Source organism: Siphateles boraxobius, unplaced genomic scaffold (assembly GCF_051911475.1).
Source record: "Siphateles boraxobius isolate OS27281-9 unplaced genomic scaffold, OSU_SipBor_1 3, whole genome shotgun sequence".
In the NCBI taxonomy this organism is placed as follows: domain Eukaryota; kingdom Metazoa; phylum Chordata; class Actinopteri; order Cypriniformes; family Leuciscidae; genus Siphateles; species Siphateles boraxobius.
Window position 1 is genome coordinate 2515473 of NW_027508919.1, and position 72089 is coordinate 2587561.

The following is a 72089-nucleotide window of genomic DNA, read 5'->3' on the forward strand; positions in this document are numbered from 1 at the left end:
CTCTCTTTTTTTCTCCCCAAATCCTCACGTCTCTTTCCAGGTTTATAGGTAAATACAATTTATTATCTGTCAAAATGACTGAAATCACTTTGAAATAGTATCACACAATGCTGAAGTAATTTGTTTTATTTTTTATTAAGGCAACGTATGTTACATAGCCTAATACAGATATTACTACAGTGATATTTAACCGTCCGATTTTGCTGTGGAAAGATTCACGCTTTTGAGGTTATTGCACTTTTAAATGTCCTTTTAATGTTCAGTGGTTGAACGGTGAGTAGAATAATGTAATGCCATTGTACACAGTTTAAATATATATATATATATATATATATATATATATATATATATATATATATATATATATATATATTATTGCATCAAGAGCTAGTCTTTCACAGATTGTTTACAGCTTAACGGAAGTTACACCCATAATTCGCGCAAAGTGTCGTGCGGCGTAGGAATACTGTGGATAGAGAAGAGCATTTTGCTAAATATATGCACTGTATTACATATTCATTACATTTTTATTTAACCTGTTAGTGATGTCTTGATTATTTAATGTATGTTTGATTAAAACAAGTTATTACAGTATATTGTTGTTTAAATGTTTATATTTCACCAACAAACTGGAGTAGAAACAATTCTGTTGGTAAAAAGTTGATATACAAACTGCCTTATGTGGCTACTGCCTCAGGTTTAGCTATTTGAGTGTTGATTATTTAATAAGTTTGAATAATTAATTGATTATTAATTTACTATTTCTTTTTTTGTTTCGGTTTTCAGCTAAGTGCATCATAATTTTCATTTTCGGTGCATCCATAGCCATATCTTATGCACATTCAGGTCTATTAAAAACAAATAAATGTTTTAAATTTCAGTTTCTCACACAAAGCTATCATATGGCTTCAAAGTCATTTGGGCTTTTTTTTTGGTTGTCATTTTTGGACGTTGACATCAAACATTCCACTAAACATTTCCTTTTTTGTTCTATTGGACCATTTTTGAGTGATCTATTCCTTTAACATTGACTTTTTGTGAAAACTAATAGTTGGTGGATAATGAAGACCTCAACCAATCACGGTTTGAATCCAATTTACACATACAAAAACAGCCCTATGTGGATTGGTGGAGGTTTTCTTTGTCCTCTGGATCTTCTATGACAACATCAGTCTGTTTAACCCTCTTACTGTTTTAAATGACTCCAGAAGCATCTGGACCCATCGGCTCATGCCGTGTGCTTCATTTGGTGAAACTCCTTCCTATGCCACATGTCCTTGTTTATAGCAGAGAATGTATCAGCTATATGACAAAAAAATACTGAAACAATAAAAAAATAAAACTCAAATCAGATTAAACTTAAAACAAGCCATTCAACTTCAAAAACAAAGAGAGAAAAACATAATTTGTGCTTTAACGACTTAATTTTTAACGACGAAAATTATTTTAGTCTCTTTAAAAATAAAAGACATGCATATGTGTTTTTCACTGATCAGCACACGCTCCCTTCCAGCGTTCTCTCTCGGCGAGAAAACACAGAATAGATACCATTCATGAAAGAACTGAAAGAAATATTATGTCAGAAATATGTCTTCTTGGCAGACATCCGCAAGGTCAGTTCAGATCTATTGGGTTTCCGAAAAAGGTTGTTCAAAAGAATGATTATTTTCCCGGAAGTGTTTCTATATAAAAATAGACTAAACGGCCAATGTATTGTTTTTTTCCTATTTAGAAGCATTGTTCCTTCTTCAGTGTGTCCGGCGATAAATAGGACAGACCGGAAATATGGCTATTCAAGACAACAGATACATCTATTGGGTTTTTACTTATTATAATATATCCACATGCTTCATCTTGTGTACGGCCCTTTTTAATAAACAACAAAAAAGTTATCTTCTGTGCGCTCGTCCAGTTTTGTCTGCCGTAATAGAATTTCGTTTCTTGGAATTGCTTGGAACAACAGTTGAAGTAATCCTTAAGAGGGCTCCTTATTTCATTTGTTCAGCGAGTTGTAGAAAAAAAAAACCGTACAAACAACCAAGCCTGTTCCTGTTAGCCTCCCTTGGCCTCCATGGTTTCTTTGGATAAGTAAACCACCCAGTACACCATATTGAATGCCCCAAAGGACACTGGGAACAAAATACGTGCATATTCGTCGATCTTGCTGGCTCCTCCGGTCGCAGGAGCGGCAGGCTGAGGTGCGGCCATGGCTTCCTTTTTTTTAATATTTTCTAATTTCGGTCCGAGGAGATGGTGAAGAGGGGCGGAGCCAGCGGTTGCTCCGGGCGACGGCTTCTCGGGAACTGTTGGCGTAGAGGGCGGGGCTGGCGGTGTAGTCTTTGTGGCGGAGGATGTGGCTGCATTTGATTGGCTGGCAGAACTGGGGCTTAGACGTGACTGGCTGGAGAAACTGCTGGTACCCTCTGAGGTGGAAGATGATTGGCTGGTCAGAGTTGGTTTGGATGTGGCTGTGGCGCTCTTGCTAGACGTTTCGGTTCTTTGGGCTTTCTTGGAGTCGGGTTGAGACTGAATGCTGGAGTTGACTCGTTTTCGCAGGTTGCCGTTGGTGTCCGAGGTTTGCTTTTGGGTAAAGAGAGAAAACGTTACTAAAGTGCAAAATGGATTTTCTCAGCAAACCAAAGATAATTTTTCCTTCACTGTAAAAAAAATAAAATAAATAAGACTATATATTTTTTTTTTTCAAAGCTGTGAAAAAAACAAAGATTATTGTAGTACATTTTACAAGAAAATATGTCAGTATTTTTGTAAAACTTCCACATTTACAAGCACATTTTACAAGACATTTTTGAGGGGAAATTCAATGTAAATGTTACACTTTTTATTTTGTGTCAGTATATCGCGTTCAAGTTGCAACTAAAACAATTAGTTGGGTAACCAAACAGTTTGTTCCTCTTTAACCTCTATAGTATGAGGTCTGTTACTGTTTGGTTTCCCGTATTCTTCAAAATAACTTTTTTTTGTGTTCAGCCGAAGAAATTAATTTATACAGGTTTGGAAAACTTGAGGTTGAGTAAATAATGGCATAATTTTAATTTTTGGCTGAAGTATCCCTTTAAACTGGATGCTGACGGTAACTTTAAACATAAAGCAAGCAGAGATGGAGAGAAAAAAAACTGTAATATGAAGCAATATAAAATCAAGTTTTGGTTTAATAATATTTTCTAAATGTTTTGATGACACTATTGCATTGCCACATCTGCATTGGCAAACTTGCGTTTTTAATGAAAAGACATGCAAGAGTCTCGCAACAGTCTCTGACACAAACGATTCAAAGTAAATTCAGAAATTGAGGGAACCATTGTATTGCATCTAAAATAATGACTCATAAATAATATTTCTGTTTGCAGAATATTTAAAAGCATCATTGAAGACATTTTAAAGAAGATATCAGGAACTTAATGTGTCCCATGCAGTGAGCAGAACGTGTCTGTAATGTGCAACCGAGCAGACGTCACGCTTGCAGTAACGTTCGGGGCTGTAAGGAGCTTTTATGATCAGATAGTTTGCTGTTTGTGGGTGTACGGAGGAGGAGGAGGAGGAGGAGGAGGAGGAGGAGGGTGGAGCTATTCTATAAACAGCTTTTTTCATATAAACAAGGACAAGAGATGAGTCCACTCAGACCCCGTTTACACGTACATCGTTATTTTGAAAAACAGTTTTCCCTTCATTTCCCTCCGTTTGTGCCCTTCGTTTAAACGCAAATGGAGAATTCGCCTCTGAAAACGATTCTTTCTAAAAACTCCGGCCAGAGTGGAGATTTTGGAAAACTTTGTTTGCACGTTTGCATGTAAACTGAGAAAATCTGAGTTTTAGGCAGCCGACGTCACAGTATGCAACAGAACTTGCACCTGCTTTGTTAAAAAGAGAAAGAGGAAGTGATTTGTTGCTGTTGTTGCTATTTTCGGGATTCTGATTGGTTAACGTGGGCTTGAGCTTCTCGTTACACTACCACCTACAGGTTTGGCTTGCTCTTGACGGCATTTATACACGGGTTCGTGTAAACTAACACTTTTCTGAAAACTGACACGTGTGCACGATGTTATTTTTGAAAACAGAGAGGGTGAGATGTCAGTTTATGAAAATAGCTGGCCACATGCAACACATGTAAACGTAGCCTCAATGTGTGTGGCCTGGTAAATCCCTACATTATGGGAACAAAATATCACCTCAAAGATGGCAATATCCGAAATCCTTGTCCTTGTGGGGAAATGTTTTGATCCCCATGAGGACAACAGCTTATTAATCATATCAAGTGATGTTTTTTGACAATGTGAAAATGCTGAAAGTTTTCTGAGATGGGTAGGTGTAGGGGTAGGGTTAGTGTAAGGGGAGATAATATACTGTAGATAATATACTGTTTGTACAGTATAAAAATCATTATGTCTATGGCAAGTCTATGGTTAGGTTAGGACCATAAAACATGACAACGTGTGTGTGTGTGTGTGTGTGTGTGTGTGTGTGTGTGTGTGTGTGTGTGTGTGTGTGTGTGTGTGTGTGTGTGTGTGTGTGTGTGTGTGTGTGTGTGCGTGCGTGTGTGTGTGTGTGTGCGCATGCATGTGGAATTCCTGATTGAAAGTGCATTTTTTTTTTAGTTTTCAATAACACTTTCAATGACCCACTTTCTGTCTTCTTGGCCATACTGTATGAGGAAACTATATATATACCGGTATATATATATATATATATATATATATATACATTACACTTTTTCTATATACATATATTATATACACTATTACACTAAACACACAAATTAAAGTATATGGAATAGAGTACAGTGCTGTTCTGTACATGAGCTAAACACATACACTATAGTGAAGAGAGATCTTTCTTTCTCTCACTGGACCTGATAGCCCAGTTTCACCCTCACATTTTTCTCCATTTCCTCTGAGAAATGAACAGTTGGCAAAGTGTAATTGGTGTCTTGTGGTGTGTGGAAAATATGTTAGAGCAAGCTGTGAGGAGAGAAGAAAGAGACTCAATACAACAGCTTTGTGAGAGGTAAGCTGTGTACGAATTCCTGCCTTCATAGAATATACTTCATTTGAAGAATAACTTACTTGTCATAGGGACATGTAGGTATGCAGGTGCGTAACATAAATACATTCCTACACATACCTCATGCTTTGACCTGCTATGATCAGACCTACAAGGACCATTTGCCACTTTCTTAGGGCCATTCAGATCAAGGACGATAACTATAACACACCAAGGACGATAACTATAATGATTAAGAGTAGTATTAGTAATTGCTCAAGTGTAAAATAATAGCAGAGTCCACACCACAACTATAACAATAATGGTCCAGAGGACCGATATCATTGGAATCACTTTCAGATTTTTTTTTCCAGCTGATATATGTTGATAAAAATAACATTGACAGCCAATCAGAATCCATTCTGCTTTAAAGAGCATTTTTAAGCGGCAGGCTACAAAGCCCCAGCTCATGTTTATAATAAACAGAGCGATATTGTGCTTTGGTGTGGACACTAATATAGATATCGTTATATATGTATAGTTACCATTCTTGGTGTGAGCAGGCCTTAAATCTCAAATATTTCACCACAACAAGTAACTATTTTTTCCTGGCATCTACTGCACTTTTCCCCCCAGTACTCCGTTGAATAGCAAAGTGTCTGTTGTTTGAACGGTTCAAATCTCAGCAGATGCAGTACTCGGACGCAGGGATTCAGAAGGATTGCTGAAATCCTACCCATAATGCAGAGTTTCCCTGATAATTTGTATCATTTGCTTATTTTCTTTCTCTCAGCTCTCTGTCTGTCTAGGTAAAGAGCATTTTCTTTTCATTTTTTCCCCTTTCTTTTACAGAATAGGACAATCTATTAAAAGCGACATTAATCCGTGGCCGTTCTGTGGTCAGCACATACACAGACTTAAATTGCTCCATATTGGTATTTTCTGTTAATGTGACTTAATGGGTTCAGATCAAGCATATAAAAACACAAGAGGGAATTGCGCTCGCTGATAGTGGCATTTATATGCAAGCACTGTCTGATAAAATGGAAAGTATCATTAAGATGCTGTAATAATTATTTTTAATGTATTTGAAAGAAGCCTCTTATGCTCACTATGGCTGCATTTATTTGTTTAAAAATACAGAAAAAAACTGTAATATTGTGAAATATTATTACAAATCGAAATAACTGTTTTCTATTATAATATATTTTAAAATGTAATTTATTCCTGTGATGCAAAGCTGAATTTTCAGCATCATTACTCCAGTCTTCAGTGTCACATGTTCCTTCAGAAATCATTCTTATGTGATGATTTGCTGCTCAAGAAACATTTATCATTATTATCAATGTTGAAACAGTTGTCCTGCTTCATATTGTTTGAGGAAACTGTGATTAATTTTTTTCAGGATTATTTGATGAATAGAAAGTTCAAAACAACAGCAATTTATTATAGAAATCTTTTGTAACATTATAAATGTCTTTACTCTCACTTTGATCATTTTAATTGGTCTCTTCTGAATACAGTTTCTCCATATAAAAAAGTATTATTTTCTTAATTATTCCAAACTTTTGACTGGCACTGTAGTTAGAGAAAGTCTAGCTATGAAATTATAAAGCAGTACTGAACATTAGGAAAGTGAGTGCTGAGATATAGCCGATGTATTCCCAGGCTGGATTATTTGTAACGTGTGTGAAGTCAAAAGTACAGTAGTTCCCGTTGTGTTGAGCTCACCGACTGAGTCATACGAGCTCCAATAACCTGCATCTGCTGAGATTTTCCACATTCACCGTAAAGAACCACATCCTTCTACTCGGCGAACAGAAATGTGTATTATGATGAGAGGGAGAAAAGGAGGAAGAGAAACATTGGTGATTTGAAAGGCTTACAGAGGGCCACCATTAGATAAGGGACATTACCATCTTCAACAGCCTGTAAAAATGAACGACCAGAAAAAAGGCCCGTAATACAATACGTCAACAGTCACACACACTCTCACTAAGTCTCACAGCTGTCAGCATGTGCCACTTCTAATCCGCCATCTCAGCTTACGCACATTATCCCAGCAAAAGACCAAATCCACAGCGCACAAGCACACTCGCAATGTGCTGCTCTTTCAGCTGTAATTAAACTAGCATCCGTTTTGTGACGTTTACGCTACAAAACTCCCATGATGCTCCAACGGTGGCTCATCTTACTCGATGCAAAACACAAAAATACAAAAACAAATGACTTGACTGTGTGTTACTCCTTCCTTAGCTCCTTTACTTATATGCATGCTACTTCTACACATTATGCTTCTTTGCACAGATAATTTATTTTATTGCAGAAGTGTTATAAGACTCACTTTTTTTGGGCCGAATCTCAAAACGAGTGAAGAACAAGGACAGGTCATTTAACCCATATAAGATATAAATAATATTTACCTGACACATTTCCACAGATTATTATGAGTGCAATTTGGAAAAATAATGATATTTAGAAGTATATATGCCGCATGGTAATATACAATATACATATGCATGTTATACTGCCTTGAATTTAGGGTTAATATACATTTAAATGAAATATATTTTATTAAAATAACAGATTACAAACATGTTTCTTTTTACTGAAAATGAGTTTCGAAAATCTAATGAGAATCACAGAGAATGAGAATTACCAAAAAAACAACAACAAAAAACAACAACAACCCAAACTCAAAAGGACGCATTACAGTAATGATATTTTTGAAGAAAAAAATATTCTTAATTGCCATAAATATAATGCACATGGAAAAAAACTAAATGGTTCTTAAAATAGCTTTTTTTTTCATTATGCAAGATGAAACACAATATCTTATTTTACATGTACAATTTAGTTTCCATGCATTTTGTGTAAAAAAATAGCTATTAAACTTGCCATAAAATACTACTGGTTGAGACTGTAATAAGATGACAGACTTGTGTGACCAAAATATTCTTCGCATCATTCTTTTTGGCAGCACCCGAATGATAAAATACAGGTTGCACCAACCATCTTACAAATTTGCCAGTGTGTCCACTTTTTCCCCATTGAAAATCACTTGAACGCACATAACATCATAATTATGTCTTTGGAGCCTGTAATAGGAACCTCTCAGGACGAGTTGAAGGCAGCAGTAGAACTGCAGTGCAACATGGCGCATTAATAAATGAACTGATGTACAGCCTAACAGCTATTTTACACAGTTTCAGACACGGCTCATCCCATCATCAAATGTTAAAGCGATAACTGTGTGTTTGTAATGTGTAACATCATCTCACCTGTAGAACCTCCTCTGTGTCTTTGGCTTTGCCTGACGCTGTGGAGGTCTTGGCACTGGCGGCAGCGGCGGCCTGTTTTCTCTTGGCTCGCTCCGCCTGTGCGTTGGTGAAGTAGTTCACGGCGGCAAACTCGATGAGAGCAGAGAAGACGAAAGCAAAACACACTGCGATGAACCAATCCATGGCCGTGGCGTACGAGACCTTGGGCAGAGAGTGACGTGCGCTGATGCTAAGGGTCGTCATCGTGAGCACGGTGGTGATTCCTGTGAGAAACATAAAGAGAAAAGTACATTAAAATAGGTCCTATTAAGCTTGTTTACATTTTCAGCTTTCTTTTAGTGTGTAATTTTGCTGTTTGAGCATGAAAAGGTCTGCAAAGTTAAAAAGCACAAAGTCACTCCAATGGGAGTTATTCTCTATGAACTCCTTGAAACGCCTCCATTGTAGTTTTGAATTTTCTTCTGGCAACGAACACGTCACAATAATCATATTCTAAATAGTTCCCGCCCAAGGCATACGCAAAATAAAGTGGCGGGGCCGGATTGAGTTAGTTAGTAGTGTGTTGAAACTTATGGTAAGAGGCGGGGCATTTCACAAACACGCTGGAAGCAATTGACCAATCAGAACACATTGTTCCAGCCGACCAATCAGAACACATTGTACTTTTCAGAAGGAGGGGCTTCATAAAGACAGGAACTAAACAATGTTACTTACAGACTGGGAAGAGAGGAGCTGCAACAGTGGAGAATATGTAATGTGTTTTTTATGAAAATGTGTGAATGTATGCATACAATTCAGAAAACTCCTTCCAACCACTTTATCAGATATAATTTTGTCTGCAACAATTAAGTTATGATAATTAAGATGGTCTGTAATGAGTTGAGTATGAACATTCTGCTCTTTATGGGTAATTTCTACTGACATAATCTGTCTTTATTGCTTATAAACAGGTAAAACTGATTCACCTGTGACTGCAAATCATAAATGTAAACAAACTGTTTGAGTATCATTCCAATAGTCCATAAGTGTCTATTAGTGATAATAATTCCTTTATTCTCTTCTCTTTCCAGTCTACATTTCCCTTAGGAGTTCATTAAAACTGACCACCATGAAACAATGTAATTTGCTGAGAGTTTAAAATCAATGAGCAAAATTATTAATCCTCCATTAGTTTACCACAAAAGTCCATAACATTAGGCTAACAGAAGCAAGTGGATATAAAGACACAACAATGCATAATGAAACCATAATTGAAAGAATATATTCAAGTAGAAGAGATCTTCCACTTTAAGGCAGCAGTGAACTGTATAATCGCATGCATTTCCATAAAACAGGACACTCACTCTAAAAAATAGGTTCTTTATTGGCATCAATGGTTCAATGAAGAACCTTGAACAATCATGGAACCTTTCCATTGCACACACACACACACACACACAAAAAAAAAAAAAAAATCTTCTTTTCTGATAATAAAATGGTTCATTTAAGAAGTGTTCACTGTAAGGTTCTTTGGGGAACCAAAAATGGTTCTATGGCATCACTGCAAAAACCCTCTTTATTTTTAAGAGCTAATGAGAAAAAATAATAGCAAAGGGTCCTGATTTTATCCTTCAAGAATTGTTTGCATCATGGAAACAGTTGAGAAATAAAGGGATTTGTGATGTCAATAAAACAAAAACAAATCGTTCTTTCAGCCGTTGCTTCAACAGTTTACTTGGAATATCATGCACATCAAAAAATATAGGAAAAATGTCTTATTTTATGGTAAGTATTTTCTCCTGCTTTATGAGCTATATCTTAGTTACATTTTATTATTTGGATTTTTATCTTTTTTTATCAATGTTCTGAGCCTCACAATGTTCAGCTCGCAGAACTTCTCCAAACATTCACGTTTAGGTCAATCTACAGGTTTATTTAGTTTATGGGGTCATCCCAAACAAGGTACACTCTGAACCACCAGGGGGAGTCAGCAATTCACTCTTAACCTGAATGTCTTAAATTGGAAGCGTTTCTGCCATAGAGCAATGAGCATGCCAAACGTGAGTCACACACATACACCAACACACAAATACACACAATCACGGAGGCAGCCTGTATCCCTTCTCCTCCCACACACACACAGAATCTCTCTCGACTCACACATACACCCACATGCACACGCTAATAAAACATAAGAAAACACACACACAAACCTCTTGCACATAAAGCCAACCCCACACACAAGACTAACACACTCTCCTACATATTTTCTCTGTATTCTTGAGTTTGCAAGTGCCTGCAGACGTTAGAAATAAACACGGACATGAAAAGACACTTTCACACTAATAATTTGTTGTTTGTTGGTTGGCGTGAAGGCTGTTTTCTGAACCACTCTAGTCCACTTGAAACTAAGCCTGTCAAGAACATGTCTGGGTCATATTTCAACAACAACAAAAACATCTATGTTTATGACCATTTCTATTTTTTGCATTTGCATTATTTGTATGACAATTAAGCACATGTGCCCTTAGTTCTTATTATCGTAATCTTTTTTATTTTTATTTTTTTATTTTATTTTTTTTACTGTAATGTGTAAATAAATTATACATGATGGTATTTGTTGTACTACCTTTATGCTGATTTAATAGAAAACACTATTAAATTACTTTTTATACGCTATACAATACTAAAAATACAATACTAATGTAATTTTGAAAATCACCTAAGAATTAAAATAAAAACCATTACAATAATGACAATTTGTGGGGAAAGTTTTTAATTGTCAAAAAAGAATATTGAAAAATAAAAACAACTTAATGGTCCTAAAATAATATTTCAAACTATAATAATTTGTATTTCATATATTATTTACATATTTTATTTAATTATATATTTATATAAATATTATATTTGTGCTATATTTAACTATTATCTATTATAATATAAATCATTTATTTTAAATATATTTTAAATAATATATATTTAAGATATATTTAAATTTATAATGAATACTTATTGAAATGTTGAAAGTGTTTATTGGTCCTAAAATAGGCTTCGTTTTCTTAATATTTCAAATTTTAAGTTATTTAAATAGTATAACAATATAATAATAAATGTTATTTATTTATTATAGTATTTGATTTTTTATTGAAATAAAATACATCTTTGAAATAAATATATAAATTGATTGATTGATTGATTGATTGAGGGGGTGATGCATGACCTGTGCATGGTCTCTATCGCATGCAGCCTAAAATGCACGTCTCAAAGCTGCTAGTCTCTGCAGTATAGCCTTCCGTGAGTATCATTCTTTGCATCTCTTATACCACATACCAGTGGTAGACAAACACAAGTTCTGTTCTGTGCATGTTAATTTTGTCAAAGGACAAAACCATGAATAAAACAGTGAAGTTAACACCTCTACCTGAGTTACCTAGCTACAGTGGTAAACAGGTGCCGCTAGTGCTCACGGTGGCACTCGGATCTGCGGGGGCAGGTTGAAGGATTTGCATCAAACTCGGGTTTAAACCAAAAACTGGCTATAAGATGAGCTCACAGCTCTGGAGAATCATCCACACTCTCTGGAAAACTTCACACGATCACAGCGCACTCACAAACGCCCACATACATACCGATCTGGAGCGATCAATAGGTACATCACAAGCTACATTTAGCCAGAGGTGCTGGATGTGTTTTTGCTTCTGTTTCACTGCCGAATCCACAGTATCGTGAGAGCTTTGCTTTAGTGCCTTTCTGCTATTGGCTGAGCAGGATGAGGGAGCTGGCGCCAATACAAGCAAAACACGAATAATAGAGCAAACAAATGTGGTTACAGAGCCGGTCACGGCCTTCAATCAGATGCTAACTAATAGAAAAAGTAACTAATTTTAAGTAAAAGTTCATTATCTATTATCTATTATAATATAAATCATTTATTTTAAATGTATTTTAAATAATATATATTTAAGATATATTTAAATTTATAATGAATACTTATTGAAATGTTGAAAGTGTTTATTGGTCCTAAAATAGGCTTCGTTTTCTTAATATTTCAAATTTTAAGTTATTTAAATATTATAACAATATAATAATAAATGTTATTTATTTATTATAGTATTTGATTTTTTATTGAAATAAAATACATCTTTGAAATAAATATTGTCATATGTCAATATGCTCTCACCCTCATGTCCTTTCAAACCAGTTTCGACTATCTTTCTTATATGCAGACTTGGCATGTGAAGATGCATTGTGTCAGATTTGAAGTCAATGACACCAAACAGCATTGGTTCCCAGTACATTTCTAGGTGAACAATCCGTTTTAAACCTATTCTATTTTATGTTCTAGCTTATGGCATGGATACGTAAAAGTATTATTAGCATATGGGCATACGCTAATGTCTTAAAGGTTCGACTCACGTCAAGTCAAATTTATTTGAATGGCATTTTACACAATACACATTGTGCATGTCAAAAGCAGCTTGTTATTGCTTACAATGCCTGTCTTATAGTGACATTTAGCAGGGCTGTATGAATGTAATATAGTTAACTTTCTCCAACGAAGCATACAAGCAATCAAGCAGGGGAGATTTGCTATCCTACTGTAGTACAGTATGCATATAAAGTTGGACTTATATATACAACTTTGTATAAAGAGCTGGGTGATAGTATAGTTTGCGTTAACAAAATAAAAAATCCGCAAGTTGAGATTTGATGTATATTATATATCGCACTTCATGAGTGTACTGTTCTGACATTATAACTGAATGACCCATTTTTACAGCTTATATGGTATAAGTAGAGAAAAACAAGGGAAAACATTTTATTAAACGCTACTAAACTAATTTCAAACTACATTGTGCTGACAAAGGTAGTAAAACAATCAGTAACTGAGCCATTAGGAAGCCTTTCCAAAATACACTAGAGCCGTGTGTAGAGAAAGTGAAATATGGAAGCCATCCCAGAACAGATAAACAACAGATCATTGTGGTCTCCTGCTGCGTCCATTCTGCACATGCACCGGCCATCAAAAACCCACCCTGTCATTACCCCGAAACCCCTTCCCTAAGCACACTTCCATCTAGGACACAAAAAGCCGCTCCTCTGGCCCGAGTCCAAGCGCACCGCTCCGTTAGTAGCCATCTGAAGGTGGGTCATTGTTACACTTTTCCAGTGGAGAATGAGAGCGTGCTATTCTCAGCATCTCTAGTGCCCCAGGTGAAGTGTGGAGGGAAACAGGAGGTGTGTGCACGACCGTGTGTCAGTGCATGTGGATGTGTTTTTGTCATGTAAATATAAGGTCACATGCAGCTCATACTGTATGAGTGTTCAGGACTGATCGGGCACATGGTGCTAAAGCGATGCCTGCCAGTGGAAACGAAAGCTTGAGACTCGGGATTGAACTATTAAGACTGTATGTGCAGGTGAACTCATGAACATAAAGCTCATTTAACAAGCGTACACTCACTCACATGTTTTTGTTCACTTGATCCTACAACACAAAAACCAAACTCTATAATTTTCATTGTACTGGGTATCGCCAATTACCTCATGATGTGATACACTTCTTGACACGCGTTATGATTCAGTAGTTTGGGATGCATCAGAGCAACATACATCAGGACTGAAGCCAAACCAAACTAACACTTTAACACAAACAGAAAACACCCTTCAGATACAGTAGATAGATGCTTATATTGCTTCACAAATATTCTGGGTTAGTAATTAATCCTTGGTTGTCAAGATTTGAGATTTCACACTATACATACACTACCATTCAAAGGATTTATTAAAGAGGACCTATTATGACCTATCAACTTTTAGTGTGTTAAGTTCCCACCAGTAAGCTGGTGTGTGGTGGGCGTTCTGGTGGTGCTACACATCGGTGGTGGTTGAGGAGATTCCCCCCTTCCATGTAAAGCGCTTTGAGTACCCAGAAAAGCGCTATATAAATATAACAAATTATTATTATTACAATGTTGCTGTTTGAGCATGAAAAGGTCTGCAAAGTTACAAAGCTCAAAGTCACTCCAGCAGGAGTTATTCTTTATATCAGTATCTGTTTCTGAACTCCCTGAAACACATCGATTGTAGTCTTGAGTTTTCTTCCATGAACGAACACGTCACAATATCCCTCATTTAAATAATTCCCACTAAAATCATACGCAAAAAAGGGGGCGGGGGCTGTTTAAATTAGTTAGTAGTTTGTTGAAACTTGGGGTTATGGTAAGGGGCGGGACATATCCGAAACAAGCTCAAAGCGGTTGACCAATCAGAACACACTGGGCCAGCTAACCAATCAGAGCACATTGTGTTTTTCGGAAGGAGGGGCTTCATAGAGACAGGAACTAAACTGTGTTACTGACAGACTGGGAATAGACGAGCTGCAACAATGGAGAATATGTGAAAAATAATGTGTTTTTAAAAAAATCGAGCTTGAAAACCTATTCTAGTAGATCCTAAAAAATCAAGTTGCATTTATTTGATCTAAAAAAGAGGAAAAAGAGTAACACTGTAAAATATTATTAAAATTTAAAATAACTTTTCTACTTGAGTGTATTTTAAAACGTAATGTATTCATGTGGTGCAAAGATGAATTTTCAGCATTATTAATCCAGCCTTCAGTGTCACATGACCATTCAGAAATCATTATAATATGCAGATTTGCCGCACAAGAAACATTTATTATTAATATCAATCTTGAAAACAGTTGTGCTGTTTAAGTTATCTTAAAAGAAAGTTTAATAGATATAAATAGATATATTTTGTAACATTATAAATGTAATTACTGTTATTACTGTACTGTTACTGTTACCCTTTTGATAATTATAATGCATCCTTGCTGAATAAAAGTACTTAAAAAAAACGATATTGTACCTCTTGGCTTGTCCATCTATGTAAATGTGAGCATCTAAATCTGCTCTAGTTGTCATAAGAACTTACTATGCTTAAAAAAAAAAAAAAAAGAATAGGTCAGGAATCTCCAACCTCAATATGAAAGTGTGAAAGTTTCTGCGACTGTACAAAGTGCATGAATATCTAATGACACCAGCTTTAATGCAGTTCATAATCGTTTGTCATTTGCTAAACAATTTAATGTCGCATCTCTAGCACGGCACAACTTCACACTGTATATCCTCAGCAATGCAATCTGGGTAGAAAATAATGCTAACCCACTTTCAAAAGCGGCCTTTACCTGAGGTTAAAAAAGAAATGAACCCTGCATTACACATAGCAGAATAAAACAAAATGATAAAAAGGAAGAGAAGTATAAAAAATGATAGATGGATAGAGGGAGGAAGGGAGATATGACTGAAGGAAACGGCTCTCTTCTCCATATTTGCATGAAAATGGTGTTGGCGGCTCAAACAGTGCAGAAGATTTGACAGTAACACATACCAAAGACAGTTCTGGCGGGTACGGATTCCTTATTTATCCAGAAAGACACTTGGGAAAGGATTACAGTCATGATGCAGGGGATGTACGTCTGAATCATGAAGTAGCCCATTTTCCGTTTCAAGTGGAAGTAGACCGTCATTACCACATATTCACCTGAAAGAGCAGAGAAACAGAAACAGGAAAGGCCTTATAATCCTTAAAGTGAACACGCATAGGAACAAGGTCAGAATGACAGTCTGTCACCACGGCAGACTTATTTTGGCTGAATAGCAAAGTTTTCTGGCTGTTAAGCTGCGCTGGCAGATTCATCTTATTTTAACAGAATGAGGCTTGCAGCCGTTTTGGGAACCAGAGCTCCAGTCATCAAAACACACGCTGAATGCTCCAAATCTCTTATGTCATTTTGATAAGAAAGATGTAATAAAAAAAAATAAAAAAACAGTTTCCTCCCTCCTCCCTTTTGTTTAACTAAGGTACACAGTTGCTCTAAAAAACCAAGCCGTTCTTAAAGCGGTCACGCTGACCTTTACGTTTAAGCTGACATTACACCATGTGGCATGAGTAAAATTGTTTTTCTTTTAATCTAGTTTACGTCGCTATCAAATATTCTCCATGATCAGGTGACTCTCGGACACAGACCAGGTGACTCTGACCATGTGCGTGCTGAAAGATGGACGTGTGTGTGTAACGTGACCGGTCGGCTTTAAGAGTTCAGACCTACTGACTTTTGGTGGAAGAAAACAACTGGTATTTGTAACGCACATGATAAACCGTAAAGGCATCAAATCTGTGGCGGCTCAGTGTTTAAAATGTAATTCTTCCATTAGAGTGAGCAGTAGCCTATAATTAAGTCTAATCAAAACTAGATTTGCATTTCCAGAAAAAAATAGCACTTGCAATGGAGCACAATGATAGACTTAAGTTTAGATTTTTTGTGTCAATTAAATAATGTTGTTTCACATACTGTATAGTCGCTGTTAAGAGTAACAGGCTCCAATTGGTGAGTTTAAGTGGTCATTTTGTTGACTGCAAACAGAAAATGCTACATAATGTGACATAATAACAGCCAATCAGAGCATATTATATGTATGTATGTATATATATATATATATATATAGTTATGGAATTTAGGATTTGGGAGCAATGCTTTCATGGTAGGGGCCACATAAAAGGAAAACAAGCTATTTACAAAATATCCGTGTCATGGTCACAGCTGGCTTGCACATGTTTCTATAAATGGTTAAATATATGAAAGAAGATCCCCCCGACCCCCCCCCCCCCCCACACACACACACACACATACAGTATGTAGTCAACCAGAATGCTTATTACGGGGGCAAAAATAGACCAGCGCATTTCAAAGTCATTCGCGAAATAACCTCCAGGTGGTGCAAAGGGATATTGTGCAGAATTACCGCCTGAACGCTAACGTAACGTCTTTTATGCTCATGCGAAGCCTCATTGATGTAGCCTAATATGTTTTTCTCAAGCAATGTTTTATGTTGAAATGTTTTCATTATTTATTCAATTTAATTTCAGTAATTTCAGTATTGTGATTATGAATTCGTTTAACTACAATGTTTCACTTGAATTCATCTGCTACCAGCTTTCAATGGCTCTGAATGAGCCGTGGCGCAGCGGCAGCTTACGCAATAGAGAGAATTAACTGAGACTTTTCAAAGTCTGTGATTGTAGTGCCTCTTAGCGGTAAAAGGCAGCAAATACACACCCGCAATTTAACGCTGCGGGAACGGCGGCGCTAAAAGTATTATGCTGGTTGAGTACCAACTGTATATATACAATATGTGTATGTTTGTGTGTGTGTTTTATATTGATCGTACTTTCAACATTAATTGTCATCATTGCAAATTTTGCATTCTAAATCCCTTTCTTTCACCTACAGTACTTGCATATTGAAATTGTGAATGGTCGGGTCAGACGCATTAAGAATTTTATTCAGCAAGGATGCATTAAACTGATCCAAAGTGAGAGTAAAAACAGCAGCACAATCGTTGCATTTATTTTTTCTAAAGATTAGAAAACCTGAAAATGAATAGATTCTTCAATTCTCAATGGGGTTTAGACCTTAATATATGCTGCTTTGCAAGCACTGAACCATCAAAATCAGCATGTTAGAATGATTTCTGAAGGATCATGTGACAATGAAGACTGGAGTAATGATCCTGTATAACAAGAATAAATTACATTTTTAATTATATTTAAATAAATTGTAATATCATTTCACAATAATACTGTTTTACTCTATTTTTGATCCAACAAATGCAGCCGTGGTGAACATAAGAGACTTATGCTACGTTCAGACTGGCGGCCAAAATAAGATTTTTTTTTGCATATCCGTTTGAAATCCGATCAGATTTAGCCAGTGACATGTAAAATTACAATATAACAGAGACATGTTTTGGATCGGCGGAGACGACACCGTGGAATAAACCCACTCATACCAGCTTCTTACATTTCTGCCGCTGCCAGAATCATCAGAAGATGCAGTAGTCCAGCGCAGTGGAAACATATTGTCATGTTGTAAATAAAACAACATCTGTATTTCAAAACCCTCCGTTTTACGGTTGTTGTTGTTTTTAGACCTACCAATGCAACACCATTGCCATATAAACCAATGCAGATTTTCCAGAAAACGAAAGAGCGGCAAGGGACTCTCAAATCGGATCTGAACACAATGTGGACAGTCAATAATTTTAGATCAGATTCCTATCGGATACACACATAATCAAATTTGGACTGACAGTGTGAACGTAGCCTTAATAACACCAACATTTTGGACAGTAGTGTATACTGCAAGATAATCGCATAAAAAAAATGTTGCCGTCATTGTGATAGTGTGTTATATGCGTGTACCTGTGATGGACTTTACAGTCTCGCTTGACACAGTCTGTCCGATCAGGTCGTACTGGACCAGGCTGGACGACTCCGGTGGGACCTCCACAGAATGCTGAGGGCCTTTGGTCCAGGTGTAGATCACCTCAGTCATTGGATAGGCATCTGATAAACAAAAGAGAGCCATCATAACAAGAACAGAGGGAATATGTGTGTGCATAACCCTGACAATCGGATCATATTGGTGGCATTGTGTGTATCCCGGTGGAAATGAAAAAGACAGAAATGAGATTAAACACTGGGTAAAAGGAGATTTCTGCTGCAGTCTCCTGATGCTCAGGTTTTTCCCAGAGAAAAACGGCCTTAGGTAAAATAGAAACAAATGAGGCAATTGTTGGCATACTGCTGGAAACTGCAGATCATAGGGAAAAATTGGTTCATATTGAGTTTTATGATCACAGATTTTGGTAGCTTTGGCAAATCTGAGCACGGTTTGAGACATTGCTAAGACTGTTGTTTTAGTGGAGATGTGAGATTACAGGTTTCAGTAACACTTTACAACAAGGTCCCATTAGTTAACATTAGTTAATGCAATAACAATGAGCAAAAAATTAAACTGTTCGTTGTTAGTTCATGTTAGCTCAGGTCCATTAAAAAATATCTACAGAGACGACATTTGATTTTATGTATAGTTAAATAATGTTAACAAATTAAACCACATTGTAAAGTATTACCCTGTTTTCATTTCTCAAGAAAAATGTCTGAGAGTTTTCATTTGCACCTTTACTTAATTTAATTCCTGTCTTTGAGAAACAAAAAGATCTAATTTGTGATGTTCCCTTCCTGCAGGATATCAAAAACTGCATCGATTTGCCAATCAGAAGAACGAACTCCAACATTTCTGATGTAATTTCACAACAATTGTCTAATTTTATTTCTATTTTTATTTCACCTAAGGAAATAAAGGAGTTAATACTTCAATTAAAGATATCTGGGAACTTCACCAGGTCTCCTGAGCTATGAAAGCGCAATCTATGAGCAATGAAATCTTCCTCTGGATATGCCTACGCATGGAACCGTGTGTATTAGTCCTCGAGCTCAGGGTCGAACGGTCGCCGCTAAGACACTGCTCTTTCCTCACTTCGGCCCACTTCCTCCACTGTGCGTGCCACAATCTCGAATCTGAGCCAAGCAGAACAATCACCCTGACACAGAAATCAGATCCGCTGAGATGTTCTCCAGCTAAGAATCAGACAGAGTTCATTTATGGAGAAGAAATCCATACATCAAACAGAGCAGAGACTGACTGCACATCCAGGAGTCCGTCGGCACGCTCCCTGCGCTCCTGTCCTCCTTTGAGATCATCACCATCATCCTCATCTCTCTCTATCTTCCTTAATTCTCTTTTTTTCTCCTCCTTGCTGTCTCTTTCTCCATTTCTGCTTCTGAACCCCCACACACTGGGAAATAGAGCAGAGGAAGGACTTACAAGACACCCACCAACAACCCCATGAAAATAGAAGGAGAGAGCGCAATAGAGAAAAGAGAGGGGACAGAGACACTAAATGAGTTTTGATCCAAAGTCATGCTGAGCATTGCAGAATTTTTTGAGGGGAACTGAATGAACCCTGGTGAGAGAGAGAGAGAGAGAGAGAGAGAGAGAGAGAGAGAGAGAGAGAGAGAGAGAGAGAGAGAGAGAGAGAGAGAGAGAGAGAGAGAGAGAGAGAGAGAGAGAGAGAGAGAGAGAGAGAGACTGTATCAGTGCAACTTGAGTTTAAATACAAACTACATTTTCTGATATTCTGATGTTTTCTGCCAGCGCAAAAGTTCCTGTCACTATGCCTATGTTTTGTTTAGGGATGCACAGGCATTTTGGCCGATACAGATACCCGATAATTCTTTATATTTGAAAGCCGATAACGAATATATTGGCCGATAAATCTAAATCAAAATTTTTATATAATTTTTGAGAGCCTGATTACAAAAACAAATCTCACCATTAAAATCCATGTCCGATCCGGCACACAAGCACACAATTGAAATGTTCTTATTATAATTGTATATAGCCTATATGACAGACTTGCGCTGCACATGTTGCACTTAACTGTATTTTCCTTTTTTGAAGTGAATCCAATCATATTTCAAGTAATTCAAAACCATCATGGTGAAAAGTTTGCATCTGAAGTGTCTCATCTGAAGGAAATAATCCATTATTTATTGGCTTTGGTCGCGTTTTTTTTTAGTAGAAGTCTAATTGCTTAGTAAGATACCAGACCCCTTCTCAACAAAACAGTTGATGTGAAGAATTATTCATGTCTAGAGGTTAAATTGTGGTGTAGGGCTGAATGATTTGGAGAAAATAAAATCTACTTGTGAATTCTTTTTTTTTTAAGGTTTTATTTTTTGAGATAATACAGTATATTATACCGAGAGCAAGTGCAGTGGGAGAGAGAGGGCAAAGGATTATGTTGATATCTGATGATTCTGGAACAACATTTCAATCAACCAATTAGATTTGAGGGGCAAGTTTACAGTTCGTCACGTTTTGGCTTACAACCAGGGTTAGGTGGGTTAGACTACATCAGTGTTAAATAATTTACCTCTGATTTTAGTGATAACTTATGGGTTATAGTTCGGTTTAGGGGTGGGTTTAGGTTTTGGGTTAGGACTACATTTTCGGACAGGAATGTTGTTCAATTATCAACAAATTGTGTTGATCCAGGAACATGTCTTACTTGGTAAAATCACAGTGACCATAAATGAACACAGCGCTGCGCTTCACTCATGCAGCACATATATATTTATTGAATCATCTTACAGCCTTTAAGATTTAATAATCGCACAAAGCCATATCACGATTTTGGTTTGATTTCGAGTCATCTTGCAGGCCTACAGTGTAGGATAAACTACACAGTGAAGTTTCGTAAAAATCACTAACCCTAGCTATGAGTGAAAGTAACCCTAGCATACATCACTAATAAATGAATGACATGACACGAGAAAGGAGCAGAAAACTGTATCAGAGTGCAAAGGAAAGAGCGTAAATGAAAACGAGAGCTGTTATAGGTCTGCGCTGTCCCGGGGCAGGAGGGAAAGCTGTGGTGACCTTCTCGACTCTACAGGGGACGAACAGCTCTCTGTCTAGATGCTTACCCTCAGGCCCAGAGAAAGGACAGAAAGATGTATATAAGAAGACAAAGAGAAGAGAGAGCGAGATATCCGTCAGCACATTAGCACAGCCACCACTACAAAACCAAAACATCGAGATCGTCCTCATAACAATGTCACAATGCGCCAGCAGAAGCTCTCTGGACTGATCTTATCTCCAGATCTTCCAGCAGTCTCCATAAAAGAGCCCTTCCCACCCGCCACATATTCCCATTCGAGATTAGGCCTTCTTTTCTGATTTCGCTTTCTTTTACCTGAATCTTTTTTTTTTTTTTTTTTTTTTTTTCATTTTTGCTGACCGACTGTCGTGAACAGTCCTGCTGATATGGAGATTCTTTGTTCAGTTTTTAGAATATGAACTAAGTCTGTATTTACACAGTCAGAGGGAAAAGTAATTTCTCCTTGAGGAGAAGAGTTGTTTTTTCAGATCTCTAAGGTAAAGGGCTTAAATTAAATCTCAATCGCTCTCTCTCTCTCTCTCTCTCTCTCTCTCTCTCTCTCTGTCTCTGTCTCTGTCTCTGTCTCTGTCTCTGTCTCTGTCTCTGTCTCTGTCTCTGTCTCTGTCTCTGTCTCTGTCTCTGTCTCTGTCTCTGTCTCTGTCTCTGTCTCTGTCTCTGTCTCTCTCTCTCTCTATATATATATATATATATATATATATATATATATATATATATATATATATATATATACAGGTCCTTCTCAAAAAATTAGCATATTGTGATAAAGTTAATTATTTTCCATAATGTAATGATAAAAATTAAACTTTCATATATTTTAGATTCATTGCACACCAACTGAAATATTTCAGGTGTTTTATTGTTTTAATACTGATGATTTTGGCATACAGCTCATGAAAACCCAAAATTCCTGTCTCAAAAAATTAGCATATTTCATCCGACCAATAAAAGAAGTGTTTTTAATACAAAAAAAAAAGTCAACCTTCAAATAATTATGTTCAGTTATGCACACAATAGTCAATACTTGGTCGGGAATCCTTTTGCAGAAATGACTGCTTCAATGCGGCGTGGCATGGAGGCAATCAGCCTGTGGCACTGCTGAGGTGTTATGGAGGCCCAGGATGCTTCGATAGCGGCCTTAAGCTCATCCAGAGTGTTGGGTCTTGCGTCTCTCAACTTTCTCTTCACAATATCCCACAGATTCTCTATGGGGTTCAGGTCAGGAGAGTTGGCAGGCCAATTGAGCACAGTAATACCATGGTCAGTAAACCATTTACCAGTGGTTTTGGCACTGTGAGCAGGTGCCAGGTCGTGCTGAAAAATGAAATCTTCATCTCCATAAAGCTTTTCAGCAGATGGAAGCATGAAGTGCTCCAAAATCTCCTGATAGCTAGCTGCATTGGCCCTGCCCTTGATAAAACACAGTGCACTAACACCAGCGGCTGACATGGCACCCCAGACCATCACTGACTGTGGGTACTTGACACTGGACTTCAGGCATTTTGGCATTTCATTCTCCCCAGTCTTCCTCCAGACTCTGGCACCTTGATTTCCGAATGACATGCAAAACTGAGCAACAGTCCAGTGCTGCTTCTCTGTAGCCCAGGTCAGGCGCTTCTGCCGCTGTTTCTGGTTCAAAAGTGGCTTGACCTGGGGAATGCGGCACCTGTAGCCCATTTCCTGCACACGCCTGTGCACGGTGGCTCTGGATGTTTCTACTCCAGACTCAGTCCACTGCTTGCGCAGGTCCCCCAAGGTCTGGAATCGGTCCTTCTCCACAATCTTCCTCAGGGTCCGGTCACCTCTTCTCGTTGTGCAGCGTTTTTTGCCACACTTTTTCCTTCCCACAGACTTCCCACTGAGGTGCCTTGATACAGCACTCTGGGAACAGCCTATTTGTTCAGAAATTTCTTTCTGTCTTACCCTCTTGCTTGAGGTTGTCAATGATGGCCTTCTGGACCGCAGTCAGGTCGGCAGTCTTACCCATGATTGCGGTTCTGAGTAATGAAACAGGCTGGGAGTTTTTAAAAGCCTCAGGAATCTTTTCCAGGTGTTTATAATTAATTAGTTGATTCAGATGATTAGGTTAATAGCTTGTTTAGAGACCCTTTTCATGATATGCTAATTTTTTGAGATAGGAATTTTGGGTTTTCATGAGCTGTATGCCAAAATCATCAGTATTAAAACAATAAAAGACCTGAAATATTTCAGTTGGTGTGCAATGAATCTAAAATATATGAAAGTTTAATTTTTATCATTACATTATGGAAAATAATTAACTTTATCACAATATGCTAATTTTTTTAGAAGGACCTGTATATATATATATATATATATATATAACAAACTACATTTTCTGATGTTTTCTGCCAGCGCAAAAGTTCACTATGCCTATGTTTTGTTTAGAGATGCACCGGTATGAACATTTTGCCCAATACAGATACCCGATAATTATTTATATTTGAAAGCCGATATTGGCTGATAAATCTAAATCCAAGTTTTTTTATAATTTTTGAGAGCCCGATTACAAAAACAAATACATTAAAATCCATGTCCCAAGCACACAATTTAAATGTTCTCATTATAATGTTATATAGCCTATATGACAGACTTGTGCTACACATTTTGCACTTAACTGTATTTTGCACTTCACATCTTAATTGAAGATGCCGCGTCCCAATTTGCCTACTTATACTACGCCGTATACTGTTTTTATGAAGAACAAATACATACTTTTGAGTGTGTAGCAAGATAGTAGGCAAGCTTTTGGACATACTACTTTGTCATAATTGCATCTTTAACTAACTCTGTCGTGAAGTTACGTGCATCCTGTCAATGTTTAAACTGCCCAGTCAATCATCTGGTCACACTTGAAAACCACATTCAGTTTCATTTATTTTCCCACCGTTTCGGAGAGAAATATAGTAGCACGTTGATCTGCCAGTCGTGGGTCTTTCATGCGGAGACTCTCCTCATGTGTTTGCAATTTGCATAATGATGCATTTATGTTAATGATCAAATGTATCTTTACAAAAGTTCACAATGCTGTTGCAGATGAAATATATTGTTGATAACATTGAATAAATATCTTTTCATCAGGTTAGATACAAATTTTCATTCATTCAAACCACTTTATCTAAGGCGCTCTACTTAACCGTCGGACTAGCACATCCGCATTGTTTGTGGTTTTTTAACATTTTTTATTCGTGTTTGTAGTTCTAGTCGAATCCTCGTCCAACGCACAATGGGTTGTGGGCAATATTAGCCAATATATAGCCAACCCACCAATTCTAATTTCGAATACAATTTAGGATGGATAGTACGCAAATTGGGATTGCAGCAGAAGTCTCCTTTCTTACGCTGAAGTCTCAAATTGCCATCCTAGAAAGCATTTGATTGGACAAAAACAAATGCAGAGAAATTCAAACAAGATGAGTCACCAATAGTTTTGGTGCTTTTTCCTGCCAGAGAAAACTTCAATAAATGCATAGGCTAAAAGTGAAAGTGTCAGCCTTTAGGAGTACACTAGCATATAGATGAAGTTAAATTCTGATTTTATTTCTCTAACCCTTAAATAATCCATTGTGTTCCTCATATGATTTGTTTAGTCATCTGACAGTGAAGAGAGAGCGAAATCCATTTTTAAATAAGGGATTACTTCAGTGCTCTTTAAGAAACGGTTCATAAGTACTTTTCTTCTCCTAACCCCAAACAAGTCATATAAACTGCCATGTTCCTTTACTCAGAATCAGTGTCTCAAATCATGCTTTAGTGTTTTGTGAGATGAAGTAATCAGCATATATAAAGTATAATCCTCACAGCTGCCGAACTTCAGAGGACAGGAATGGCCATCCATCGGGAAATTGACGAGTTTCATCGGGCATTCTGCACTTATTGTCAATCTGTGGGAAAAAAACAAAAAACAGATACAAATGGTTAAAATAGTGAGGGTGTGATATCCACCAAAACATTTAAAGGTCATTCACCAAGTAGTATATGGAACAACATTTCTAGCAACCATCCACTACTGTAGGCCTTAGGGGCCGGGATTGATGCTTCAACAACATTCATTTCAACCTGCTTTTCCCACAACACCATCTTTTGTTGGTCTTGCAACAACATTTATCCAGGAACACCTCGTACTTGGTAAAATGACGGTCACCCACGAGCAAACACAGCCTGCCAAAGTCTTTTCAGCGTAAATGGACTCAGGACTGGACATGTGCATGCGGTACCTCATAGTGTACAGGATGGTGCCGTTCTTCATGATTCGGAAGAGTCTATTGGGCGCAGTCATGTTGTGAGCCACGGATCGTTTGCCATTCCTGAAGAACGTGTCAGGGGTCCAGACTTTGGTCACCATCAGGTTATTTAGACGGAGGATCTCCACCGGGCCCTCATACCTCAACCGCCTATCCACCCACGTCTGGCGGAAGAACACATCCATGGTGTACTCCTGGAAGAAAGCACAAACACAGAGCTGTCAAAACCACACACAAATCAATCTGACTTACTCCTGACAGAAAGCTTCATTAGAGAGATTCTGTAAAAAGCAAAACAATCCATCATAATCTTGCAAAATCTTGTCTAGATTCTTAAACAAACACTTCCCCTCATGCTGACAAACTGTGCTCCTGCCAAATTCCCAAACCCTTAAAAACAACATACAATCTAAATGATCCCTATTTACTTTTTAAATACATTTAATTCAATTCACATGTATTTGTTAAGTTCACAATACACATTGTTTCAAAGCAGCTTTACAGAAAATGCATGTCTACTTTACAATTTAGAGTGATCTGTTATCAGAGGGAACTGTCGAACTTATGTATTTCAGAAATGTACATATACAAATCACACAGTTAGCTAAACATGTATTAATTTAAACAATTTAAGGCAGAAACTATGTGCTCATTGAAGTAATGAATACATGTTTGTTAACAAATGATTGACATATTGAAAATTGTCTCAAAAAGTCAAAGGTGTCAATACGAACTGAAGCATTTCTTATCAAATTCATCCAAGAACGAATTTCCAAGAAAGAAATTCCCCTGTAACCTTTAGGCCGTGTGTCCACCAAAGCGTTTTTTTCACGCAGCTGGCGTAAAATTCCAATTGTTTGAAAATGGGAGCGCCGCGTTTTTTAAATACCATGAGCGTAACGAGGCGCTGAGCGTGTATTTAACGCTCAAGCGCTGAGCGCCCGGCGTTTTTTACTGGTCGCCGAGAGTTGAATAATGTTCAACTTTGGGTAAAACACTGCGCTCATCACTGTCACTTTTTACACAGCCGTCCAATCACAGTGGAGGAGGGGCGGGACAAATACCACACGACCAACTGTCACAACATTCTCTCTGTACAACGACGTCAACCAGCAGAGCTAACCGAACAAAATGGATGAAAAATAAATTTTTAGTATGAAACAAATTATCTGCGAAATCAGTTACAAGTAAACTGTGCTGCGGATATTCTGTATCATAGCAACGAATCGTCTCAACTGAAAAAACGCAGCGCTGCCAAAACGCTCTCAAGCGCCCACAGCTAGGCGTTTTCAGATTCAGAATCAGAATCAGAAAGAGCTTTGTTGCCAAGTGTGCTTGCACACACAAGGAATTTGTTTTGGTGCTGAGGCTTCCAGTGGACTATACAAATACAACAAGAAACATGAAACATAATACTACAAATTATAAGAATAAAGAATAAAAATATAAATATATGAGAATAAAAAGTATCACAGTTAGGTTTAGTCAGAATAGACATTTCCAGATTTACAGATTATGAACATAATTATTTACAGTGTTTTGAATATTATAATAAATAAATCTAAATATAAGTATAAGTATCACCTGAGTTGTAGGATATTGCACTAAACAGTGGGAGTATTGCACTTACAGGCATATGCCTTGGGAGGAGTGTTAACTGTTCAGGAGGGAAATGGCCTGTGGGAAGAAACTGTTCCTGTGCCGAGATGTTCTTGTGGCCAGTGATCTAAGTCTCCGTCTTGACGGTAACCGTTCAAACAGGTGGTGACCAGGGTGAGTGGAGTCTGTGATGATTTTACCTGCTCTCTTCCTCACTCTGGAAGAATACAGGTCCTGGAGGTTTGGTAGGGGGGCACCAATGATCCTCTCCGCAGTCCGGACTGTCCGTTGTAGTCTCCTGATGTCTGATTTGGTAGCTGAACCAAACCAGACAGTGATGGATGTCCATAAGACAGACTCGATGCAGCTGAGTAGAACTGAATCAGCAGCTCCTGTGGCAAGTTGAACTTCCTCAGCTGGCGAAGGAAGTACAGTCTCTGCTGGGCTTTTTTTTACAATGGAGTCAATGTGATTGTCCCACTTCAGATCCTGAGAGATGGTAGTGCCCAGGAACCTGAATGACTCCACTGCTTCCACAGTGCTGTTCATGATGGTGAGTGGGGGGAGTGCTGGGCTGTTCCTCCTGAAGTCCACGATCATCTCCACTGTTTTGAGCGTGTTCAGCTCAAGGTTGTTGTAACTGCACCAGACAGCCAGCTGTTCAACCTCCAGTCTGTAAGCAGACTTGTCACCGTTCCGGATGAGACCGATGACAGTGGTGTCGTCGGAAAATTTCAGGAGCTTGACAGAGGGGTCTTTAGAAGTGCAGTCATTAGTGTACAGGGAGAAGAGCAGTGGGGAGAGAACGCACCCTTGAGGGGCGCCAGTGCTGGTGGTGAGAGTCCTGGATGTGTGTTTCCCCAGTCTCACTCGCTGCCTGCGGTCCGTCAGGAAGCTGGAGATCCACTGACAGATCGAGGATGGTATGGAGAGCTGGGTCAGTTTGGCTGTGAGAAGATCAGGCATGATGGTATTGAAGGCTGAACTGAAGTCCACAAAGAGGATCCTTGCATAAGTCCCAGGTCTGTCGAGATGTTGCAGGATATAATGCTGTCCCATGTTGACTGCATCATCCACAGACCGATTTGCTCTGGAAGCAAACTGAAAGGGATCCAGCAGGGGTCCAGTGATGTCCATCAGGTGGGCCAACACCAGTCTTTCAAACGACTTCATGACCACAGACGTGAGAGCGACAGGTCTGTAGTCATTAAGTCCAGTGATTTTGGGTTTTTTGGGAACCGGAATGATAGTGGAGCGTTTGAAGCAGCAGGGATCTTCACACTGCTCCAATGATCTATAGAAGATCTGCGTGAAGACCGGGGCCAGTTGGTCAGCAAAGGCTTTTAAACAAGCAGATGAGATGCCGTCTGGGCCTGAGGCTTTCCTAGTCTTCTGTTTTTTGAAGACTCGGCTCACGTCCTCCACACAGACCTAAAGCTCAGGTTGGATGGCAGGAGGGGCAGGAGGTGATGGTGAATGTGTGAAGTGCAGTTTAGAGCCGGTGTGTGGTGTGAATGAGGGCTTTTCAAACCTGCAATAAAATTAATTTAAATCGTCAGCCAGGTGTTGATTGTCCACAGATCGAGGGGATGGTGACTTGTAGTTGGTGATGTTCCTCAGGCCATTCCAGACTGATAATGGGTCGTTGGATGAAAACTGTTTTTTCAGTTTTTCAGAGTAGCTTCTTTTAGCAACTCTGATCTCCTTTGTCAGTCGGTTTCTGGCCTGGTTATACAAGATTATATCCCCACTTCTGTAAGCATCCTCTTTGGCATGACGAAGGTGTTTGAGTTTCCCAGTAAACCATGGTTTATCATTAGTGAATGATAAGAATGTCCTGGTAGGAATGCATGTATCCTCAAAGAAACTTATATATGATGTTACAGTATCTGTGAACTCATCCAGATCGGTGGTAGCAGCTTCAAAAACAGTCCAATCAGTGCAATCAAAGCAGGCCTGTAGATCCTGCTCTGCTTCATTGGTCTATCTTTTAACAGTCCTTAACACAGGTTTAGCTGATTTCAGTTTCTTTCTGTAGGTCGGAATAAGATGAACCAAAAAGTGATCAGAGAGCCCTAAAGCTGCTCGTGAAACGGAGTGATACGCATTCCTTATTGTGGTGTAACAGTGGTCCAGTATATTACTGTCTCTGGTGGGACATGTAACGTGCTGTCTGTATTTTGGTAGTTCACGGGAAAGATTTGCTTTGTTAAAATCCCCAATAATTATTAGAAGAGAGTCCGGGTGCCTTTGTTCCGTTTCAGATATTTGTTCAGCCAGCTGTTGTAGCGCCGCGCTCACGCACGCGTCTGGAGGGATGTAAACATTCACGAGAATGAAAGAGGAAAACTCCCGAGGCGAGTAGAAAGGTTTGCAATTAATGAAATGGGTCTCTAAGTTAGGAGAGCATATCTTGTTCAGTGTTGTTATATCTGAACACCAATTTTCGTTAATGTAGAAACACAATCCACCACCTCTCATTTTCCCCGTTAGCTCCGCGATGCGATGCGCTCGGAATAGCTGGAAGCCCGGCAGATGTATTGCGTTGTCCGGTATGGCTTCACTCAGCCAGGTTTCAGTGAAGCACAGAGCAGCAGAGTTAGAAAAATCCTAGTTAATCCTTGTGAGCAGAAGTAGTTCGTCCATTTTGTTAGGAAGGGATCGGAGGTTCCCAAGATGAATGCTGGGGAGTGCAGTGCGCAGGCCGCGCTCGCGGAGTTTAACCAGCGCTTCCCGCGTTTGCGTCTGACCGCGCGTTTGAACAACAACACTGCACCTCCGACGAGAATGTCCAGCAAAACGTCTGAATAATCAAAAACTGTATAGTTTTCTGGTGTGTGTTTCCTAATGCCCAGTAGTTCGTCTTTGGTGAAACTGATAGGAAAATAATGACTAAACACAGGACAAACGAACAAAAATAACACAGTAGCTGGAGAGCTCCTCACCGAGGCAGCCATCTGCGGCGCCATCTTGGTTTAAAAACAAAAAACAAAAAATGCTCTCTTTCAGAGCATTTGAAAGAGATGCTCTCTTTCAGCAGAGCGTCCAGCGTTTTCAGCCGGCTAAAAACGCTTTGGTGGACACACGGCCTTAGAAACATTAAACCAAAATGAATCCTATTTACTTTTCAAAGAAATACATTTTTCAGCGTTTTTCATCATTTTCAGCGGTCTCAAACTGTGTATATCATGTTTAAAATAAAAAGTCAAAGGTGTCAATATAAAAACATTTCTCATTAAATTAATCCAAGAATTTAATTGTAAAAAGAAAAATCCCCTGTAACCCTTAAAAAGAACATGAAATCAAAACGAACCCTATTTACCTTTTTAAAGAAATGTCCTGGTTGTTCTCTACACGATTAATCAGTCAATCTTATTCTACTGAATAACTTTTATTTTCATAATCCTACAATAAAAAACAAACTTTCTACACTTCTGAAACAGCTTTTTAAAAGCAAAATCAAATCATACGGGAGCAAAGTATGTTTTAATTCACAGAACATCTCGGATGTTAAATGTGTTATGAATGCCCTGTAATGCATATTTTTTTTGCTGGTTTTAATATTTTAGGTACCGATCTGGGCTGAACACTATGTGGTCACATTTAGCTCTGTTATGTTCTTTTGCGAGGTGCAGAACCTCACATTGTTCTCAGGGGAAAATCCCTGCCGAAATTGTTGACTGAATCACATTTTTTTTTTTAAATTGTGAATGTCTAGCACACTGTACTTGATTTACTCTGACTAGGCACATAACAGCACCATGCATTGATCTAAATGCCAAGCTGCCTGAATTATTTATTGTAATAATATCTCAGTGGATGGATATGATGTCTTATATAACAGGTGCTCATGCACACATACATGTACACGCACAAATCCGACCTGTGCACATATAATCATGAACATCTCTGAGCACTCACCATCTCCACGTCGGAAACTGGGCCAAAACTTGTGACGTAAATATCGGTCTTCACTTCCGTCACTGGACCTGGACAGAAACAGGAATCTTTAGAATCACATAACAATGTCCTCTTATGACTGGAAATAGATCTGAAAGAAATGTTTACTTTTTACAGAATATATGTGATCTTAATAGTTACTTATTAGTCATTCTCAATGTGACCCAGTTAGAGTAAAATAAATGGATTACCAGAGAATTGCTTTTGCTTTTTTGTCTCTCAAATTCAACATGAACCATTCTCAACCAATTTGATTCGCTGAAGAGAAAAACTCATGAGCAGGGCTTTATTTGATCAATCAGAAATGTATTTGATGGTGTAAAGTGTGTGTTTCGTATCAGAATGGAGTCAGAGCTGAATGTGAGCGAATCCTTCATGCTAATGATGCTGTAACCTTGTTAACCGGCATTAGATAACCACACAGATTATAGAAAGGCTGCATTGCCTACAGTATGGAGACCTAAAACAATGTCTAAACAGCTATTTGGCTATTGGTTAACATGACCTAGCAACCCGCACAGTCTAAGGGTGTGTTCACACTTGCAGTTTGACTCTCTTGGTTCTTTTGGTCCAGAAAAAAATACATTTAGTCCTGGTTTAGTCGAAGCGTTTACATTGCTATTTTTAACACTGAACCTAAAGATACAATACAAAAAAAAAAAAAGCTTTTATGACGTATATTTTGTGAACATCCAAAACAATGCAGTGTGCTGGGCTAAATGTGCTCGTTGTATGTGTCTAGATATAATGCCATTTTTAATGGCTGAGAACTCACAAAAAGTTTAGAAAATGTGTAAAAGAGTCAGAAGTGCCAGGAATTCCTCTGCAGACACAAAAATAAAGATCTGCAGCAAAGAGATGGCAGCTTCAACTGTACTGAACTAAAATGGGCAACAAAGTTCATATGACGTGAAAAAAACAGATTCTCTTTTTTATGGTCCAACCTTATGACATCACATCCTGTTTTCGGTTTGTTTAAATGTCTCTGTTGCTTTCATATGTGTGTGTGTGTGTGTGTGTGTGTGTGTGTGTGTGTGTGTGTGTGTGTGTGTGTGTGTGTGTGAATGAATGAATGAATGACACTGTGTGCCTTTTATATATCAGTATTTACTTTCTGAGCTTTGATTCATCATGTGATTTTCTCATCACCACACAGAATTTTTACAGTGTGGGTCTCGGTTTACTTGTTTGGTGTTCACCAAGGCTCATATGGCAGCGTTCACAGTTATTCAAATGACCCGGACTAAAAGAGCAATCGCAGTGTTCGTTTTATTCAAACCAAACCTGCCAAGTGTGAACACACCCTAAGTGAACTTAGCCAATAGGAAAGCCAATTCCAAGGCAGATTAAGCAGATTATGAAGACATTTTTTTCTTAAAAATAAAGTACACTTTCAAATATTGAATAATATGACCGTGAATATGCATAAGGAAAGGATATGGGCTCAGTTTCGATTTCATGTTGAATTCATGTGGAGACAAAAATAAAGGTCCCACTTTATATTAAGTGGCTTTAAGTACTATGTACTTACATTGAAATTAATAATTTGATACAATGGACGTATTGTGTACATACTTTTTTTTACATTGTACTTATGTTTTGAAAATACCTGCATGTAATTACAACTGTAAAACATTTTATGTAATTACATTTGTAATTACACTGTTGACCCTTCCCTTACATCTTAACCACCATTAAACCTACCCATACCACCACACCTGACCCTAACCTTACCTGTATCACACCTCAAAAGCAGCAAAAGTTTTTTACAATACAACATGAACACAATAAGTACATTGTACTTATTTTTCGATGTAAGTACATAGTATTTAAAGCCACTTATATAAAGTGGGACCAAAATGAAAAAAAATAACAAAAAAAATAAAGACTGAAAGTGTGATTGAAAACAGACTCAGGCACTCAAAGCTCTAAATCACATGATTTATCACTGAATAATCTCATTGGCTGAACTTGTGAGGTTTGAACTCTTAACGTTCTAGAGGCTCTTTGATAGATGCTTGAGTAAATCACTTGTGAGTGAAGTGCCTACAGTCAAACACAAGAAAATGGATTATCTGTCATTAAACAGACACTCTGAGCATCTCTCACAGTTGACAACCATGAATCCTACAGAAATATGAAAGACAATTGTTTCTGCAACAGCAATGAGACGAAATAAAGAGTAAATGGAGACTTTTGCTAAGATCTCATGTTTTCAGATTTTTCCACAGGTCTCCACTAGAGTTTCAGAGGATCTCAACAATTTCTCAAACTGTGCAGACTTGCAAAAATGCCATAGTATACAATCAAAAGTCAAATGTCTTAATATAAACTCAATATAAACTATAGTTTATATAAACAATATAAACTATAAGCATTTCACATCAAACTCTTCCAAAATCAAATGATCTGAGCTGCTCTCAGCATTATTATAGGCCTTTTTCACAGCAGCGCCATCTTTTAACCGGAATGAAAATGAGGCTGTGAGAGATAGACATACATCTTTTCAGTGGGTTGTACTGCTTTTTAATGTGTTTCTGGATTGTTCTGCTGACAAAACACTGCAAAAATATCTTTCTGAGAAATTTCAGTAGACAAAAAATCCCAGAGAACAAGAGCTGTGTAAAATTATAAGTGATCTAAGAGCTTTATACAGCTTTTTAAAGTGGATGCCATTGAAAACATGGTAAGTCTATCCCTCACAGCCTACTTTCATAATCTGTCATGGTGCTGTTCTGAATAAGACCTATAGCTATATACTTTTACTGTATGACAATTACTGTCTCATTTGTTTCTATTATTATTTATTTAGGAAATCCAGGAGAATTATAAGACACAAAGTTCAAATTTAATTTAAATTACACTGAGAACTTCACTTTTCCTTTTATTTTTTCTCTCTCAAAATGTTGCTCCAAAACCTGCATTAACAGAAGGAACATGTTTACACAACCCCCCAGTTCATATTATTCAGATGTCAAGGTCTAGAAAGTATTAAAAAAAAACACCTTTTCATAAAATAGTCCATGACTCATGCTCTGTGTTTAAAGTCATCTGAAGCCATAAGACAGCTTGAGTGAGAAACATAAAACACAAAATTTAGTTTGTCGTTTAGAGAAAATCAAATACAGAAGACCTGAAATGTAGTGCACAAGTCTTATGGACTATTTTTATGTTTTTTTTTTTTTTTTGTCACAAGCAACATGTATCAAATTTGCTATTCCTAGTTCCACAGAAAGATTAACAGCATACGGGTAAAATAAAATGACAGAATTGTCATTTTGGGGCTGAACAATTACATAATAGGCTGCTTCAGTATATGACCAAAAGTGCATTTCCTCATTGAACAACAATCAAACACATTTCAGACGACAACAACCAGGCCAATGGTAAGAGACGCGCCCGAGCCCTGATATCTATCATCTCTGAAGCACTACATTCTTAGGCAAGGGCAACTCATGCGATCCTACTAGAACTGTGAACCCACAGCACAGATAGCTGAGAGCTGATCAAGCCCCTCCAGCCTGATCCAGCTCCGCTCGAGAGCTCTTGTCATGTGAAGGTGGGTGTGCTGTTCTGTTTGGAGAGATGTGCTCTCTGCCTCTTCACTAAAGTTACATAAAAAACCAGAGCTTCATACCCAAAGCTCCAATCACATCCCGGCATTACGCACAGAGATCCACAGTCTTTGATTTGATTATTTATTTCTTGCCTTGGCTAATAAAAAAATTAAATGAGGAAAAGGGGAGGGCGGAAACTGTGACGTGCAGCAAGTCTTGATGTTTTTCTTTTTATAGTATCTTTCATCAATAAGTCATTAATTAATGTAATGACTAATACATCACTAGCCATATAGGACTATGAAAATATTTAATTTCCATGCACACTAACTCATGATCTTTAAAGTATTATATGATCTAATTATGCTTTTCATGCTGTTCATGAAGATATAAAGTATTACATTTCAGTTAAATCGACTGAATATATCCACGAACTTTAAAAAAAAATATTCCATGCATACACTAAGGGGTTAATTCTGAAGTTTCAGGCACAGTGACCGTCGTAAAATATATTTGGGCTACTGTACACAAAACTAGAGCTACAATAAAATGATTTTCTGCTGACCACTAAATAACAGCAGCGCATCACTTGGCTTCGCAAAACAGGTTAAAACACTGATGCGCGCTGTTAAATGATAGGAGAGCGCGGGAAATGTTATCGGTTTACGCACACAAAGCGAACATCTGTACTGTACTCTACCTACTTAAAATGAGCATTAAGCGGCTTTCTCAGCGCGATTACATAACCAAACTCGCTTAAACATCTAAACGGCACCGATCTAAAAGATACATGGAGAGCAGAGAAAGAGAGTGAGCAGAGAAAGAGAGTGGGCAGCAAAAGGACATTTGGAGTTGGCTTACACCTCCATCTCCCCTTAGAGGACACCAACCTCACCAAACAAACAACACTTAGTAAACAGCATGCGACCTGCATAAAAAAACACAACATTTGGAGAGCATGCTTTGCGCAAGAAGCTTTTAAAGCACTGCGCGCTTATTCTGGACACATGATTGTGAAGATTTTTGGCACGTACCCCCAAATCCAGGTCGGAGTCTGTTGTCGTATCCATCCAGGAGTCGGTCCAGAATGCGCGTGAAATTTTCCGGGTATAATTTCTCATCCTTTCTGATCTGTCCAGATATTCTCTTTATGCTAAAAACAACACAGAGCAAACTGAAACATTTTAACATTGCGCACACATTAAATCTACGCCTATTTTCGTATCAATCAACAGCACAAATAGTTCTAAATTGCTCGAGTTTGACGTTTGTAACCTCGAGGCGTAAAGATGCCATGCGCAACGCTCATATCCAGTTGGAACTCACCAAGCCGCCACACAGAGAAAGTAGAGGAGAGTGGAAATAGAAGTGGGGTACATCGCAGTCACCATCTCCTTCTTGGCAGAAACCATGTTTACATGCCATTCTTTAAGCCTTCTTCACATTTCCCTTCGCCAAACGTCCCGAGGAATGATCGAGGAAACGTGCGGTAGCGCGCAATACGCGCTTCACCATCACCCGCAAAGCAGTGCCAGCGAAGCATCCACATCCAGAACTCGCTCTGCGCCCGATGGATCGCCTAAATCCCAACCCCAAACTCAGTGGTTAAGAGAAGCATATGGTGAGGCATCCTGTAGAATCGTGCGTCTCGCTGTGAGGAGGTTAGAGGAGAGAGAGGAGGACGCGCTGGGTTCCTACACACTCGCATCAGTGCCAAAACAGGGACGTGCGTCCGACGCGCAACACACTCACGAGCGCTCTTAAGTGAAGTCTGCCTGCGAGTGCTTCACTTTTGTGATGTAGTAGTGGTGGCATTGCGCATGAACTCACTTTACGCAGCAATTGTCATGTCCAATCTTGCCCGTGTTAACCGTTGACTTTGGGGGGCGGGTGTTAATTGATTTTGGCAACTAAAAGATCCAAATTTGAATTATGGGGTTCCTGGAATATAATTAATCCCGTTTGCATTTTTACATTAACAGTTCCCACTCTCAAAAAAAAAAAAAAAAAAAAAAAAACGTATCTGGGCTTGTACTAGGCCTACAGCATATTGAAATGGGTCAGTGTTTGTCGCAACGTTACACACATGCTCGCGCACAGTCCGAGGTACAGTCACACTGTACAGGAAGTAGGACAAACCACACGCAGCTCTTAAGATTCCTGTACACCTGGGACGGGACAGGACAGTCTTCGGTGTAGCGTGCGCGTGTGTGCGTGCCCGCTGCCTTGGGAAGACCATGAGCCTTTGTTTGGTTTCCATCCTGCTTGGCTCTTCGATGGCACCCGTGAAAAGAAAAGCTAATTAACTCTTGTCCAATTGTTTTTGATAGCAATCATACCCACCGATCCTTATCAGCACAAGCTGACATACACACTGCACATGCATACTAACTCCAGTCTGTCACTATCACAGCCTATTTAAAGCTTCAGATTTGAACTGATCCAGAATCAGCTGCTGTGTCGTATTTAGTTGGCTATGAAAAGCAAAATCTTATCCTCAATCGGCACTCTTGCTCTGGTTTATCTCGCATGATCTGTGGGCAGCTGGTGGCGTATTCACCGGCCTTATTCACAGGTTGTTCGCGTGAGAAAAAGCTTATAATAAACATAATGAGCTAAAGGTGGCACAGTGTAACATCACTTTTGAATATGTGGTAAAATAATGACGATCAAAAGAATTCTATTAGCTCTCCGTGTGCTTTTTAGTGAAGAAACCAGCAAAGAGTTTGTAGCTGTGTCATCCTCTTCATCAAGAGGAAAGAAATGTTTAAACAAGCTACTCTTTCTAGTTTTATGCTATGCCATAATGCTTTTTTTTCATAGTGATTATGATTTAAAGAGAATGAGGCTTTGGAGGCTTGTCCTAATTTTGATTTAAAATAAGGCAGCACAGAAAGCATGACGGAGAGTCTGCGCACAGAAAATCAAACAGAGGCTAGTAGTCTAATTAAAGGCTTTCTAACCGCAATGTGGTCCTATTTTGCATTAGTCATCAGTGCACATTATTCTAAAGATGTATGAATATTTTCATAATTTTTTATCAAAACATTACCTACAAGATTTGTCCACTTAGTAATATTATTTATACTATTAATATCCAATAAAATTCATTTCATACAACCAAGTCCGAATTTCTTGCATTATGGAATTTGATTTAAATTAATTCATGAATAATGTTTAATATTTAAATATAATATTGTTTAAATTTAAATATTGTTACATTTGGTCAGCAAATGACATGTGTTTGAGAAACATTTTAGTGCCAGACAGTAGATGTATATTCATAAAACCTACCTTAAAAGGTATATATATAAAGGTAAATATTTCCAAGACCCTTGTGATGATACATCGACTTACAATAGGTTGAATGGCACGTCTGCCATAGCCTGACGTGGTCTGCATCGCTTTTACTGGCACTATGTAACTTTGGGTTTCGGGTAGTAACCGGAGCACAAAAAGAACTACAAAATTCGACTGCTTTATGGTATACATAGTTTTTCTTCGTTTGTGATGTCTTTCATAAAATCATGCACAATACTCTACCTTGACTGTGGCCATTGTTGATTCCAAAGCCGGTGCTGGATAAACAGAGAGCATGTGTGTGCATGTGTGACAGTAGGCTGTCGTAGGCTAAATTATTTACGACAGCGGTAATGGACAATTCCGCATCCAACCTGTAGGGCGACCGCAGAGGAAAAGTTCCTTGGTGTCGCTTTAAAGTGTGTATTTGTGTTAAAATATGAATGGACATTTTAAACCTTTTGCTGGCCATTTAAATTAATTAATCAAACTGCACAACTTCCCTGTAAAACCAAAGTAGCTGACCTGGGCTACAGAGTAGCAGCACTGGACTGTTGCTCAGTGGTCCAAAGTACTTTTTTCGGATGAACGCAAATTTTGCATGTCATTCGGAAATCAAGGTGCCAGAGTCTGGAGGAAGACTGGAGAGAAGGAAATGGCAAAATGCCTGAAGTCCAGTGCTGCTTCTCTGTAGCCCAGGTCAGGCGCTTCTGCCGCTGTTTCTGGTTCAAAAGTGGCTTGACCTGGGGAATGCGGCACCTGTAGCCCATTTCCTGCACACGCCTGTGCACGGTGGCTCTGGATGTTTCTACTCCAGACTCAGTCCACTGCTTCCGCAGGTCCTCCAAGGTCTGGAATCGGTCCTTCTCCACAATCTTCCTCAGGGTCCGGTCACCTCTTCTCGTTGTGCAGCGTTTTTTGCCACACTTTTTCCTTCCCACAGACTTCCCACTGAGGTGCCTTGATACAGCACTCTGGGAACAGCCTATGTGTTCAGAAATTTCTTTCTGTGTCTTACCCTCTTGCTTGAGGGTGTCAATGATGGCCTTCTGGACAGCAGTCAGGTCGGCAGTCTTACCCATGATTGCGGTTTTGAGCAATGAAACTGGCTGGGAGTTTTAAAAGCCTCAGGAATCTTTTGCAGGTGTTTAGAGTTAATTAGTTGATTCAGATGATTAGGTTAATAGCTCGTTTAGAGACCTTTTCATGATATGCACATTTTTTGAGATAGGAATTTTGGGTTTTCATGAGCTGTATGCCAAAATCGACAGTTTTAAAACAATAAAAGACCTGAAATATTTCAGTTGGTGTGCAATGAATCTAAAATATATGAAAGTTTAATTTTTATCATTACATTATGGAAAATAATGAACTTTATCACAATATGCTAATTTTTTTAGAAGGACCTGTATATATATATATATATATATATATATATATATATATATATATATATATAAATAACAGAAAACTCTATAAAAACTGAGAAACTTATATAAAAACAACAACAACAACAAAAAAGCAGAACTATCACAGTGTACCTATAAATAAACAGTGAGGATATTATACAATTTTCACTTTTTTTCCACAATTGACATCACATCCTGTGTCAAGTGGTTTGATTTGTTTCAATTTTAGCAATTTAATCGATGTACATTAACAACACTCAGGAACATGTAGAAACATTGAGGGAACGGCGTGTAAAGGCGTTAGCGAGTGCGAGGATAGACGGGGAGAGAAAAAAGAGAGCTGGAAAAAGGAGAGAGAGGCCGAGAGAGGAGAGGGCCCTTTTACTGCATGTTTTCCAAGCTCTTATGGAAGGACTTGCAAATGAAACTAATGACTCAGAACTGTGACTCAAACTGTCTGGTAATCAAATCCTATCCACAAAAAAGCACTTGAAATGAGCAAACATACGCATGCAGATGAAAACACACACAAAACATGCCACATTTTCTTGTGATCACCATTGCCCCTGACAAATCCCTGTATTATTGTGCTGAAAAAAGCCCATCCGCTGCCCACAATCATTCTCCCACACTACACGAAATCTCTAACAGCCACGCTCCAGCGTTTCAGAGCTTCACAGCTGTCCTGTTTGCATTTCAGATATCCTATCGCACCCTCCGTTTTCATTTGTCCGCTTAAGACATGGCGTCAGTCACCGTGTTATCGGTTTGTCCAGCTCCTTTTGTAAGATCCATGGTCTTTTGCGCTCTGGCTCTTGGCAGACACTTCCTTAAAGCCACTTTGTGTTTCAATGTGTGTTTTATTGCAGTGGTTCTCAACTGGTGGGTTGTGACCCAAAAAACAAACAACTGGTTTGCAATGATAAAGTCGTTGAGAGCAGGGTAAAAACAATGCTAAATGCAACTAGCCACATACTCATGCATAGTTAGGTTCAACGAGATACCTGGATAAAGCTGTCTGTAAACATTCCCAGTCATATGAATGGAGTTGTTCACGGGCCCTCAGTTCTCCAGGTGGTTTCTGAGCCAATCACCTGAGGCAGAAATGTGATTATTCACTCTGGAGACAGAAGAAAATTACATCATGAGAGCGTGGATTGACTGATGGCACCACAAGAACACCAAGACCTTCACTGGTGACTATCCTATGACATCGTATAAACAGCAGACAGTGAGAAAAAATAAACCTATTACACACTTTTAAGAGCCTCTAAAGACAATGTAGGCTCTGGTAAAAAAACTACTATAATATACTTTGCACTTTATTCCGCAATGTACTTACCTAAAAAAGTACCTGGTAATATGTGACCCTGGATCACAAAACCAGTCTTAAGTAGCACAGGTATACTTGTGGGAATAGCCAACAATACACTATATGGGTCAAAATTATCAATGTTTCTTTTATGCCAAAAATCATTAGGATATTAAGTAAAAAATCATGTTCTATGAAGATATTTTGTAAATCTCCTACCGTAAATGTATAAAACATTTATATTTGTGAGTGAATGCAGCACAATCGCGAACATAAATAGAGAACTTTAAAGGCGATTTTCTCAATGTTTCGAGTTTTTTGCACCCTCAGATTCCATATTTTCAAATAGTTGTATCTCAGGCAAATATTGTCCTATCCTAACAAACCATGCAAAAAATACAAAAAAATGACCCATAAGACTGGTTTTGTTATCCAGGGTCACATATAAGGTAAGGTTAGGTTAAGGTTAGGTTTAGGGGTAGGTTCAGGGTTAGCAGTTATTGTAATTACTATCATACACTATAAGTACAGTATGAACATGGGGAACAGTACTCTAAAATAAAGTGCTACCATAAAACCAAATACACTCTTAAAAATAAAGCGTCCAAAAGGGTGTTTTTGCAGTGATGTCATAAGAAACATTTTTGGTTCCTCAGAGAACCTTCCAGTGAACACCTTTTGAAAGTGTTAAATAATCCAAATAACTAAATAATCTTTTGTGCAATAAAAAGGTTCAATGGATGCTAAAGGTTCTTCATGAACCTTTATTCCTTTATTCCTATGAGTGTACAGGTTGCTTGCAAGAAAATAGATGGCTACATTTGAACGACTATCAATGTTAAAAGATGCTCTTTGCAGCCACATAGTATGCAGCCTGCTAGCAGGGTCATGCTAACTAGCTTAACCTTAAAAAAGGAATAGGGCTATCAGGGTTTGTTGTTGACGTCAAAAGCTGTGTTTCCAATCAAACCTTATGGTATTTTGGCACAAACGGATCAGAGGCTCTGTTTACACCTGGTATTAAGATGTGTTTTGATCGATCGGATCACAAGTGGATGACACTAAATACAGGTGTAAAATGGGTCTAAAACATTATGAGTTTGTCCACTTTCGACCACTTCCAGAGGTAGTCGAGAACACATTCGCATGGATTGATTTCGTATAGTAGACGCTCATGTGGTCGAATGTGTTCGAACAGCCACAAAAGATGCCTACTCTTCACCTACTGACCTAACGCGTGAACATTATGGGTAGAGCTCTAGACAGGGATTTAATCTGTCGGCTGAAGACCCAAGTTTGGTTTGAAGACGAAAAACATACCAAGCACAATGTTCTCTCACCATTCCTGATTTCTAACACACACTCACAGTGTCAGAGCAGAAACTAAAGCTGCTGCCGTATGTTTTTTCGTTGTCTCCAGCTGCGTTCATGTGTAAATTGCATGAGCTTATTTTGTCCATTAGATAGAAAGATGAAAAAACCCATACATTTACCCTCCCATAGACCCTCCCCTCGAAGAAATCAGGACAGAAAGGTCGAAAGTAAAAAAAAAGAGACAACGGTGTAAATGGGGCTGAGTTAGCATAAGCAGCCAAACTAGGCAGATGCCAACATGAACAGGTTGCGTGACAAGCCCTCATCCTTGAAAACCATGAATAAAACTACACAAGGCATAAAAAAACAAAATAATCCAGAATGCATTAAATATAGATTGCAGCAAGGATAAACATGGTTCATGCACAACCTCTTTTGTGTGGTGACTCAATGGCATACAACCATTGAATCAGTTTATTTTAAAGAGCTGTTTGTTTAATTTTGTACCCTAAACCAATTTGGTAGCGTTTTGGTCTCCACATCGGAGTCCTGAACCATCGAGAACCACTGTTCTATTATGAATTGCTCCATAACATCTCAAAGGTGGGATTGTGGACACACTGCATCAACAATCTGTGATCTGGCCTCGGGCAAAGATCGAGCAGCAGGACAATATGCTCAGCTGAAACCTGCAAAACAATATTCCAGATCATCAAAAAAACGAAATGCAGACATCGCCCCGGACATTGTATTTCTACCTCAGTCGTGTGAGTTTTGAGGGTTTTTCTGACGGGTGATGTTGCTCCATCGGGTTCAGTGCTGTTTTCTCGGCTCAGCAAAAGCCCAGTAAAGTGCTGGGACTACATCTGCTGCTGTTGGCGGGGGGTTGTGTCGCCACGGCGATGAGTGAGGAAGTGATGCGGGAGCCAACAGAGAACATTTTTCCATGAGGATGAAGGAATGGAAAAAAGTAGTTTTTTCATTTCTAAAAAAAAAAATGAGGGAAAGAGATGGCCACACAGGGAACAATTAAGGAGGAGACATATCCACACACTGAAGGGCATTGAAAACACCGCCCACCTGAAATAAAGCATGATAGATATTAGTAGCCTTCAGAGAGAGAGAGAGAGAGAGAGAGAGAGAGAGAGAGAGAGAGAGAGAGAGAGAGAGAGAGAGAGAGAGAGACACATTCAAAACCCAAAAGTCTTACCATGTTCTGCTTATCTAACAATTAGGGCTGATAACAGAATACAATAACTTGATTCTTTGCAGCTAATGTGACTAATTTCACATTTTAAATCCTATGGGTACATTTTTATCTTTTTGAAGATATGAAGGACACATTAAAGAATTCCTGGAAACTTTTTTAATATTTATTTTTGTCAAATGCCTTTTATTTATATGTTATTGTTTTAGGCTTGTTTCAGACTTTTAAAAATATACAAATACTTTATAAAATTACGAATTAACATGAAATTAAAAATAATCTAAACAGAGTGAAATAAATACAAACCATTTCAGTATTTGTTGTATGAATATTGTGAAAAATGAATATATATGTAAAAATATACACTAAACCGAACAAATTTTGGGATCTGTAAGTGTTTTCAACATTGATAATAATCAGAGATGTTTCTTGAGCATCACATCATCATATTAGAATGATTTCTGAAGGATCATGTGACACTGAAGACTGGAGTGATGATGCTGAAAATCCAGCTTTGATCACAGGAATACATTGCATTTTACAATATGTTTAAGTAAAAACAGTTATTTTAAACTGCAATAATATTTAATACTTTAACTGTATTTTTGATCAAGTAAATGCAACCTGAGTGAACATAAGAAACGTATTTTTATATAGTTCTGGTAGAACTTTATTTTGATGGTCCCTTTTGAACATTCTGTTAATTATAAGTAACTTTGCAACTACATGTCAACTAACTATCATTAGAGTATTAGTGGACTATCTGCTTCATACTGTATCTGCAAACTCTTTATTGTGATGGTCCTCCAACAGACACTCTACTGACTTTAAGTAACTTTGCAACTACATGTCAACTAATTCTAACCCTACCAGTCAACTAATACTCTAACACTCTAATGAGAGTTAGTAGACATGAAGGTGCAATGTTACTTATAGACAACAATGGGATAAAGGGACCATCAAAATAAAGTGAAACCATAGTTCTATATTAGTAATAGTTTTTAAGCTATAAATAATGTAAACACATAACTAACCTAATAAATAAATATATTACTTTCTAACATTACAAAACATTAACAAATAAAAATGGTAAAGACCCATTTGTACAAGCATGCTTATGAACATTTGCATACGTTACTTTTTCCCTATACAGTGACTCATGTACAGTCTGAGTAATTTCAGTTTAGATAGTACTGTGCGTGCTTGAAGTGGTTTCAGACCCAGATAGATCTTAGACCGCGAACCCTGGGGATCTAAGTGGTCTATATGGTTGTAAAAGCATCCCTACAGCATCAATTACACTGATGAAATTCATCAGGGGTGTTCATTCTCTTCACAGGAACCTCAGGAAAAGAGTGCAGCGTGTTTTTGAGGGGTAGAGTGAGAAACATGGCATGGATATAAAACCAGGGGGAAGGGTGCTTAAATATGTCACCTAATTAAAAAGAGTTGCTCAGAAATCAAGTCGTAGAGCTGCGGTATTGTTCTGTAGGAGCGTGTGGAGATTACAACACAACTGTGAAGCCTGCAAGACTAAATATTTCATTTTGGTTTAAAAAAAACAGGAGAGACTGTCAAACACAAAGTCAAAGAGGACGAATTGTGATTTACAGTGACTTTACTTCCTTTTTTTTCTCCGTTTAAACAATTAACTCTGATCAACTACCTCAGGAAAAGGCTAGAAATGGACCCACTTGGCACCTGTACGTCCCAGCGGGCACATTAAAGCTCTAGTGATGAAGCTATACTGTGAAACATCACAACTTAACTCGATAACCCCCAAATCAACAGGAGGCTGCTTCCCGCTGCCTTCTGCTGCAATATTCAGGCTCTGTGTGTGAATACACAAAAGCGGAGAGATAGAGCGATGAAAAAAGGCTGAAAGAAACCCTCTGTACACAAGTGTAAACCCCAGACTTATATCTCTTGCCGTTTTATCCAACACTATCACCTTGTGTTCTTCCACCACCCCACTGTTTCTCTCCGAATCTCTCTCCGGCCCGGGGCAAGAGCGTCAGCGGTGTGTAAACGGCCAGTGTTCGTCGACGCCTCATTGCCGCCCATGTTAAAGCAATAAATACCTGCCACCTACACAGCCCCTGCAACATAAGCACATCACTCTGCAGTGCACACCAGTCAGTCCAAATCCAGAGTAACAGCTCAACTCTGACCAGATCCAGAGACTTCAGTGCACTGGGATTATATCCGGCTTAGTTTCCCCCTCTTACTACGTCTCACAATTCAGCTGTCTGTAGATTTTACTCTGTCTGATGAAGACTGAGAAGAGCAAAAATAATTTGTGTTTTTGTGTTGTGAGAGATGCTCTTCATGCAGTTTTGTGGTGTCGGACCATAGACTGTAAAAAAAGATGGACGAATCCCCTTCGCTCTCTTCCATTGGCGAGAAGTGAAGCCGCCATTGTACCGATATGGCGCTGACATCTTGGGACTTGAGTCTGTGCAGTTGCGATTTCGGGACCAGACATGCGCAGTAGTGAGCAGGAAGTAAAGCCGCGAAATCAACGTCCCGTCCTCACTCTCGCTGAATCAATCACAAGCACACGCCCCTGCTGCAGAACAACCCATTATGTCGTGTGAAATAATTAATTATAGAAATTTAGATATTAAATTTAAAGCTGCAATCTCCTCAGCCCTCCAAAGATCCCGAAAAAAAGTCAGTTGTTGCTTCAGTGACTACTTTGCTCAGAGAACCTGTCAATCACAGCTGTCAGTCATGTACGCCACAGCTCTGTTTTTATAGCAGCAAATAACTAACAAAAAAACAAACTTATTTTAAAAACAAACACTTGAAATTACATCAGCGTGATAAAAACTACAGCAAATGACATAAACTATCTTTGGAAAAAAGATGTGTGAAGTATAATTTAATTGTTTAGTTAGTCTCACGTCCCGTTGAATAACATGGGGAGGCGGGGTTTATGAACTATACTATAGTATAATATAGTATAGTCCTATAGGACCGGTCACCGGGGGGCAATCGAGACGCTTTGGCTTCACTTTTCAGGGCTTGTGCGGCACGCTTGTGTCGGACCAGACTGTAACAGACTGGAATATCGTTTGTTTTGTTTGTTTGTAAACTTTATTGTCCTTTTTCAGGAAATCTGTCTTGGGCTCAAAGCTACATTAATACACCACATAAGTACAGCAAATGGACTCGAGGCTGCGTTAATACACAGTATACATATAACAAATGCACACACAGAAACTATAGACCTAAATTACTGCATCTTGCTATTTAACATATTAATTGATAGAGGAATAAAGGATTTTTTATAACGGTTACTCTTACACAATGGTAGCCTATACCGTCTCCCTGTGGGCAGCAACTGTGATAAGTGATATCACATGATTTATTGTATATTATGCCACACAGTTCAGTCAGTATTAAGTCAATGTTCTAGATTAAATACACTTCATAGGGAAATGGTATTCGCAACCCATTTTATATCCGTAATATCACACCTTTCTGAGTGAATCAGAATATTCAATGAAGAAAAATAATCAATGAGGTGTGAGTTGGCAAAACCATTTTAAAAAACTGCTCTGAATGATTCAAGAAATGGCTGAAGACACATCTTTTTTGGCAACACTTTATCCATTAATACAAACACTTTCTTTTCTCTTCTATTCTATATCTATCTATAAAAAAATAAAAAAACACTTGCATATACTGCGTTAGACTAAACTGGGAAGGGTCACAGCACTTGCATATTGTTGTCCCATTGTTAGTTAATTGCTTATATTGTTCTCCTCATTTGTAAGTCACTTTGGATAAAAGCGTCTGCTAATTGAGTAAATGTAAATGTAATGATTCGTTCACAAATTAGATCTGGTTCTTGAGTTCAGTGATCTGCATGGTTGCAGTGGTTTTATGTTATTTATATACTATTATAGCATTTATTAATATTTTATTTTTATAATTACAGTTTTCATTTTACTTTTAGTTTAAGCTTTAACAAATATGTGTGATTTTTATAATGTATGTTTAAACACTTCTATTTAGCTTTATTTATTTATATTTCATTTTTAGTTTCAATAATTTGAATTAATCTTAAACACATTTTATTTCAGCCAAGGCAAAATTTCTAATACTTGTTTAAGTTTTTCATCTAAAATTTAAATTTTGTGTCATGACATCAATTTTTAACAGTTTATTTTTTATTTTTGTTGCAGTTGTTAACAGCTCACTGGAGGAAGATTTTCAGAAAATAACTTAAATTTTGATTTGTTCCACGCAAAAAGCTAGTATATGAATTCAGAAGGCTTGAAATATAGCACACAAGTCATATTTGCCACAATAATTATATTTGTATGCATTTTTTGCTAGCCTCTGTTGCATGGAAAAGTCAGATAAGTAAATCATTTTTCTTGTTTGTTTTCCACAGAAGAAAGAATGTCACATTGGTTTAGAATAATGTAATGACCGAATTTTCACTATTCTTTAAATTTTATAATGCACATCAAATTGTCTAATTTAATGCATGAGCTTAACTAAATGTGTGTGTTCGTGTGTGTTAACTCTCTCACCTGGTATAATATCCACAGAGGCCAGATGTTTGTATTGAGGGCAAACACACGCTTACTGTAAATCACTGGACCGATGGAAAATTCATTGCATAGTCACCAGGCCAGGCACGCGACCGGATAACCTGCACTAAAGTTAACAGACATGTTTAAAAACAGTCAGTTTGGAACAATTTGAGTAACTGTAGCTTTGCTTTTTCTTTTCTCTATTAGAAATTAAAACTTAACTTGTTTTGTGCTTAATGCACAGATCCACAGCTGCGCGTAATTTTAAAAATGTGTTTTTCAACGCTCTGTTTCCTTTATTGCTTGCTGATTTGTGGGGCAATTTTCCATGCAGTAGATATGAGTGTTGACACACATGATGTATGAGGACGCGCAATGCTGCTCTGTTCTGTGCCGCTAAAAAGATGCTTTAGTCTCTGTGGGGGAAAGGGGAAATGAAAATAGGAAACGTGTTAGTAACTACATTAACAGGAGGGTCGGAAATCAACACTCGTTCATCAGTGTCTCTATGGAAACAAAGTGTCATACATCGTAAAACCTTGAGAGGAAGGCATTGTAAATCTATAATAAAAAGTGCTTGTTAAAAATAGTGTGCAAATGTACAGTAGCTAAAATGCAAATGTTGACAGTATATGAATAATGAAGAAGAAAGAATATATAGAGGGGTTTGTGGGTTTACATTGAAAATCTGGAACTCATCTAAACTTAAAAAAAGCACACAACACTCTTTAAAACAATGAAAAAAACGTTATGCTGATAATATAATTTTTAATGGGGAAAAAAATAAGTGGAAAAACATGCACTGTACTTTATGAAATGCATCTATTAAAAAAATAGTACAGATCACAGCGAATTAATAAAAAATGGCATGGATAGGGGGAAAATAAAAATAAGACAAAGAATAAAAAAATGAAATATTTATCTATATTGTTAAAATCTGACATCACACGGATAGGATAGACCTTCAGGTGTTTATTTTGTTCTGTCAGGTGAGTTTGTCCTCACACCTGCAGAGATCTCAACACCTGGTTCCTCTGAGTCATGCGACTGTGGGAAATGGATGTAGTTTCTGAGGGAGGAATAAGTGTTCATTTACAGCACTGTGCAGCCCACTGACCAAATCTCTCATTACAAAAAGCCAGCGATTAAGAAGTTCGCCCGCAGGGGACTGAAGCAGAACACATTCAGAGGAAGCTTTCGGCTTTTAAATGAGCCTGCAATGGCAAACAAGAACCTGCGTTAGTTAACAACAGCATACAGTATTTTACAACTGCAAAAGATGAAACAAAGAAACAGAGACTTTCAGCCCTTACAAAACAAGTACAGTCTTAACGATCTTATCAGATGGTAAAACTAAGGTACTACATTATATGCAATATTTTTTTTTTGTTACTGAAGATAAATACATAAAAACCATATTTATGTACCATAGCATACTACTATAAATAATTCCATGGTTACATATATATATAGCATAATTTTATGGACAATTACTGACTTATTGATTGTGGAACTGACTCTTCAGAAGTTAGCCTGCTCTGTCTTGCGAGCATCTCTTTGCAGATGAACCCCGGACCGTCCCACATTGACAGTCTCTTCGGTGGGGACGCTGGTCCCCTTTACCAGCTCCTCTTCATTCAGGACCCTGTATATAAATAGGAGTTGCAGAAATAAGCATCAGTTCTCACAGGGAGCTCTCCGGAGATGGACTCATGGATGGCCACGTTCCCAACCAGCCGCTCAAATTTAAAAAAAGGCCACAAGCGCACACACACAAAGACCTATAAAAGGGAAAAAGCAAGATAAGCAGGATTAGAGTAGTATATATTTAGTAAATTAACTCTTTCCTCGCCAGCGTTTTTTTTTTTTTGTTGTTGCCTACCAGCGCCTGCATTTTTGATAATTTTCACAAAAATGTCATGAAAATCGGAACATGCAATATAGCAAAAAAAGAACTGCTAAAAGTAAAAAAAAAAAAACCTTTTATTCTAGCTTAATGCATTATTTTTTTTTACACTTGAATGTGGGTAAGTTTCATAAATAAATTTAAAAAAAAACCTTTGAGCAAAAAGCTGAGAAAAAAACGTTTTTTTGTCAAAGACTACATCCAGATAAAATTCAGAACGATCAAAACATACAGTAGAAGGAGATCAAGTCCATCAACACACCCCTAAAGCTTCACAGTTCTGTAGCTCATTCTGGGTTAATATTTCATTCAGTAAAATTAAGTTTTGATTTATATGCTGTTCAATGTTGATGATCACGTTATTTTACATATTCATCTGCTTAATGTACATACGCTATCCCTTGGCCTTGTTTCTGCATCTTCTTCGCGTGTGTTTTGATCAGGAGATTCAGTACTCTTTCAGAAGATGTGTAATAGCGCCCCCTACCGAATAACAGTGATAACATGGAAAGCCGCGTCAATGACAGGGAAGCGTTGTCTCATATCATAAATGACGGAAATTTCCGTCAATGGTGGGGAAAGGGATAAATTAAATGTTGAAATGTAATATGTCATCATAATTTTTTTTTAATTTTTTTTATGAAGCACAAGACGTTTATCTCGTCAGGCTTTTGGTAGCCTATACTCCGGTGTTCATTGTATTTGGGCATATTTGTGTAATAGACCTGCAGAGTTTTTTAACTATAAAATCATCAGTAAATAGGCGACTTAATAGGCAGGGTTGCCAAGTCTGTGGTTTTCCCAAGGTTTAAAGTTATGTATAAATTGTATTTGACTGAAATGTGTTTTATTGTGATATTTTACCCATTGTATATTCTACAAGTGATTAAACTGAGGGAGTGGCACTAGTAGGATATATTTGAGTTCCTGCGAGGTCCAAAATAGCACTATAATATATTAAGTGTGTTCAGGTGTGTGACTCTGTCAGTCAGTTATTCTCTCTTTGCAGGAACTTTCAGTATGTTAACATAACACTTCAAGCCCTCCCTGTTTTAAGCTACTGTTCCTGTCTTTTCAATGCTTTTGTCATCAGACTCTCACCCCATCCCAAACAAAAACGCTGACGTGAGCAATATATTCATTGTTTCACTGAGCTGGACGAGCTGAATTGATTTCAATGAATGTTGCCTGCTTGAAGGGCTCACTTGTTTTATGCTGTCCCCGCAGGGCGTACGCAGCAATAAAAACATACATCAAGGAAAGAAAGCAGTTCAGTTTCTGTTCGTTCCCAAATTAAAAGAGAATTGAGAACGATTGGGGACAGTCATGCAAAAACAACCTGCCGAACAGATGTGATGACGCCTGCCGCCCTGATAATGGCTCTGAAGCCGCAAAACAGATTATTCTAATGGGGCCTGAAGATGGTTTGCTGACTGTAAAGAGTTTCACTTGATGATTGCTGACATCACTTTATATTGATCTCAGTTCATAAACACAAATGCAGGCAGCAAAAGCAGAGTTTAGGGGTAGCCATTATTGAGCATAACCAAAAAATGACTTTATTATCATCGTTGGTGTTGTAAATGGAATATAGCTGTGACTAAATTAATATCATTCTACTGAGTCTACCCTTCTCGCACTGAATCATAAACTTTGCCGTTGTCATGACAATCAATTCATGCCTTTTTTAAACACATTGTACGTTGGCCTACTGTAGTTCCCCCTATTTGCGACTAGGAGATTTATTCTGCCTCTGTATACACTAAAGTGTCTGTGTAAAACCCCTTTTTTGTAAATATGTCGGGGCTTGTAAAAGTCAGCAGATTTATTGGTCATTTGGCTGATAATTTGGGGCCAAGCACCAAAGGTTTACCTATTGTAATTGTTAGTCTTCTTCTGCTGCTCTTGAGTCTATGGCAGCCCATAGATCCGCCTGTGGGAAAGATATGACATATGGCACACAGATAGAGGACAGTCTATACTGTCACCACAGCAAATTTAAAGTCTCTAACTCGATAGTTCTAGCACTACCAACTGTCCAAAGTTGCACTCACATTTATGCTGATAACTTTGAAACCATGAGGGCTAGAGACATGTTTTCCCCCTGTGATTCCTTGCCTCAAGACGATTCGATTGTCATTTTCTGTCATGAAATTTTTTCTGCCATTTTGAATTTAAAAAAAATATATATATTTCGAACTACTCCTAGGCCGTTGATCCAACACGATCTCAAGGCAATTTGAAAGATTTGTATGAGGTGGCTAATTCGTACGAATTCATACGACCTCACTCGTACGAATTCATAACATTTTTGCTAAATCGTACATATTTTATGAGTTGTCCAATTCATATTAATTCGTATGAATGACCTACACCCGACCCCGCCCCTAAACCTGCCCATCATGTGGGTTTAGACAAATCATATGAAATTCATACGAATGAGGTCGTACGAATTCGTACAAATAAGCCACCTTTTACTTGGTCGTGAGATAGCGTTGGTTGATCAGATTTTCACAAAAATGTAACCAATGTGAGGCTATATATCTCTGCAGTGCTTTAGTGTATTCTGACCAAACTTGGTGTGTGTTATCACAACCATGACCTGAAGGTACCTGCACAGTTTCGTCAGAGTGCCATCTAGTGGTCAACATGTATGACAAATCTTATAGCTCTTTTTGCTTATAACATCTGAACGGTTTGGCCAAAATTACACAACTGGTCTCGTTAGATTTGGTGCAGCATGATGAATCGAACGATACCAACATTTTCCCATATTGGCCATTTTGTGTGTTTCAGGATGGCTTGTATTTTCAAGCCATCCTGATGAGCTTGATGATCTGATTCAGGGAACTAAACTCTGTAGGACAGTGGCCCTCCAGGAGCAGGATTGAAGACCTCTGGTTTAATAATTCCATAATTTCTATATTAATTGATTAATTTTGGGGCCCATATAATGATTCAGATTCATACACATGCAACTGGATAGATAATGCACGTACACACACATGCGTGTCTAGTACGCCTCAAAACAAGCATTTTAAACAGACACATTTAGCTGTGCTATTTTCTTGTCATTTTCACTAACTGCTCCTTCCTAATACGGGAGACTAAATGCATTATATTGTTGCTTGGAAACTCCTTGAAAAAAACAGGAACAACTTTCATTTGATAATTACAAAGGAAAAGGCAAAAGCATCTGTCATTAAGAGCTGAAATGGAGGGTATTTGGACTTCCTGACTCGCTGCTAGTGTGTTTCATTTAATAAACAATGACTGTGTTTTATCTTGAATGCTTTAGTTCACTTATTTTATGGCATAAAATAAAATGCAGGAAATTAATCAAAATATGTTTGTTTTTTTCTTCCCATGGTGTTAGTAACAGGCTAGTGTGGCGACACACTGAACACTAAGAGCAATGCTGCAAACCATTGCCAATTTTTACTAATTTGAGTCAAAAATGTTGACATAAAGTATATGGCAGGATTTTCGTCAGTCTCTGAGACTACCCAAAAAGTTTTGAATACTTAAAGGAAAATGCGATGCAACAAAGTGACAGGAATCATCAACAAAATGCACCGTAGAAAATTTGCATCAAAACTATAAACATAAAGTTTGAAATTATGTTACTTTTAGTCCTTTAGCTGCACATGCTTTTATCCAAAGTGACTTACAAATCAGGAACAGTGCAACCAATTTATCATAAGTGCTTGCGGAAGAGGTGTGTCGGGTTCAGAGGTTCACTAATGTTTTTTTGTTTTTTCTTTTGAAGGTTGAAATGGTCTCAGTGGATCAGTTGGAAGATGACAGCTTTTTCCACCATGAGGAACACAAAATGATCATCTGCACTTAAATGAAAGTAAAAACAAGCTGTTTGTTTGTTGAGGCTTTATTATGTTCATTACAACACATTGAAGATATCAGCATTTTAACATCTATCTGGAATGTTGATTATCGACATTACCCAGAAGGTTGTATCTTATTGTTTTTTGGTTTTTTACTTTATTTGGTTACCAATAATTGTATACTGAAAAACTGATAACCTAAAAATGGGCTTCATGTAGTAACATAATTAACTGTAATTGATTGTATTGAATAAAAAATATTATTTAACATTACTGAATCACTGTAAATGTATTAGGTTTCACTAACAGAAACTAAATTTAAGGGTAAAATTAGGGAGAAATAGCTCTTTAACGTAACAATTGCAGGTTACCACTTTTTACAGTGTATATGGACAAAAAAAAAAGGTCAAAATAGCCAACCATATTTTCAAAATATCTTTTTTTATTTTCCAAAGAAGAAAGTCATACATTTTTGGAATGGTTAGAAAATTATGACAGAATTTACATTTTTGGGTGAACCATTAAGTATCTAATTCAACATAAAATCACAATTCATCCATTTTGACCAATAACTTTTTCTTCAATTGAAACAACTTTCTTTTTCAGATGATGTCTCGGCTTGATAAGGCTGATATCACGATCCACAGTTTCCGGGTCCAACTGCTCTATCAGATACCAAAAGTAAGAACAAACAAACAGTGCTTATATACAGTACCGGTGTGCTGTATTCTGAAAAATCATGATCCTAACCTTTATCTCCATACTGAAATCTCAGATGGCCAGTGATTCATCTTTTATGAATCATTAAATATAAAATATTAGTGTCTAGTTTGGATGTGAGCACGGAGACTATATTGTACACTGTGAGTTTTTAAACGCTTCACTAAAATGTGTGATATAAATAAACAGTGATGGTATTCTCAGTTGAATTGAGTTGTGCCGAATTCTGTGATCCACTGAATTCTGTGACCATATTGGTGTTGTATTGAGCTAATCCAAACCTGTCACTACATTATGCGTATGGTCACAGAATTCAATATAACACCGGACACTTTCTTACAAGCAATTCTTTATTTATTTACTTGGTAACTAAACCATTTGTTTACCATTGGCTTCCACTCTATTGACATAAGAAATCACACAATAGACATTTTTCGAAATATCTTCTTTTTATTTTTGGATGAACTATATATCAACACAAAATCTAAATTGAAAATATATTTTTTTCTTAACTCATTCCTGTTTTTCATAATATAAATCTATTTTTCATAATATAATAATACAAAAATGAATAATTTACCAATAAGATAAAAACCTTCTCTGAAACAAATTTACTTTTCGGATGAAGTCTATTATAGGCCATACATATGGATAAATTAATGTTAAAACAAACTTGCATTCAGGTCAGGCTCTACTGAAATGCATCGGCCACTTTTCTGAATCCAATCAATTCCTGATAAATAAAACCAACATCCCGCCTTAAATTTCACAATACAAAAGTAAAATGGGTTGCAAAATGTGAAGACTGTTTGACTTGAAGTCTCTCTCTCTCTCTCTCTCTCTCTCTCTCTCTCTCTCTCTCTCTCTCTCTCTCTCTCTCTCTCTCTCTCTCTCTCTCCTCCCTCTCTCTTTCTCTTTGTCTGTCTATCTCTGTCTGTCTCACTCTCTGACCGGCTGTCCGGCCAGCAGGACCAGATGAGCACTGATAATTACCAACTGGCAGTGTGGGGCAAAGGACACCTTCAGTGAGGGTGAGTGTGTGTTTAAGTGTGAACAATGGATTTGGCCGGGGTGACACATGACTCTTTCAGTCCCAGAGGCAGCGTAACACCGTCATTGTTAAGTATGCCCAGGCCGTATCCCAGCTAAATAGGGATGGCGACGAGGGAGACAAATGCAAAGATGAACGATATGATAGAGGGTCAGATCAGGTGAAAACATCAGCTAAAGAACAGGTGTGTGTGTGTGTGTGTGTGTGTGTGTGTGTGTGTGTGTGTGTGTGTGTGTGTGTGTGTGTGTGTGTGTGTGTGTGTGTGTGTGTGTGTGTGTGTGTGTGTGTGTGTGTGTGTGTGTGTGTGTGTGTGTGTCTGTGTGTGTGTGTGTGTGTGTGTGTGTGTGTGTGTGTGTGCATGCGTGCGTGTCTGTGTGTTCATGTTTTTCTATCCCGGTGGGGACTTCAACCTGAATGCACACAGACTCATAGGGACTTGTGTCACAGTGGGGACCTAAATAGAGGACCCCATGGGTAATCAAGCTTATAAATCATACAGAATTAGTTTTTTTGGAAATGTAAAAATGCACACAGTTGTGTGTGATGGGTAGGGTTAGTGTAAGGGGATAGAATATACAGTTGTAAGACATCTATAAAGATAATGGCACAGAGAAACGATATTGTTGGAATAACTTTCAGAATGATTTTGCTCTACGAGATCGAGCATTTAAAGTGATAGGCAAGAAGAAACAGAACAATATCATCCACTAGGTGTGGACACTAATATATAGTTATCGTTCTTTGTGTGAACGGGCCTTTAACGTCTAAATCTTTCATGGTTTAAAGCATTAGCAGTGTCATTGTATTTAAATACCCTACTGTGGACACAAAAAAATAAAATAAATGACCAAAAAAAAAGGTTTGCATCAATCTATCTATTTTGAGTTATGACTACTTAAAATATGTTCAGCCAAAAAACTACACTAAGTTAGAGGAACTTAATTTGTAGATTATGTTGATTACTCATAAAATTAAGTTGTTCCAAACAGTTTCAATGTAATTCACTCATTAATTGGGTGTTGGCTCTGGAACCAAATAATTTCAGGTCAAATTAACTGCTAGCAATGCGCATGCTGTATGTACATTATTTAACATTTAATGAACGAGTAACACATTTCTTGTCACTGGAGTCACTGCTGAGCAACATATAATATAGTCTATATTTTTATACCTTTTACCTCACACGCTTCAGCACAATGGTAAACTTCAACAGAACAGAATCTTTTAAACGGGCCATGACATTTTTATTTGTTATTTTTTTTATGTTCCTTGAGTACAGCATAAGTTCCTTCACTTATAATGTTAATAGTTAAAAGTTTTTTGCACAAATCATTCTGACCCTCTGTCTGAAATTGTCCATTTTTAATCGGCGGCTCCTTTAATGCTTGTCAGTAAACAGCCAGTGTTGTGATTGGCTAATGACATTGCACAGGAAACAGTATCAGCGCCCACTCGCTATTGCATGTACATGTAAGTAAGTATTTTGAAACCATTATCCCTATAAAACCGCCATTTACAGACAAAGCATTAAGAAATTGTTTACTTAAAGTGTAATTTTGCCAATTTTCGACCTGCTTTGTATTGCTACAATGTCGGTAGGTATATAAATAAACAATGTTTACTCATTCTCCATGTTACCTGGACCCAGAAATTCACGTTTATTTGTCAGCAAAAGTATTTTGACAGCTTCAGGGCTTTTGGGGCTAAAAGTTTGTTACAAACTATTTCCAACTAAAGGCAGGTGGTATTTGACTTTGGTAGGCGTATCAATAGCAGACTGATGGGAGTGGTCTTGGACGGCAACATTTCCAGTGCATTATGGGTGTTGATGTTGTCCTACCTATTTGGCAAACGGGAGGACAGCAGGCTTCTTTCTCTGTTTTCAGTCAGGTAGCACTAATTTAAAAACATTTTCTTCAACCTACTGCATATATAGACAGCCAAGTTTTATTGAAAGTCCATTTTGCCAATGGTGAATACCCGTTTAAGGTTTGCAATGTAGCAGCTGTCAGATGAACTTGCAGGATATTTTAATGGTGCAAAGACCTTTTATATGTCAAAAGATCAAGATTGATTTCTTATGTCATGAACGCTTTAAATGTCAAGCATAACAGCATTACACATTAACACATCTTTCCCTTTACTAAAAAAACATAAAATACTTCATTTCAACATTTATTCTCCTTATCCGACCCAACACAACTAGAAATCTACTGCCCAATTATATAAGATAATTTCACGGCTTAATAAAAAAAAAAATAATAATAAAAAAAAATTCCATTAACAGAAATTTCAGTTTAAATTACATAAACAATATTATGGCTCCTGAATTAATTTTTAGTAGGATAGCAGAAATCCTTTTTTTTTCTAAATTAACTCTACATGAAAACTACATACAACAATAGCTTACACTCATTTTTTTCAGGAACATTTTTTACAATTTGAAACTGTTAGGATGTCAAAGTCACACAACCAAGGTTATCACGGACCCAGTAACCCCTGCTTGTGCTGTAACGACACTATCTGGTTGCTTTATATATTCGTTTGGAAGCAACAAATACATCGCTAATATTTCAATATATTACTGTGGCAGTCGAACAGCTTTGATTGAGATGAATGTGAATGCATACGGGTGGCTTTCTCCAGGCCTCCCTGCACAACATGGTTACCGACTACTGACGCCTTTGCTGGATCAAATTTAGAAATTTTCCAGGTAACCATTTACATTATGCATTGGACAAACACATATATCCATATATCGGTTATAGTTATTAATGAATTCCCTGGAAATTGATCCCTTGAATGTAACGTTGCTAATGATGTACTCTAATATTTAAACTTCATATTGTAAGACTGCTGCATTGATTTGAACATGGCAAACAATGCTTTTGTGCTTGCATAAGGTGCTGTAAGTAATTTTAACAATTCTACAACAACTGCCATACTTAGCCACTGAATTAGACATTTATTCTATAGTCATCTTTACCTGTCAAGCAAAAGCAAAGCAAACTTTGCATTTGTTTTCAAGCGCTTTGAGGTTCTCAGCTCCCTCCAGAGATGAAAAGCTTTACCGCTGTTCACTCTCCTCTTGCTTCTTTTTTGGTCCCATGGATTTTTGGTCTCTTTATTTTCTGATGTCTTTATTCTTTGTAGGACATTTGGCTGTGTTGTTGACGGATTAGTTGTTGATTAGTTATTGGATTTATTAGTTTAAAAAAAAATGGTTCCCATATATGAACTGCCCACTGTGAATGAGCAAAAAAGATTCACAGGCAGAAAGTTGAATGACCATTTCCAACTTTTTCTCTGAGCTTTTCTCTATTTCTACTGTACATATTTATTTATGGAAATAACCTCTAGGATTATCTAACATTATTGCACGTACAGAAAATGAATAACAGTTTTACCAATATACCTCAGGCTTGACAACACATTGAATTTAACACTGATAAAAACATTGGCACGCACTGTATAAAGGTCCTAGATCACATGATTTTCACAACTAACACATTTTAAAACTGTTACATGGAGGGGATTATTTTTCAGGAAAGATGTTTCGTCTTCAACAAGAGTAAAATCCATTGAATGCACTGTACTTCTATCCCGCACAGCCTCGTTTTCAATTTTGTCAAAAAGTAAATATGGCGCTACCCAGATTAAGGTCTATTGAAAGTGTTTTTTGCTGTGCCCGAGTATGTATTGTCATAACCATGATGATGTCTGAATGGTTGTATTTGTCTACACAGCACGTCAATCGCTCTCTCTCTTAAATTTTCCAAAACGGCAAGGAAAATCCAGTGACATGACCCCTCTAACATCCTCAAACCGGTCCGGAATAATACGGATATGATAGCAGCCTGTCAATCTGACCGTAAGTCTACAGCCACGCTTAGCTTTAAACCAAACAACAATATATTGGCAACAAACTGAAATTTCATATGCTGGATGGTGAGTCATAGCTTACAACAGCAAATCAGGCATACAATAAAAATAAAAAGAGGAAGAACACATGCTTCCATGAGGAGAGAGGGACCGGCTCCAGTATCCTGTTTCTCCTGGTCTCCAGGGTTTGAACACACTTCAAGTGGGACAGATTTACATGAAGCATAATGAAATAGGGTGCTATTTTTAAATCGGTATTAAAAACACATATGAGACTGTGAACGTCTGCTTATGAACTTATTGCTTATATGAACTTACGATCTTTATATAAATCAAAGAAAAATACAAAAATATATCTGATCAGGCTCTCCTTCTATTTTCTCATTTAATGTACAATATGGTATGATTTAATTATATTTTATATGACAATATATTTTTAGTGATTAGTCTTATGTATTACGTTTTATATAATATAATTTTTATTATAATATTTAAATGATGAACTAATTTGCATTTATTATTTTTTCTGTTATGACATTGCCTTTTTGATGTCATTCTGCCGGTCACCTCAGCACAGTATAAGCTGAAACTGCATGAGTTAAAGCTCTCTAACCCGCAGGACACGTCCATTTGACTGAGTTCTTTTCAACACGGACATTTAATATGTCAAGGTGAATAAGAACAGCTTCTTTTGTGTGTCTCATTTGTGTCCGAGCTCAGAGGAAATTGAGCAGTTCTTGAAATAATAAGCTTCAATGGTAATTAATCTTCTCGCAGTGTGTTATTAAACGTGTCCATCTTAAATCCATTTTTAGCACTCAGTTTCACGGTTAGGCACTATGCAATTTGTGGAAGGTCAAATATTAAATTAGCACTTATTGTTTTCTGTTATTATTATTATTATCCTATTATTTCGGCTCACAATCACATGACGTTACAGCCGACAAAAACGTGTCCTCTAAAAATAAAATGATCAGTTTGACTTATCATCCAAGTTCTGTGAGTCACTAGTGTCGGTTTAACCTCCCGTCACAATTTTCTGTATATATTTTGGAGGGTCATATGACAGAAACCAAAAATAACAAGCAGAAGATTGTTATCATTGTCTATCCAGTGATGTAAGAGTTTGCTCTCATTGCATATCTTCTGATTTAATATTGATGAAGTTTATTTACATTTTATTTACTATATGTATTATTTATGTTTCAATATGAAATATAGCTCATATGTCTATAAAGTATGTGGATAGTCCTTTAAAGTAGAAAGTACTTCATGCTTCTCTTAACCCTTGTGTTGTGTTTGGGAGCTGAGAGAGCCTAAGGCTCTTTTATGGCTCAAAAACATCAGATTGATACTTTATAACTTCTTATGAGACCAGATTATAAACAAAACTTCAACTTGATAACATTCTGCAAACATCCTTTTTTTTTTTTACATTACGTGGGGTCTCAGAGAATTAATAACTGAAATGAAAAATTTAACAGGCCAAAATTCACAAATCGCAAACCAGTGTGTTTATGATTACGACATTAAATTATTACCAGTTTAAAATACCAGTTTGCAATATCAAGCTGCATAACCGTATGCTTTTTTACAAGTAGAAGCGATGGAAGCGATCGACACCGGAAGCCAGACACATTCAAGTTACAAAATGGCAGCACCCACTTTTATGTTAAAAATAAGGTGGATAGCAGTAACATGTTTACTATGATTTTTTTAAATAGTATTTTATTTTTATTATTACATACACCAGTTCACTCTTTCCTGCATGGCGCACACCCTTTAAAGAGATTGTGCAGTTTCTTTGTTCAGTCCCAGAGGAAAATGCTTTTGCTCAGAGGTTGCTCTTTCATAGCCCAGGAGACTCATGCCGTTCTCAGGTGGACCTAACTTTCATTTAACACTTTCCCCTCTAGAGTAAATAAAGGAAAAATAGTTGCCAGTCACAACCAGCATTTTTTTGTTGTTGTTTTTGTAAAATTTTCACACAATATTTTCATTTTCATTTTTTTTTTTTTTTTTTTAGGAATATCTGAACAGGCAATATATAAAAGAGAACAGACCCTCTGCTTTTAAACAATTTTTTTTTTTATTCTAGCTTCATGTATTCTTTTTTTATCAACACTTGTGGGTAAGTTTAATAAAAAAACAACATTTTGAGCAAAAAGCTGAGAAAATCACATTTTTGTCAAGACTACATCCAGATCAGATTCAGAACGATGATCAAAGCAGAGATGGAGTAGATCAAGTCCGTCAACACCCCTAATGCTTCACAGTCCTGTAGCTCGTCCTGTGTCGACATTTCATTCAGCAACATTAGGCAGTTTTGATTTATATGCTGTTTCATGTTGATGATTGCGTTATTATGCATAAATTGCATATGAGATCACTCGTTTTTACATCTTCTTCGCATGTGAATGGCGAGGAAAGAGTTAAGTATCAGCTTTATCTCTTGTTTTTCAATGTTTCTTCTACAATATAAGGTATATTTATTCTCGTAAGGTATATACAATACATGAATGTGGATAGTTTAGCACTGAACATTTGAACTTTGAAGAGTTGAAAATTAGATATCACTCTTGATTTCACATTTATCATACTTTACTCACTGTGTGATTGTCTATATCTTACTACTATGCTTTTTGTATTTTATTGTAAAGCACATTGGCCAACTTGGTTGTATTTAATGGTGCTATATAAATAAATTTCCATTGCCAAAATGTAGATTGTAATATCGCACAGCTCTGTATTAAGGCAAATATATATTATATCCAACTTTATAAGGTATGCTCACGTAAAGTTATGTACATTATACAGCAAATCTGTGTATAAAATGTAAATATATTATTGCCCAGCTCTTTATATAAAGTTGGATATACACAAAGTTCTGTCATGAAACCCTAGATCGCGTAGTCAAATAGGTTCTTAACTTAATCTGCTTATAATCGCATCATTCTCTATAGGGAACAGCTGATTGGTTCCTGCTGTATCAGTAGCCAATGAGCTCGCTGCTCAACATGGTTAGCATTTGCCTTAGCAGTGCAGCGCACTTTCAGAAACCCTCTACCTTCCCCAGCTCCACCTGTATAGATCTGCTACGGGGATTAATTCATGTACGCTATATTGTACAGCAGCAGCATGTCTTACTTGCTCACAGCAGCGTGTAGTGTAAGTATTGGCTGTAGCAAGTCCCATACTTACTTTGCAGCAGCAGCAACAACACCCACTAGCAGCAGCAGAGTAGCAGATATATTCCACCAAGCCCAAATAGATCAACACTGTCATGCATTACCATTTCAAACACTCAAAAGAGTTGTCATGATAGAAATAAGTTTGTCCAATCTGCATACATACTCTTACGATCCTTAGTATTGTTACGATCCTCTGTATATGTTTTGTGTAGGCTGTTTTTTTGTATATGTGTGCAGGGATTGGCTGCCGTTGGAGGAGCCTGATTGGTGGATTTACTGATGGATCTGATCAAAGATGTCGAGCTCATTCTGGTGTTGGCCTGGTGGCGTGAAGAGCTCCTGATTCCTCCTCCCGTCGGCAGATCCCAAACCCTTCAGTTGATTATGTTTGTGATGATTTAATTCAGTTCTGTTTTATGTTTTAGGAGCGTAGGGGTGTCCAGCCATTTATTTTGACTTTGTTTGTGACTTGTTTATTTATAAGGAGTTAGGGAAGTTTCTTTGTAATTTTGTTTATTACCCGATTAGATAATTTATACATGTTTGTTTATAAGTTTATTTTGTTTATTATTTTGGCCTTGGGCCACCCTGAAGCCGTTGCTCCTTAATTCAATTACTTTTTCCACCTTAAATAAATTATACTTTTGTGGAATTTAGAATTGTGTCTTTGGTGATCTGTCGGCTGGGGCTGATTTCCTTTTTACCAACAACAAAAGTTCACGTCAAGCCCATCCTTATCACACGGGTCGTAACAAGTATACTTGCAAAGGGCAATATATACTACTGTATATACTATATTCCAAATATCAACAGCTTAATTGCATCATCGTAAAGAGTAAGCACACAGCTCTAATCTGCTACATGCAATTATAAGGCATGAAGATATTTAAATTTACATTTATTCATTTAGCTGACGCTTTTTTCCAAAGCGACTAACGATTGCTATATGTCAGAGGTCGCACACCTCTGGAGCAATTAGGAGTTAAGTGTCTTGCTCAGGGACACATTGGTGTCTAACAGTGGATTCGAACCCGGGTCTCTCACACCAAAGGTATGTTTCTTATCCACTGCGCCATCACCATTATACTAGAATACTTGACTTGATTTGACAACATTTGGTGTCTTGCATATCTCAGCGCAGTTAGAGACATTGTTGAGATCTCTGAGTTAAATGGGCTCTTTTTCTCATGCTGGAAAAATCTCATCGCTGCCTAGAAACAATTAAAATATTAAGGATTTGGTTTAGGGTTAGTTACTTGTAATTATGCTGTTATTACTACAGTAAGTTCATGTAGTAACATGTAACTATGTCACCTTAAAATAAAATGTAACCAAGACCTCATTTGAAATTCTTTATTCTTTTCAGGCAGACTTGATCTGCCTGAAAAAATAGTGATATTTTATTGCATAAATTGAATATGCGTTTATCCAGATACTGTATGTGGTGCATTTGTGTTTTCATTATGCTGTTATTACTATGGTAAGTTCATGTAGTAACCTGCAACTATGTCACTTAAAATAAAATGTAACCAAGATCTCATTTGAAATTCTTTCCTATGAGACTTGATCTGCCTGAACAAATAGTGATATGTTATTGCATAAATTAAATTTGCGTTTATCCAGATATACTGTATGTGGGGCATTTGTGTTTTCAGGTACAGTAGGGGTGGCAGTCATGGCGTCGCGGGGCATCTGGCGGGCTATACAGCGAAGAGTTGGAATGATCAGGATTTCAGCTGGAGAGACAGGTTGCATGACCAGGATCTGGCACTGGTTGGAAGAGCGGTCAGTCAGGTAGGACACTGTGGGGTTGAACTGGCACTCCAAATAAATTTGAAGGTTGGAGACCAAAGACACAGTGGGGTGGAGTCTACTTGTTTGGACATGTGCACCATGATCCAATTTAAAGTTCAATATTAACCATTCCTAGAGCGCAGTATTAGAAAATAAAAAATGTTTGTCTTTGTGATCTTGGTTTAATTAAAATTGGTTCATATTAATCAGTGCAAACTTTATGATAATGAATTTCTAAAGGATAAAATCAAGATCAGTCCTACATTATTTTCACTTGGAAAATGTCATATTATGGAAGTAAAATTAGTTGTGTTTCATACTGAAAAGAAAAGGGAACTGCTGCAGGATAACTGTTTTAGACACCAGATTGACGATATCCTCTATTTGAACCTCTACTATTAATCCTCTTAGTCCCTAGACAGTAAGGCAGAAGGACAATCAGAGAGCCAACACCTGATGAGCAGACGAGATGATGAGTATTATGAGAAGGTAAAAGGGCTTTGAAAAGTAAGTCAAGCTTGGACAATGACACACATTACGTTGTGATTTTCTAACTGGAGATGCTTATAAGAAGCTTCGTGAGAGGACATGATTACAGTGTAATTGTAATAATTTTGACCACTATAACAATGGGACACAGTCAATGAGACAGTTACATGCGGATAATGAAAGCAGAATCAATGTGAACACACACAGCGTTCATTTACACGTTGCCTGGCTGATGTATTGATTCTTTTATCAATACTGACTGTCTTTATCTAGTAGTGCTAAACTATAGCAATTGTAACTAAATGACCCTGGTTAATGAGCTATTGATCAAACATTTGTTAAAAAAAAAATGCACTTAAAACTTGCTTTGTCTCTTGATGTGGTAAAGGAATAACTGGAATGATCATGACTTTTCAAAGAGAACAGACTTCCAAATTCCTGAAGAGTAAAAATCTCCAGACTCTCAGTTAAAGGGATATTTCACCGCTGGAAAGATGATTGTGTATTTAAATTGGGTCATTTATGTAGTAGAAATGTGAAATTATGTGAAGTTGGTGCCTTCTTAGACTGAGAAAAGCCAGAAAATGTATTTTTGGCTCATGTGGATGAAAGACAACAACTCCCAGAATGCACTTGCTTCGCCCTACGAGGCCACTGCAGCAGCTTCTCCGGACGCCTCTTGTTCCTCCATCATCCACAACTGTTCCTCGCTGTATTTCGGCTCGCACAGGTAGCCACGAGCATCGGATTCACATTCCAGATCTTCAAAATCGCCTTCTGCCGAAGCTTTCTCCACAGAGCAAGAGTCTGTTAGCTTAGCTTAAAAAAAAAGATGGCTGACACTATTTGTACATTCTGTGAGTGAGATCGGGTTGAAAACATGCAGAACTAGCTCCTACTTCTGGCTGTAGTCTCTAGCCTCTGGCCAAAAAAGCCTTGATGATGCTAAATGACAATTTTTGCATCATCTGAGTTTTTTTTTCCAGACATAGAATACAGAAATCTCTCGTCTCAGGGGGACATGAGGGAGGGAAGCACGGTCATTTAAAAATACTATTGGGTTTCTACTGAAACAAAGCTTAATACTAATCGGTGAAGTATCCCTTTAATCCGCCAATAATTACCATGTTTCTTCTGAGAGATCAATAAATATATCTGTGCCTTCTATCTATAAATGAAGAAACCCGCACAAAGATTTTCTCAAAGCTTTTCCTTGACCCTCTGCACAGAGAAAACAAACAAAAAAACAAAAAACAAGAGGTAGAAACCAAATTAATGTTATTGAGAAGAAACTCCAGGAAAGTTAATGGGCCCATTAGAGCACCTGCTCACTGCTCACTTTTTGGTTTCTTATAGTGGTGCTGCTGAGGAACGATTCAGTAATAAGGCCTGTTCAAACCAAGAACGATAACTACTATATTAGCATTCACACCAGTAGACAATATCGTTCTGTTAATTCTAAGCGCGTGCTGCAGTTTTGTCGTCTGCCACTTTAAAAGCTCGAGCTCTATAAAGCACAATGGATTCTGATTGGCTGTCAAAGTTTTCATTGTTAATCAGCTGGAAAAATCGTTCTGAAATTGATTCCAACGATATTGTTCCTCTGTGTCGTTTTCGTAGTTGTGGTGTTCCACTTGGTCTAACGTTACACTGTCGTACCAAACGGCATTTGAGTGTGTTGAAAGTTATGTTATTCTATGTGTTAGTTTGTTGGCTATATGAGACTAGCAGTAAGCTAGATCAGCATTAGAATGACATACTGATCATATTCTAACATGTCATCATGTTGAGCTATACACTCACCTAAAGGATTATTAGGAACACCTGTTCAATTTCTCATTAATGCAATTATCTAATCAAATAATCACATGGCAGTTGCTTCAATGAATTTAGGGGTGTGGTCCTGGTCAAGACAATCTTCTGAACTCCAAACTGAATGTCAGAATGGGAAAGAAAGGTGATTTAAGCAATTTTGAGCGTGGCATGGTTGTTGGTGCCAGACGGGCCGGTCTGAGTATTTCACAATCTGCTCAGTTACTGGGATTTTCACGCACAACCATTTCTAGGGTTTACAAAGAATGGTGTGAAAAGGGAAAAACATCCAGTATGCGGCAGTCCTGTGGGCGAAAATGCCTTGTTGATTCTAGAGGTCAGAGGAGAATGGGCCGACTGATTCAAGCTGATAGAAGAGCAACTTTGACTGAAATAACCACTCATTACAACTGAGGTATGCAGCAAAGCATTTGTGAAGCCACAACACGCACAACCTTGAGGCGGATGGGCTACAACAGCAGTAGACCCCACCGGGTACCACTTATCTCCACTACAAATAGGAAAAAGAGGCTACACTTTGCAAGAGCTCACCGAAATTGGACAGTTGAAGACTGGAAATATGTTGCCTGGTCTGATGAGTCTCGATTTCTGTTGAGACATTCAGATGGTAGAGTCAGAATTTGGCGTAAACAGAATGAGAACATGGATCCATCATGCCTTGTTACCACTGTGCAGGCTGGTGGTGGTGGTGTAGTGGTGTGGGGGATGTTTTCTTTGCACACTTTAGGCCCCTTAGTGCCAATTGGGCATCGTTTAAATGCCACGGCCTACATGAGAATTGTCTCTGACCATGTCCATCCCTTTATGGCCACCATGTACCCATCCACTGATGGCTACTTCCAGCAGGATAATGCACCATGTCACAAAGCTCGAATCATTTCAAATTGGTTTCTTGAACATGACAATGAGTTCACTGTACTAAAATGGCCCCCACAGTCACCAAATCTCAACCCAATAGAGCATCTTTGGAATGTGGTGGAACGGGAGCTTCGTGCTCTGGATGAGCATCCCACAAATCTCCATCAACTGCAAGATGCTATCCTATCAATATGGGCCAACATTTCTAAAGAATGCTTTCAGCACCTTGTTGAATCAATGCCACGTAGAATTAAGGCAGTTCTGAAGGCGAAAGGGGGTCAAACACAGTGTTCCTAATAATCCATTAGGTGAGTGTATAACATTAATTTGTTTTATGTACATTTGCTCACCTGTCTAATAAAGTACATGCAAGTGTGGCGTCCCTGTCAAGTCGAAGTTAGTCGCGGACGTGGAGCTCGTGGCATCTCAAACACGCCACGCCGATATTGATCCTAGTTGTAATCCTCCTTTTGTTCTAAAGTCTGCTTGCCATGATCCATAAACAATAACAGCGTGCCGCTAAACATTTCGCAGTTGTCCACATCTGTCGCCATCTGTTACTATGGCAGTACAAGCGGAAACCAGGGATAACACGGATATTACGTCATTGGCTGGCGACAAGTGACAAGAGACGGTCACTATTTAAAATTGTGAATTTCTCTGAATTTACAAGTTCTTGGAAACATTTAGGATAATGTAAGTACACAATTGAAAGAAATATATAAAACTGTGCAAGTGGTTTTTGGATATTTTGATACAAAATTTTTACATATTATACCTTGGTTCTTGGTGTGAACAGGCCTTTTGACCTATTCATTCTTTGTTTTTTTGTTTTGTTTTTTTAAGCATAACTCATACTGCACTGTTTGTGCTACAGACATAAATGATACTTCAAATAATGTGGCTTGTTGACAATAAAATGGGAATTTTGAAAATGGGAAACATTGAAAAAGGAACCTTATGACTATTCACCATTATACCAATATAGGCTACAATTATACCAGATTTTATATTTTTGGTTTTCATTTACATCTTGGTTCAATCTTTAGTCATTTTGTTTTTGTGTTAGTTTTGTGATTTTGTCATTTTTATTAATTTAGTTTTAAAAATGTATTTTTGTTTAATTTATTTTCATTACAGTTTCAGTTCAGTTTGATTTATAATTAGAAATTTTAAAGCTCCAACGTAACCTTATTTCAGTTAGTTGCAAAGGCAACATTTCATATTTTATTTTATTTCAATAAAATGGTCTCTAAATCATGCATTGTATATATTTTGCAAATTATGTGCGAAAGTTAGTATTTAGGTGCATTTGATATGCACTGTAAACCCCTTGGGATTAGTGATGTGAGGTACATGCGTATTACAAGCCATAAAGTGCGTGGAAACTGCTTATCATATGCACATAAAAACTCATTTTCGCATATAAATTGCACGATAAATACAATGTGTGCTATAGAGACACGTTCCATGAGATCAGGCTGTTATTTTATATAGTGCCTTTAAAAGTTGCATCTCAAAGTGCTTTACATCATCTTAGCAACCACCTAGTATCCCCCTAGCAACATGCTGATAACCACTTTAAAAACACCTCAAAACCACAGATCAACACCCTGACAACTCTATAATCATGTTGATGAGTTATGCACAGGTAAGCTGGATTTACTTTTTGTTTACAAAATATTAAAATCTACTTCATGTCTAATTATTATAATGTTTTTCTTAGGTCAAATGCATCAGATCTCTCAATCCTTTGAAGGCTGATCTAGGGTCTGAATTGCACAGTCTCCAGAAGGTTGAGGGCTGATCTAGGGTCAGTTTTGCCTTATTCAGGATGCTCCGACAGAATAGAACTGATCCTGAAACAGACATCTGAGACTCTAGATATCCATATGGACCCAAATGGGGGGAAGTGTATATTCTCACCAGAGAACGTTCAATGCCAGTACGGCTTCACCACTCGCAGCCTCGGAGGGAGCCGCTAATGACAATTCACAGCCAACTGCCGTCTCTTGGGCTGCTGAATCCCTGCGTTTAGTAGCATCTAAAATTCATGACAGATTTGTTATAATCCCAGGCAGAGCCACGCAGCAGCGCTCTCTAAACACAACTGACAGCGCACTGTACAAGACTCTTTAAAGACCTCATCAACAGGCAATGTGCTAAATACAGCACACAAGAATTTTTTTTCTCTCCCAACCTACATAAAGCCGTTTTTTTTCTATTTTTTTCTATTTTTTTATTCTATTTTTCCCTTTTTTTCCACTTTGATCTCTGTGATTGTGGACTGGCCCTCCATCCATGTGATCCACAGCAGCGTGACTCCTTTCGCCAGCCCATGCATGTGTTTCTGGGTACGATTCTGACCTCTTGAATGTTCAAATCATTGGTGTGTGCGTGGATGTGGGGGCCGACTCGCTACTGTGAGATGTACAGGGTCATACATGCATGTGTGGGTGGTGGTATATATCTGTCTCTCTCTGTTTCTGCCTACCGCACTGTACTTGCTATGCATGAGAGAAAGAGATAGACATAAAAATGCATCTATGATGAATCTCCTTATTTTCCCCTAAAACACTCGTAAATGCAAGAGCATATCAATAAATAAGTTGTGTTATTTTAGGCATCTCTATTGACATGGAAATCACTTTTTTAGAACCTGTTTGAGAAAACGAGGAGACTTATGTAATGTGGTGAGCGCGCTCAAATATCTGCCAATGCCACCTGGTGGACTCGACTCGGGAGGGAAAACCTGCCGTTCCGATTGGACAGCTCCGTGTGTAGAAACATCTGGTGTTGTAGAAGGGTATTTGTGAGGACACGGGGACGACACGGCCAGATGCCTGAAGGCGCTGCTGGAGACTTGGACAGGAGGACAATCGCTCTGATAACTGCCACAGCGAGCGGGCCCTCGACTCTCTGAATAGACAACATACATTTCCCTACAGAGTTACAGATTGATGCGCATTTTGAGATATCCGTATGGAAAGAATATGATGACTTGTTATTTAGAAACTTATACTTAGGGTTAGAGATTTGGAAAAACACCTGACCCAGTTAAAGTCTGGTCAGGTTCAGAGGCGGCCTTTGCAATTCAGAGGCCTGTTTCAAAGAAACAGTTGGAGGCCCCCATATGAGAAAAAAATAAGCATTTCATGCAATGCGACTGCAATTACTTTATTATCTATGTTACATTCAACAATGTTATCTCATATTTCACGGTTAATAGTCTATTTATAAATGCACTCTATCTACCACTATCTAGGCATTCTATACCTTAAACCATAATAAAAGTATACTTTTAAATATGAAACTAAACAGCCAGTAGGTAGCGGCAACTCGTTGTATTAATGAGTGAGTCATTGAATCATTCAATCAAACGATTTGTTCAAAATGGCAGATTCATTCAGGTATGAGTGAAATGTTGAGTCATTCATTAAAATGATTTGTTTGAAAACATAGATTCACTCAGTAAAGAAACATCACTGTGTTGCTTGGAGACGCGCAATGGCTCTGTAGTGGATTGTTTTCATTGGCGAAATAGAGAAGAACACAATTCTGAGTTTAAAATGAAAGTCACCTTAAATGAACTTATTGTTTATTGAAGCGTTGTATAAAATCAATATGACATTTGCAGACTGTCACAGTCATCGTCTGCACCAGTCTGTCTTTGTCATCACTACACTTCCCAGGATCCCGCTTGTCTCCTCACCTGAACTCACTTCCTCATTAACCACCTGTTTCTCGTCATGATCATCTGTGTCACTTGTCTTCACCTTGTTATGTTTGGTTTGTGCTTGTATTTAGTCTCCTTCTGTTCAGTTAGTCTTGGTTGGTCGTTATCTATGTTTAGTTGTGTGAACTGAAGTCCTGGAATGTTTCCCTTCATCTCTGCAAGTTAAATTTGTAAATAAAGCATCTGAGTTCCTTTTGTCCTCGTCTTCTGCATCCTGCAAAGCGCCTGACACAGCGTGCGGATATTCGGGAGTATGCTGGAATATTGCTTAACTAGCTATATCCTTTTTAAATATTAAAAACAAGAACTCACACAGAAACCCTGGCATCTGCGCGGCGTGATGGCAGGCTGAGACCCGTTTCAAGTGAAAGTTGTGTTTCTGTTGCGAGGCCTGTTTCAATGGAAACGGGTGAAACATAGCAAAGGTCACTACTACTTTGGCTAGCACCCGAAAAATGTAATTCATAAATAAAAATCCATATTTAATCACCCTCAAGTCATTCCAAACCAAGATATAAGATATTTTTAATGAAATCTGAGAGCTATCCATCCAGTAGGAAATGCGCTATATAAATACATCATTCATTTATTCATTCATTCAGAACCAATGAGGTTTGGTCTAGTGTGTGACCCACGCACGAGTGTCCGTGTTTACCATATGTGATGCGCTCCATGTATTTTAC

At 37.8% G+C, this 72089-nt stretch overlaps 1 protein-coding gene across 1 annotated transcript; it reads right to left on the reverse strand.

The window, feature by feature from the left end:
* Positions 1-761: 761 nt before the first annotated feature.
* On the reverse strand, positions 762-37007 carry gabra4 (gamma-aminobutyric acid type A receptor subunit alpha4). Its single transcript, XM_077247366.1, has 9 exons — positions 36339-37007; positions 36047-36165; positions 31417-31484; positions 25870-26090; positions 25454-25536; positions 18531-18674; positions 15657-15809; positions 8280-8542; positions 762-2580 (listed from the first exon to the last, which is right to left on the reverse strand). Exons 1-9 carry the CDS (start codon positions 36422-36424, stop codon positions 2053-2055), a joined length of 1665 nt encoding a protein of 554 aa, XP_077103481.1. The 5' UTR covers positions 36425-37007; the 3' UTR covers positions 762-2052.
* Positions 37008-72089: the final 35082 nt, after the last annotated feature.

Bases quoted from the DNA above. Each gene is read 5' to 3' on its own strand.
- gabra4 (XM_077247366.1), bottom strand. From the start codon at position 36,424: ATGGTTTCTGCCAAGAAGGAGATGGTGACTGCGATGTACCCCACTTCT. The intron at 8,543-15,656 runs GTATGTGTTACT...TGTTTCTCACAG, and splicing joins ACCCGCCAGAACTGTCTTTG to GAATCACCACCGTGCTCACG. The intron at 2,581-8,279 runs GTGAGATGATGT...TTTACCCAAAAG, and splicing joins ACACAGAGGAGGTTCTACAG to CAAACCTCGGACACCAACGG.